This window comes from Corvus moneduloides, chromosome 13 (assembly GCF_009650955.1).
Source record: "Corvus moneduloides isolate bCorMon1 chromosome 13, bCorMon1.pri, whole genome shotgun sequence".
In the NCBI taxonomy this organism is placed as follows: Eukaryota; Metazoa; Chordata; class Aves; order Passeriformes; family Corvidae; genus Corvus; species Corvus moneduloides.
The window spans coordinates 13,761,672-13,821,605 of NC_045488.1; the positions used below are offsets into that span (position 1 = coordinate 13,761,672).

At 37.3% G+C, this 59,934-nt stretch overlaps 1 protein-coding gene across 7 annotated transcripts; it reads left to right on the plus strand.

The window, feature by feature from the left end:
• The first annotated feature begins 726 nt into the window (after positions 1-726).
• CGNL1 (cingulin like 1) lies at positions 727-56,056 on the plus strand. 7 transcript variants are annotated; one of them, XM_032123358.1, is made up of 20 exons: positions 727-806; positions 14,186-14,322; positions 15,157-16,756; positions 17,281-17,375; positions 18,304-18,397; positions 19,301-19,402; positions 19,780-19,928; positions 20,419-20,554; positions 22,355-22,567; positions 37,163-37,369; positions 37,689-37,793; positions 40,992-41,144; positions 41,776-41,946; positions 43,727-43,888; positions 44,699-44,788; positions 50,407-50,490; positions 51,641-51,765; positions 52,312-52,420; positions 53,306-53,469; positions 53,813-56,056. In XM_032123358.1, exons 3-20 carry the CDS (start codon positions 15,176-15,178, stop codon positions 53,955-53,957), a joined length of 3,885 nt encoding a protein of 1,294 aa, XP_031979249.1. In that variant the 5' UTR covers positions 727-806; positions 14,186-14,322; positions 15,157-15,175; the 3' UTR covers positions 53,958-56,056. The 7 variants fall into 7 exon arrangements, 6 of the variants coding, with proteins under 6 accessions (XP_031979249.1, XP_031979252.1, XP_031979253.1 ...); XM_032123361.1 differs by lacking the exon at positions 14,186-14,322 and having other exon boundaries at positions 729-806; positions 15,157-15,837; positions 16,009-16,756; XM_032123360.1 differs by lacking the exon at positions 14,186-14,322 and adding an exon at positions 1,697-1,734 and having other exon boundaries at positions 733-806.
• Positions 56,057-59,934: the final 3,878 nt, after the last annotated feature.

Below are 59,934 nucleotides of genomic sequence, written 5' to 3' on the forward strand. Positions count from 1 at the left end.
TACCACCTACCTTTCCTTCACTGATGGATCAGGGAGAGAGACACGCCACAGTATGGCAGCAGTTCAGTTCCCACTCTACGTGTAGAATATTCTGGAATCACCGTGTTGTGATATTTCTAGTCTAGCTGAAGACAGTGTGGAAATCACCCAAAGTGCCCGAGGCACCAAGGTGTGCCCAGAGGTGCTTGTGACGCTGCTCTGGGAGCAGCACGGACACGCTGCCTCGTTTGAGCGTTGCAGCCCCGCTCTCCGCGCTTCCCTCACCTCCTCCTCACGCCCAAGGGCGCGCCCGCCCTGCCCCATCCTTGTGCCGCCTCAGCCCTTCCCGCCGGCCGGGCGGCTCGCCAGCCGCCTCCACACGGCGAGGGAAAACAAACCCGACTGTCAGGCGGTCTCGAGCCGACAGCACCCGGGCCCAGGGCTGGGTTTCTTCTTCAGAGGGTTGTTGTGGCCACCCCGTTCCGTCCCGGCGCGGTTGGCCGCAGCCCGAGCTGAGGAGGAGCAGGGCGCCTTCCCCTCTGTTTGCAGCTGTAGGTGTCTGTCGGGGGGCTCCGGGCGCGCCGCGCGCTCCCTCAGGGAGAGCAAAGGTCGCGGGCGCGCGGGCGGGAAAGCGGCGGAAAGCCTCGGGCTCACCTGCGGGAGCGCCCCCCGCCTGGCTCCTCCCCGGCCCGGCCGCGGCGCCCCCTCCCCCGCTGGAGGGGGCGGGCAGTGCGCGCTCGGCTCCGGCGGCGAGCTCGGCTGGAAGGGCGGCGGAGAGAGTGGCGTGGAGTTGGCGGGGATCCCCTGCGAGAAACGGCTCGGGACGGGTGAGGAGAGCGAAAACGGGCGGTCTGGGAGCTGAGGGGGGCACCGCGTTACCCATTTTTCCCTGCCGCGTTGGCTGGGGCCCGGTGGGCACAGGACTGTGGCGCGACCGGACGGAGCGCGCGGGCTCGGGGGACGTCGCCGTGCGCTGGAGCTCGCGGCTGTGGCGGTGGCTCCCGGCGCCGAGGCGCCCTGGGTCGCTGCTTTCCTCAGCTCCGTTAAACACGCGCCTTTCCAAAGGCCGAGGGCGCCGGGGCCTCCCGGGCGTGAGGAGAGACCACGGCGGCTCTCCCCGCACGACCGGCGGGTGACGCGCGGGGAACTGGCGGAGCGCCGACCGTGCCGGGGCAGCCCTTCCCCCGGGCGCTTCTCGGGGCTGCGCTGGCCAGCGGAGCGGGGCCGCCCCGGGGCGGGCGAACTCAGCGGCCGAGGGGAGAGGGAGCTGCCGGGAGAACAGACTGCGGTAAGATCGGATTCCGTCTTCGGAGTCCTTCTTCGTAGTCTCTGGGGCTGTCAGGAGCGGGGGTCTTCCCCCCGAGCGGGGCCGGCCGTGGCTGCCCCGGAGCTGCGGCTGCGGTGCCGCAGCTGGAGGTGCTGCTGCCGGCCTTGGGTTCCAGGTGGGCGGGCGGGGCCTGGAGCCCCCGCGGGGCGCCGAGACCGCCTGCTCGCACGCATTCCTCCGGGGATTCCTGGCATTCCTGGGCAGAGGGCACTCTTGACTTCTTCATCTCCCTTTTATTCCGGGAATCAGCGTATTTTTTGCGAAAGGGTGTGTCCGCATTGTGTGTGTTCTTTTTCATGGGAAAAGTTTAGAATGGCAGTTCTGCCATTTGTTCTTCTTCCAATTAACTTTGCATCTGATATAATTTATATCCTTCCAATTTGATGACAGCTTTATGGAGAGATCAGTGCTGCGATAAAACTTCTGTGGTGAGTTTGCATTAGATTTGCAGTTAACCGTTGTTGCAGCTTTTATCTTTCCCTTTTTTTTAGCATGCATACATTTTTAAAAAACTATTGCAGTGCAAGTCAAATGATTATCAAAATAGAAATAGTGGAGAACTCTTGTTCTATTTTTCTGAACATCTGCACTGTGTTTATCTTGTGTGGACTCCTAGAAGTGAGTTCTGTAGGTGAATTAGAAATCCCCATAGTGTATCCTGACTTGTATCCTTGACCATGGGAACACCCATGGGAACTTGATAGATTCAGTGTCTGACGCCTCTGCTGACAACTGTCATATGTCTCGTAGTTATGAATCTCTTTATAGAGCTGGTTTGAACACAACTTTAAGATTTCTATAAAAATATAATTAAAATGGCAAAACCAATCTACTGTTTACTTTTTAAGGGTGGTTTGTAAGAACTTGTTTGACTAGCAATTATAATTTCTGCAAGTGTCATAGTCATTGAATTGTCTTGGGGTTTTTTTCTCATGTTAGACCCAGGAGAAATTTGCTTATGCTCACAGTGTGTTCTAAGCCAGATGTGGTTACTGATGATTAATGTAAAAGTGTAACAAGTTGCTATGATTTTTTTTTTTTTTTTAAATAATTGGGAGTGTTAGTTTGAACTTCAGTCTTTGGAAAAAGATAATAAATTGAAATGAAAACTTTCATACATTATTGAAGCCTACGATTAACTGTGTAGTAAGCATTATGTTTTAGAAGTTTGTTATGTTGTGGAAGGCAATTATACTGAGACAGCTGCACTTTTAAAATGGAAAACTGTAAAATAGGAAAACAATGCTTCTAATTTTTGTTAAAATTCTCTTAGGGTATTAAGATAATCTTTCACATGAGAGAAGATGATGGTTTTTAGCAGACAGTTTGTTGTTTAATATTAGTGAGGTTTTTTTAAATTAATCTGAGATAAACAAAAATGCAGTGCTTCAAATGAAGTATCTTATAAAGGGACTGATATTTTTACATGTGTGTGTTTACAAGTTAGAGGTGTTTCTGAAATATGTCAATCATAGGAAAAGTGTTCGTAGTTGGTTTACATACACCTTGAATTGCCACTAACATTAACTGTTTCTAAATGCCACCTAAATGCAAATACACACTACAAAGGTAACTAATGTTGTGACAGTACTAAAAAGGCCTTATATTGCTAACCCCTTGATTTCTGAATTTGTGGTGATATTTGGAAGAGCCTGTCTACTCCAAGAGTGTATCATACAACTGTTTGGTGTTTTTTTGTTTTATTCTCATTATCTGACTTAGTTGCATTCTACTTTTAAATCTAATGAATCTAGACTGCTTAGGCTGCCTGAATTGCCTCCAAGCAAACCACCTTATTTTAATTTTTGTTAATTGCATTATTAGATCTCACTGTCATTACTAAAATGTCTGAGAACACACTTAGGTTCCCCTGGCAGGGTTTATATGGGAGATGTGGAATTTAATTCACTGTAGAAATAGTCTGTGGCATGTCGTGTATAAGGAATTTTACCTCAATAAAAGGATGACAAAGTTGAAGAAAAGAATTGGTGACAGTTCCTTCTTCTGGTCTACATTGTGTAATAGGAAGTTGATCTTTCTGAGGGTATTGGTGAAACTGGTTTGTCTGGGTTCTGCAGTGTCATCTGAAATGTGCCGGTGAAATGACATGACCCCAAACGTGGGTTTTTAAATCTTTTGTCATGGAGCAATGCAAGATGAACATATGTGCTATGAATTTATTCAGCCTGGATCATAGTGGGCAGGTTGTTATTTAAAAATAGCTACTGAAGTATTTTGAGGCCAAATAATTCTGCAGATGTAAAAATTTAAAACAAAAGTAGACCATCACAGATTCATTCTGTAGTCTGCTGTTTTACTCTTTCTGCTTTTTGAAGTCATAGTGATGATGATGATGTCATTATTATTATAGCCTTTTGACTATGGAGGTAACCTGAAATCTGTATATTAATATCGAGCACATAAACACGGAACAATGTTCAGCCTATGGCAGTATCTACATATGTTGATGGAAAGGAATTGGCAAGAATCTGGTCGACATCACTGGTACTAATAGATTTCTGAGAAATGGCAACAAAAGCTAAAATAATGGGGCATTTCTTTCACTTCTGCACCCTCTCTATGCAACTCTGAATGGCAGCAGAAATGTTGTAGCTACCTACTGGCCATGTGTTCAGATAAAACAGGCTTAAGAAATTTGTATTTCTTTTATCTGTCCCACTTCTCCATCTTTTCTTAGGGGTAGGAGGAGGTTATCTTCTACCTGATCAGTTCAGTGATACCATTCAGAGGCAGGCTCTGCAAAGGATTAGATCCTTGCAATGTTGAGATTAACAAATGTTTTGAATGGCCAGGATGAGAAGAAGGTGTTAGAATTTCTCTGGTTTTGTTGCTAGGTCTCAACAAACTGTGTACAGAGGAAGGTGGTACAGACTTGATGCATCCTGAACTTAGGTTTGGTAATTCTGTTTTTAATGCATCTTGACTGTTGTGTTGGAAGGATATGCAAAAACACAACAAATAGGTTGGTTTTGCTATTTCTGTTCTTAATTGGCAGAAGAATGGAGAATCCACTCACCGAGAATGCTACGTTACCAGGTTATTGTATGAGGGAAGGTGTTTCACGTGCTTATGGAGTGTTTATGCCAGGCATGTTTATCTGGAAACATGAACGCATTTCAGAAACTGCTTTGACCTTGACTCTGAATGGTGTTAAATCAAAATGGTAGTATTTTTCAGTATAGCCAAGTATGAAAATTTAATCTTAAACTCACAAAAATTAACATGTTAAGAATGCATGTGCTAAAGATTTAGTGGCGTGGTAGTCATGGAGTTGCTGTTGTTTGGGATTAGAGCTCACTGTATTTGTTCTGATCTTGTACCATCTCTGCCAACAGACCTGGCAGCCTCATTGGAGGATTTTATTCAAAGGTAGGTTTATAACCTTTCATTTTATGTGAAATAAAGTGGATGACAAAATCCATAACCAGACATTTTAAGTATATAGTTTCATTTTTCCAAGAATGCCTCTAAATTTTTAGCCAAATGAAATGTTTTGATTTCTGTTGGTCCATCTTTTGTATTTATGAGTTTCATTAATCAGGCTAACAGTATGAGATTTAAAATTAAGATTCTGTATTAGCTTTTCACATTCTTCTTGATTTTGGTAAAAATAGAGAGCGATGAGGAATAAATGTAATTGGAGAAATGTCTCAGAAAGCACTTAGACTGCAAAAAACCACCAGGGAGATTGGTAAGACTGGAAGATGCTTCAGTGATTACCACAGTGTCCTCTTTCTATGAGGGTCCCCAGGCAAGCCAGGAGTCATTACCACTCAGTAATGACTCTCAGTAGTCTGAGCATGACCATATTTTGACTCCAGGCATTTGCAGCAGTTTGTAATACTTCAGTTGCATGTGCATTGCACCCACCTTTTAAAAGTAGCTAAAATGTGGATCTGGACACTAAATACAGTGTGAAAAGGAGATACATTGTCCAGGCTGCCCCTGCTTATTTATTCATACCAACATGTGTTTATGTGTTTGTGTGTGTGTATACATAAACTCTCATACACACTTGCAGAAGCCTGAGAAGTAATTACCAGCCATTAGCAATGTTTTAACCCTATTTTAAATTCTATTGAAAGATACCTCTAAGACCTGTTGGAGTTTATTAGAATGGAAGATGTATTTAATGTACATAAAGATACACAAAAGGGGGTAGTTATTTGCATTCTATTTCAACATAAGCATAATGCAGAAGTAGGGTAAAATTTAAACTTTTATATAGAGATGGGGGAGTGTTTTCAGTGATGTAAATAAAGCTCAGAATATTTTGTAGGCCTTGTTGAAATTAGTTGGGGTATGCCTTCAGACGTTTATTTGCACGTTATTAGCTGTTATATGCAGGGAGCAATGTTCAGCAGTAGCAGCCTTTATTTACAAGAACAATTGGCATCTAATGTTGCATTATAATTCCACAAACACTTCGAGCTTCATAAGGAAGCAGCCCTGCCTCTCTCATTTCCCCCAGTAATTATGCTATCCCAGTGTGAAGGTGAGAAGTGTGGCAGCGTATGGGAGCTGGTTAAACCTATGCTCGCAGGGCCCACACCAGGTCACTTTGGCTGCATAGGCCTTATAAGCCCTTTTAAGTGATTCAGTCCAGTGCACTATGAAGCTTCTTTCCTCTGTGGGGTTTTCTAACCTCTCTCTTCTGTACTCAGCTTATGTCTCTCAGACAGAGTGTGATGATATCATCTTGTTCTCTGGTGGGGCCTGGGCTCAGGGCCTGCAGTTCTGACTGCATATTTAAATTTGAAAACGCATGGCTGAGTTAGTTGAAAGAAGCTAGATGGGTATGAAGCCAAGTATTTAAAGAATACAATGTAATTAAGACAAAGTTTAACAGTTGAAAAATGGGAGGCATAACTAGCTTGAATACACATGAAGCTGTGGCCTTACATTGGCTGTATAAATATGACTCCTACAGCCTATTTTACATGTAGCTTTTGTACTTAAATACTTGCATCTCCGTAGAGATTAACTCTGCTCTGTGTCTATATAGGTGAGACATTGGTCTTCGCAAGCAGCTGTACTCATAGCTCATCATTAATTTTGTTCAGGAATAAGTTGTGCACATATAATCAAGGTTATGCAAGTTGCATCTGTCTGGTTGCTGTAAATGTAACTCATGTAGACAAGATTATAGTTTTTTGGTGGGAATAAAGAGAAGAAGGCCCAGTGAAATGTCACATTTAAAGTGAAGGAAAAATGTTTGGAGTATAGGAACCTTTTATTATTTAATTATGCTAGATAATTTTATAAATAAATGTGTTCCTGAAGCACTTGTAAAACTTTTTAACAAAGGTTGCCCTAGCTGTGTCCCTTCCTTTGAGAAGGGCTTTCTAACAGACTTTTAACAAACCTGACATTTTTTGCTCAAGCCTCTAAAAATATGAACAGGATGCTCTCTTCTATTTAAACAATAATGATATCATTGGGATGTACTAAGATAATTTCCTTTGGAACAAAATACAGTTTCTAACACTGACAATTGGAGGAAAATGTAGTGAAACAACACATAATCTCTTGTGGAGTGAGTGTAATCATGTCAGATGTTTGGATGCAAACCAACTATTGTATTTGAAATCACAAACCTCTTTTAGAATCTGTAAGTATCCTTGTGTCCTCAGCCATCATTTCTCTCAACACTTAACACATATGAACATTATTAAGAATTTGATAAAGTAGAAGAGAGTATATATAATAACATTTCCTCTTGATGACTTTATTTTTTTTTTCCTTGTTTTTAACCTTCTTTGCAAGTTTGTAAGAAAAATGAGGGAAAATTGAGTGTGGTTGTATCGTGTATATAGTCAACTCTGAAGTAAGTATTTATAAGGTTCTGTTGTTTGCTTGCATTTTGTATTTAAAGTTTATAAATATTAATTGTAGTGCTGTAATGTCAGGATACTCACAAGATAACCCCAGTAATTGGATCCTGTTAGTGGCAAGACCCAACTTGTACAGGAGCTTGTATCTGAACCCGTATGATGAGATGAGACAGTAGCATGGCACAAATACACTTGGGCAGGTGTTTATGTCCATATAGAGCTTGTACCACAGTAACCATGAATAAACAAGTGCAACTCTCCATCTCCCTCCAGTGATTTAACTATCCCATTCTGCAGGACCTGCGACTACTCACTACAGATCACATGAATTAGTTTCTTGGAACTGTGTTTCAGATACAGGTAGATTTCTGCTTTAGTATACTTTTATTATGTTTGGTTTTGTTTCTGATTCCCTTTTATTTATGATTTGGGAAAATCGAAAACATTCCTTCAGTAAAGAAAAAGAGAAGTTTTAAATAATGATGCAAAGTATATAATGCAGTGGTAATAGTTTAGAACATTACATGAGAAATTTGGGGGTTTCTTAGCATTTTCATCATAAACAAAATTAAGCCTTTACTTTGCACTCAGTAAGCGAAGTTATTAGGTCATGTGTTACTTCCTCTGGGGATAAATCCTGTAAAATTATGACCACATGAATTCATACATAGCAGATAAAGAAAATTGGATATATATATATTATGTCCTTGTTTTTAATAAAACTCTGAAAATTTATGAGACCTGAGGATCTGCCAAAATGTGGTGTTGTTGTCTTACAGCCATTGAAGCAGATTTTCATTTGGAAAAAAAATAAAAAACAGCCAACAAATAAGCCAACAAAACCTGCTAGTTGTCACACAGCTCAAGCATTTGGCTGATCTGTCACATACTTTCATAGGACTAACAAGATGTTCTACATTTCAAACATGGAGACTTCCTCACACACAACATTTTTCAGCCAGAGGGAGTATGAACCAAGTTGTAAGCAAGTGAACAGTATCTTTTACTCTAATTGCTTTTAGTTGTTTCTTCTACTGACAGTCTTTATTAAATACAGCCTCTTCCTGTCCTTGGAAAGGTGACTACTAATATTCTGTTTTATTGGCTGGCTATCTGAGTAGGGTTGTGTAATACTTGGGGGGAACTGAAACTGAAATTCTCCTTTCTAAGGCAGCAAAACCAAAGATCATCCACTTTGCTCCGCTGCATTTTGGGAGAAATTGATAAAGTAGTATCTGTAGTGCATACTAACCAAAGCATGGCTGTTGGCTTTCACTAACAGCTATGGAAGAAAAGAATTACTTGGAATTTTCATCCTGCAGGAGGAAGTTCTAACTTGTCATCTATAGGCTGCCATCTGAAATCAGAATAGAGAGTGGTATTTTTCACAGAATAAAAATGAAAGCAATTAATTCAGAAATGTTGACATACTTCCTATAAAAAAGTATTTCTCTGGGTCAGTGTTCCTGGCTGGACTTCATTTTTCATTATGCACCCAAAGCTATATGACTACCGTATTTAATCACAGCTTGTCAAAGGAAAAAAAAACAACTCACGTTGCATTTATGAAAGGCACAGACCTGCATGGCTTCTGGTGTGGAGGCTGGAATTACTGCTTTTGGAGGGAGGCTTGCATGGCCCACTTGCATTGTGGGTGTGTGGTCCTCCAGTATTTACTTTTCTTTGTGGGCACTGTGCATAGTTTGGACTGGCAGTGGGTGTGAATCTCACTGCAGGGAGCAGTGCAGTGTTGGATGTACAGCTCTGGAACCACAGGGGATGAAGCAGGTCACACCTGGTCCTTTCCTCTTTACACTGCACCAGTTGCTAATACAGGTGCGTGGGGGGACTGGAGCTAAGGTGGTGCATGGCATCTAGTACTAAGTGCATTTAGATGGAGTGTTTTTTGAAGAATATAATTTGCTAGCTTTTTATGAAATATGTAAGGCTGACTCTGCCTATAGCGATAGGTCAGCCCTGTCTTGAATGCTGAAGATGCCTTGATTTGGTCTTGTGTCTGTATGATACCAAGCATAAGTCCTTGCAGTCTAACACTGGTATATGGAATTTTGAAAAATACGTGCCATGTGGCCTAGGTTCACTGGAACTCCTGATTGTTTTCAAATATAGAACTTGTCACAGTATCTTTCCTTCCAACAAGTAGGAAGAAGAGGTGGGACATTAAGCTTTTTGGGCTGGTTTAAATGGGAATGAATATTTGAAAACTCAGTGGTTTGTTTTCCAGTTCTTCATTTATCGAAATTTTAGGTAGGTCTTTGATGCTAACATCAGAAAAGCTGACCAATAATAAAATAAATCTCTGAGTAGTTTTTTTTTCCTCGCTGATGCCTGCAGATATAGTATGACATGATATATTGTAAAAAGTCGTTTGTTATAGGCCTTTTGAAAGTTTTGAATTTTGACCACTAGACAGAGAGTGGCAGTTTACAGACAGTGCTGGGGAAAAACAAATGGTGACAGTTTCATTGTATACTGTAGCTATCATCATTTTCTTTCTAATAATTGGGGGGAATAACTGCCAGATGTGCTATAAATACAATTTTATATAGACAAAAAAACCTCAAGTAGGAAAAAATCTTAAATGGGGATAAGGAATCTGTTGGAAAGATAGCAAACTTGTTTCAGATGTCTTTCTGTTGCTGGATATTGTCAGTTTGCTCTTAAATGAGTTTTATTGTCTTTTTTTTACAGTCCCATATATAGAATTTTAAAATTGCACTTTTCTCCCTTCTGCTCTCTGTAAGCAGTAGATGAAATACACTTATCCTACCCCAGAGCTATCTTCCACATGGACTAAAAGGCGCAGCAGCCCAGGCCCATTTTTCTTTTGCAGAAGCAAATTGTAGATAGGGTTGACAATGATGAAGTTTCCCCTCATACTTGCAATGTATGTTTGTGACATTGTTTTCCATCAAGTGTAAAAACATTACAGTTTTGCTCTTACCATGAATTATCCTGTCTGCTTCCTTTTCTTTACCCTCACAGAATGTAAGTTTTCCTTCCTCTTCTCTCCTAAAGTTACTTCCTGTCCTTTTTCCATAACGCTGTCATTTGTTATTGACCTAACACCCACTTTGTGTGATATTGCTGATACTTTCTGAATAGTCAGCTGCACAGAGAATCCATTATTTAGCTTGGAGAGCAAGCTCAATGTTATGTAAGGCTGGAGAACAAATTTTATAGTTCCTTCCTGGAATTTTGCTGTGCATGTGAAATATCTGGAGTAAACAGCCATAAACTGTTACATCCTGCTTTTTCAAAAAAGACACTGATTAAATAATATGGGCCATGAGGAGTTTTTTTTTCTTATGGTAATAAAATCTGGAAATAAATTACATGGAACCAAATGTCATTTGGTAATTTAGCCTCAAATAGCTAAACATTTTCAGAATTCCAAAATATTCAGAAGATAATGAGGTATGCCCTCATCTTCCTTTAATGAAAAATCTTCAGGTGATCCAGTCTGAGGAGACTCAGGATTGGGATATTGGATGTGGGGGAGTTTCTGGTTTTTTGACATTAAGGGAGCTAGGGAGGAGTCCTAGTGCCATAAGAACAATGAGATCTCTTTCATTCTTCCATATTCCCTCACTAGATGTATGCAAAAGGAGCATATGTGTAATGTGAAGCAGTACCTTTGAAGCATGTGTGGCTCTTTCAGGAGGCCAGGGAACATATCCATTGGTGGGGTAGTGTGTCCCGCCACGCTGGTCACCATCTCTGCCTGGACTGTGTGTCCCGGCAGCCCTGTCTGTCTGTCTGTCCGTCCAAGGCAGGTGGTTGGCTCAAAGGCTGGAGCACAAAGCCGGAGGTGCTTTGTAATGAGGGTGTGTGGGCAGGATACAGGAGAGCAAGGTTCTCATGCAGAGTTTGGCATTTAACAGGATTGGGAAAGCAATTTTTGTGAATAAATCTGTCATGTAGATTTGGCTAAAGAAGAACTGAAATGGGTAGTGGAGACAATTCCATGCCTTTGTAATGCTGTAATGTTAAGAAGGGAAGAGACCTGTCTGGCACAGGGGTATATTTCTCAAAGGCACTCTTTTCTGCTAATGTTGTCAGGGACAGCAGCCAGGGTTCCAGATGACAGAGGTTTTCTTTTTTGTCAGGCAGGTCTCACATAGCTCCTGTTAGCTAGCTAGAAAATAGCTGTGAAAGGAAATGTTTTTAAAGAATTTAAACAAAAAGTTTTTGACCTGTTAAACCTTCGGTGTTCATCTCCTGTGGCTCTTTGCAGAGTATCATATCACCACCGAACAACAAACTGCTACAGAAGAGCATGCAGAGTATTGGATTTTCAGAGATGAAAGCCTCTGCTGACAAGTTCTCTTTATAAACAAAAATGTCATAGTTTCTATTTTTGGCAAAAAGAAGTTGTTCCAAAAAATGAAACCATTTTTGAGTAATGATAAAATAATGGGACTTCCATACCCACTGAAGTCAGTAGTTAAAATGAGTGTTTAAACACCTTTATGAAGTCTAATTTTAGAAAGAAGTCTCAAAAGTGAAAGGCTTGAGCAGCTTTGAGTGCCAGTTTTGTTTGTTTGTTCATAGAAGTTTTTAAAGGTTGCTATCCCTGACAATGAATTTAAAACACAAATTCAGTTTGAAAGTTTCTGCTCACCTCAGGCAGTCCAAGGCCATGTTGCTGACAAAACAGGTGATCCCATCATTCCATGGTGCTTTACTGCTGACCTGATTGCAAGATGCTGATGGTTGTGTGTCATTGACTGTATTATCTGTTTTAGCAAGTAGAATATTTTCAAAAGAAACGAATTTCTTGAAGCAGTCTTTTCTTATGTTCTGATTAATTTGTATATGATGTTGTAATGATACTTGTTTCACAGATATGAGATAGGAATTGATTTTATAATAGAATGATAGTCTTTCACCTAATTAAAACTTTAACAGTCATTGCTTCTGTTTTCTGAAAATTGTATTTTTAAACTCTGAGACAGCAATTAAAATTACTAGCAAGACCATATTGTTTAAAATTTAAAGTAGTAGCTTGGTAGAAGACCTTGGATTTGGATTTATATCCCTCTCTATTTAAAAAAAAAGCTTCTTTTTTAAGTAACTACAAGTATGTAACAAGGAGCTACACAAACAGGGAAATTGCCTTCCCAGCTGTCATTTAAATATCTAACCTCTTTTCATAAGCTGAAGAGTAAACAGACTGTTTTGTCATAGCATTTGAGGGCTTCAGCAGACTTACAGAAGATTAAAACTGGGCAGTTGTAGCTGTCAGGGCCCCCAGCTGTCAGCTCCTGCACTGTATCAGATGTCAGGATTTCAGTCGGTCACAGCATGGAGCACAAGGCTGATTTCATTTACCTGAGTATGCCAATCTGCAGTTTTTCATGACTGAGGTATGTACTCAGCCATCAGAGTTTTCAGATGTTTTCATTTTTGACATGGTGACATCTGTCAGAGGAATAGGACAAACAGATGGGAGAGGAACAGCTTCAGTCCTTTTATCCTCCTCTGTTGCTGTAACCCTGCCAGAGCCTGAGATGTGACTGTATGATGTGTGTGCAGGAGAATGACTGCAACTGTAATTAATCAATTAACATAGTTTCAGGATTTCCTCAGAAAGGCTGTGTGTGATGAAAGCCAGTAATGCTTTTTCTTTAATTTAAAAATGCTTACAAAATTGCAAAACCACTTTTTTTGTGTATTGTAAAACAGCTGTTTGATATAATGTAGTTCATGTGAGTATTACCCAATGCAGCTTGACATCCTACAAAATAGAAATTCTAAGTAAAACCTTCAAATATTTGAATAGTAGAGTCATCTGTCTTTTTTCTTGTTGATGTCATGGGAATTTATATGTGTAATTTTTTTTCCACAGTTCCAGAAAAATAAAATGTGTTATTTAAAAACCAGTTGGTTTAGCTCTTTTATTTCTACAAAGTTTTATCCTTTTGTACAATAAAATGTAAATATAATAAAAAATAAATGTAGAGTTTTATTAGTACAATGCATGTGAAGGAGACAAATACACATACTTCTTTATGGTTTTAAAGACAAATTAAACATATTAATTTAAGGTAGATTATTCACCTAAATATTGCTTCCTCATATAGAGGAGAGTAGGTGTTTTGTGGTTATTTTTGAGGGGGTGGGGGTTGTTTGGTTGTATTTTTCTGGTTATTTAATATTTTTAGCAAGTTTGCAACAAGTTTGAAAGCACTGCTTTTGCCGTCACCCCTAATAGACATATTGTAATGTATTGCTTATCTGTTCCTTATACTGATTGATGTAATTTATGGTTTTTTTAGCTTTTAGGTTTATTTTTATTGACTCCTTTTTATATTTTTTAGTTGATACCATTATTGATAAATTCAGATAAACTTTACTCTCTTTATAGGTCTGCTAATACAGCTTGAAGGTGTAGTGTAAAGTTTCATATGCTGAGCAGTTTGTCTTAGTGACATCCATAATCTGGCTGGAATTGCCAGGTGTGGAGAGCCTTTTGTAACGATGTTCACATATTCATCCACTACAGATGAGTGCTACCAACTATGTGTAAATCATGGGTTTCTCTCACTTGCACGGTCACATGCAAATGTGCCATGTGTGACTTTAACTTACAAGCCTGCTGTTGAGGAGGAGCTGGAGTTAGTTGGTTTTTAGAGAGAGAAAGTGGTTTTTGAGGGGAGCTATCCTGGTAGAACAAAGAATTGGATGGAAATTAGTATACTGTGAATATTGAGCCAAACTTTTTCATTCACTGTCAGGAAAAATGAGAACTCTGCTCTTGACTAGAATATCTGAGGGAGGTGGTTCCTGCTGAGATAGACAGGAGAGTGAAACTGGCTGCAGAGGTTTGTTTTTCCATGAGATACCCTGTTGTTTTGGTTTCCTCCTGCTGATTACCATCATTTAGTGATCTTGGGTTTGTCAGGCCTCAGTGATGACTCAACTCCCCAGCTCAGTTCAAAAGTTTATTCCCTCCAGGTTTTGTATCAGTCTCACAGTCTTGTGTTCCATTCTTTTGTAGACACAGCTCCTACTGTCACTGCACTGCCTCTGCCTTTAGACAGTTGGCTCATAATCTGCCACAAACAGTAAAGTAAAACTGCCTGCAAACCCAGCTGTTAGAGAAAGAAAGAATGGCATTTAACATTAAAAACACAGGTAGGGTTGAATTTATTGTTTTCTAGATGGAAACAGTTTTGGCCCGTATAGGCTGGAGTTAGCATTCCCATTGCTTCTGAAAAAGGCACTGTCAACCTTGGAAATACTAGCAGTGTTTTTCTATTTTTGTTGCTCAGCAAAGTATCTTGTTTTAAAATAGCAACTAGAGTTTTTTGGAACAAGTTTACATTTGGGAGATTGTTAAATTAATCTGTAGGAAAGTTTATTCTTAGGGGTGACAAGGAGATAATAAATGAAAAAGTTTATTTTCAGATGTCATTAGAAACAAATGTTGAAACCCAAGTACCTAAAAACCACAAGTCAGAGGAATGAGGATATTGACCTTCCTTGCAGTGCTTTAGTTACCTGAAACTCATAAAACCTAAAACTACCTGGTTGTGTTTTGTTCTCCTGGGCTTATATTTAAATGTTAATATGGCTGGTCCTAAATGCTGGCTTAAAAATGATCATTGGTTTGTGAAGGGTACAGTCTTTCAGTAAATATAGTGGAAATACCCAAAAGTCATGCTTCAATTCAAAAAATTATACCAGAGTTGCTTATATTTGAAGTCATTTGATTACAAAGCAATGAGCACCAACTGTGTGAAGGTAACATTCATAGAATAACATTACATTGATCCAGAATGTGTCAGTCTGGCATTTGTCTTTGTATCACAGCGTATTTGCTTGGGGCTTGGGTAGAGCTTGGATATTGATTTCCCTGCATATTGCCATTAGTCTTCATAGTTACATTGAATGGTGGAATAAAGTAATTAATGAAATAATCTAACTTATTTAAAACAATGACAATTTTGTAATTTTTCTCCTTTTCAGGAATAATCCTCTGATAGACATGGAGCCGTATTTTGCTGGTTTTAAGCACATGCACCAAGACTATGAAGTCACTCTTGAGCTCGCAAGTGAAGAGACTCAAAAAACTAAAAATGCGCAAAATTCTAGGGCAGGGTCTTATGGTGTCAGCATTAGAGTCCAAGGAATCGATGGACATCCTTACATAGTACTGAACAATACAGAAGGATGTTTGTCAGAAAATCCTCCTCCTCCTGGAAAAGAACAGCAGGTCATTCCTCAGACTGTAAACAAGCCAGCCACAGACTCCAATACTGCTTTTAAGTTGGAGGACAAAATCAGTGAACGTACAAAATTTGCTGGAACACAGCACATGCAACCGTCTATGCATAAAAAACTGAAGATAACCAATGTGGCTGAAAAGGAAAGTGGAATGCCAGATTTTAGAGATGAAACTATGAAATCTTCATATTTGTTGAATTTTCAAAGACATCCTGAACTTCTGCAGCCTTATGATCCTGAAAAAAATAACTTGAACTTGGATAATTACCAGTCTTCTGTGTGCAGTAAATCTAAGTCTTTTGCAGATGAAAAAACTGAAGCAAAGCCTTGGATTTCCTCATCTAAAGTAGCATCCCTACAGAAAACAAATAAGTACCTTGCAGAGCCAACCAAAGCAAATTCAAAAAAAGTACGTCTGAACAGGTCAGTAGAAGATTCAAATCAGCAGCTGCTGGATTGTCCCAGTAGCGCTATCAGCCCCAGTGACACGTGTGTTTCAGAGTCATTTTCACCTGCAGGAGGATCCCCGTGTGTTAGCCCCACTGCTTATCCTGAGACAAAAAAACCTAGACCAGATGTTCTTCCCTTCCGCAGGCAAGACTCAGCTGGGCCGGTATTCAATGACTCACGGAGATCATCGTCCTCATCCGCTACTCCCACTTCTGCAAATTCCTTATACAGATTTTTACTGGATGACCAAGAGTATGCCATCTACGCAGACAATGTTAACCGGCATGAAAACAGGAGATACATTCCATTCTTGCCAGGAACTGGTCGTGATATTGACACTGGTTCACTTCCAGGAGTAGATCAGCTAATTGAAAAGTTTGATAAGAAAGTTGATGCTCACAGAAGAGGCAGGTCAGGAAAAAGGAATAGAATTCATCCAGATGATCGTAAAAGATCAAGAAGTGTTGACAGTGCCTTGTCATTAGGACTTGATGTAAATTCTGATTCTGTAGGTGAATTCAGTAAAAGCTTGGGTAAGTCAACTGAGCACTTGCTGAGACCATCTAAAGTTTGCCTTCACAAGCAGTTATCCAGAGATCAAAAGTCACCTTCCAAAGAGATGAAGATTTCTGCTCGAAGTATTGGAAAATTGCAAATGCCCAATAAAGACACTCAGAGTGGCAGTTTCAGCTCTTTGCAGCACCATAAACGTACTGGAGCTGATACCGAGAGCTTGACGGGTAGGTCAGCTACACTCCCAGGACAGAGTAAGAGAGAGGAAGTTAAAACAGTAACTTCCACTTTGTTGTTGCCAAACCCAATCACAAGTACACCTGAATCAGGAGCCAAGAAGATCTCTGTAAAAACATTTCCGTCCGTCCCTAATATACAGGTAATTTTGAATTTGTTCTTTAAGCGGTCCTTTGCACTCTAGCATACGAAAGCTGCCATATTGTTAATTGTGTATTTTTCTGGTCTTCATTAGCACAAACTCCCATCATACAATACTTTCAAATGGGACTGTTCTGGAGAAATGTAAATATAAATTTTTTGTTGTTGTTGTAAGTATGGAAAACCTGATTTGTAACAAAACTGATTTTTGTATGGGTAAAGGAAGGTGGTGAGGCCAGACAGATTCTCGTAAATGATGTTATGATGATTCTTAAACATAGATGCACAAAAGTAGAATGTGAAAAGATATGTATGCAAAATCAAGTTGTTTTCTTTTTTCTTCTGGTGTGAAGTGTAGTTTCTTATTGTAGTAAGCCAAAATTCCAGTGGCTCTTTCAGAACTTGAGGTCCATAGTACATAAAAGTTTTCATTAATAGGATAGAATGGAGAAGTCCAGTCATACCATTTGTATTTATAACTCTTACAGGATTGTTGTCTTTTGACATTTTACTTTTATCTTTTAGGCAACTCCTGATCTCTTAAAAGGCCAGCAAGATCTTGCACAGCAAACTAATGAAGAGACTGCTAAGCAGATACTTTACAATTACCTTAAGGAAGGGTCAGTAAACATATTTAACTTTTGGATAGGAGACTGTATTTTCTCAGTATTTGTCTTCTATTACACTTAAAATGTGAAACAGTAAAGTGAAAGCTATAATTAAATTAAACATCTTTTTCACAATTCTGTATCTCAGCTGTGTCCTCTAAGGACTAATTATAGGATCCCCAAGTACCCAGGCTATCAAGACTTACATAAGGTATTGTACAGGATATGATTAAATGCCCTTGAAACTTGTGAATCAGATTATGGTTTGTCTTTTAAATACATCTGGAATTAAAGTTTGTATAATACAGAGGTTATTGGAGAATCCAGATCATACCTCATGGAAGTTTAAGTGTTTGGGTTTTTTAAAAACAGCAACAACAACAAAGTGTTATTTCCTAAGGTTTGACAGAGGCCCTCTTGTTGCTGTGCCTTTAATCCTTTGTGCACCTGTAACTCTTGGTATTTTCTACTGATAACTTACTGAAATATAAAGGAAGGTTTAATTAAAAATACATGATACATTTAAATTTCTTTTCATTCCTGATATAGCAGGTTCTGGGGCCTGTTTAAGTGTTATTTTATGGTACAGTAGTCAGGGCTTGTAAAGCCTAGTACAACTACTTATTTTGGTCTGTTCGAATAATATACGTGCTGAATATGTCTTTCCACAGCCACAGTCTTACAGAAGAGATTTGCACTTCAAGAGTTCAGTGATCTTTTTTGTTTGGTTGCCTTTCTAGAAAACAGTTGGAATACAAATTTTTAACTCCTCCCTTTAAAGATTTTAATAAATCATAGTTAAGATAATTTCTGATTTGTTTGTATTATTTTGGGTGTTTTTGTGGAGATTGTAATTAGTTTGGACACTCCGAATTTGGTTTCATGTTAACAAAATAGTAACTTTGATCATATAATTGCTTATTTGTACTGTCTATTTTAGAAGCCCTGATAATGATGATGCAACAAAGAGGAAAGTGAATTTGGTTTTTGAGAAAATTCAGACTTTAAAGTCAAGAGCTGCTGGAAAGACGCAGGTAAAGAATTCTTAATTTGCTTTGATGTGTTTCAATTGGTGCAGTATTCAGAGAGGGCTTGGAGAATCTGAATCCCCTTACTGACTTTAACTAAGCTATTAATGTAGTTCCTCAGGAGTATAGCTTAATTTTGATGGTATGAGAAGGATTAAATGCTTATTGTTTATTATTTTATCCTCTATGAGATTAAAAATGAAAATTTTTTTCTTCATATTCTTCTTAATCTAGATATACCTGTGCTTTTTCAGAAGATTTTAAATGTAGTTGCTGACAGCGCAGTTAACCTTTTTAAGAAATCTCTTAGTATTTGAGAAGGAGTTGGAGCAGTGAAGAAAAATGTTAGGCACATTCACATAAAATTTCTTGGGTAAAGATAAAATTTCTTGGCAGAGATAAATGTTAGTCTTTTGACTGCAGTGAGACAGACATGGAATGAGAGACTCATGTAGCTTTTGTTATTAATGACAGCATTATTTATTTGCAAAACACACCCTAGGAAATTACCTAAAAAAGGTATTTGAAAAATCTGTCTTAAGATAAGGACATGCTTTCCTTTGATGTCCATTTTGCATAATTAGTGATATCTCAGTACAATTGGCCCCAAATACACATGATTTGATTCATATGTTGCTTAATTTGAATTTTTCTTTATATTTGTATATTTTCTGTTCTACTGTCAACCTGCCTTGAGCAATTACTAAGAAGTTTTATGAAAATGAAATCATGGTTTCTTTGAAAATCTTAGCTTGGCCTGACCCATATGAAAAATCCCTGGTGAGCTCAGGCAGTTGATGGTACACTTTGTTAGTCTTGCTTGTAACTTTGCTTTAGATTAAAAAAAAAGAAACTATTCTCAAGGAACATCTTGGCTTTGTGGGAATAAATGTCTATATTTAATTGTAGGTTTCGGATTCTTCGGCTGAAGTAAAAGCATTGGTGGAACAAAAAGCAGAACTTGAAAGGAAAGTGGAAGAGTTAGAGAAAAAACTGGATCTGGAAATTAGGGTACAGCACTTTGTTGTTATAAAGCTTCTGACTATTTCAAATACACTTTTAAAAATAAGTGACAACTGATCCTCCAGCTGAACCCCTTTTGCTTCATATTCTTCTTAATCCAGTTATACCTGTGCTTTTTCAGAAGGCTTTTTATTTAAAGTGTGGTTGGTCATAGCATTGTTACCCTTTGTAAAAAATCTCTTCTCAGTGTTTGAGAAGGAGTTAGGAACAGTGACTAAAGCACATGCACAAAGAATTTCTTAGGTGTCTGCAGAGGTAAATGTTAATCTGTTGGTTGCAGCCAGACAGACATGGACTGAGAGACAAACTATTACTCATGTAGCTGCTGTCTACTATTTTGCTTAACTTTTGGTTACAAAATTCAGAATCAGCAAAATTCCAAAGAAGAGAGAGAGGCTACACGAGCAAGCCTGAAAGATCTTCAGTTGCAGCTTGATCAAAGTATATGTGAAAAGGAAGCCTTAAAAAAGCAGCTGGAAGAAAACGAGAAGGAACTCAGGCAAAACCTGGAGGAGTGAGTTAATTCTAGAAAAGTTATCATTGAAATTTGTACCTTTTCTTAAACCTTTTAAATTAAAAGTACCTGTGTCTCCAGAATATGTTGATGGAACCAGATGAGTGACATTTGTTACTGTAGGAAGTGTGTCTACATTTAAAAGAGTTACGTCTTTAGAATATCTAGAAGGAAGAGAAAGATTGCTGAATTTATAGTTTTCTTCTTAGTGCAAATTGCTTTAATATTTCACAGTCAAAATATATAGTTCAAGTCTTTGAAATGTGGAAACGTTTGAATGGCTTGAGTACCAGGTCTGAAATAAAATACAACTCCCCACTTAAATACCTTAGAAGATTTGTCATTTTTACCCCTCTGACATTTAATTTTTCTGCCTCATTATATCCCATTCTCTTGTGGGCAACATGGGAATGTGTGTCTTTTTAGTACTTGAATGAACAAATTAGTATTTCTACAAATTAAAAAATCCTGTCTGATTTTTACTGATGAGGCTTTTTCAAGTGAAGATGGAACAGGAGAAACACCAGACTGAGATCAGAGATCTTCAAGACCAGCTCTCTGAGATGCATGATGAACTGGATAATGCAAAACATACCGATGAAGGGGAGAAAGAGATTCTGATTGAGGTTAGTTACAAAGTACCAGAAGGAGGATCAGAAAATCAGAAAAATTGCATGAGAAGAGGGGATTAAGATACTGGTGGAAGAAATACATGCCTTTGCTTTTCCTATTCTGTTAATCCAAACCAATGTACCATTATTAGGTGACCTAAGAAAGCATGTTACGATAACTGCATTAACCCTAAAAGGAATACAAAGTGTAAGTACCATTGTTTTGTGGAGCAGGAGAACAGATATCTTAATGGTTGACACACAGGTGAGTTATCCACTATTATCAGATAATCTCAGTCAATTTTAGCAATTAGGATTTGTGTCAGAACAGGGAAGATCAGTTCAAAGAAGATGTATATATTATCAAGGCCAGATGAGATTCAACTAAGAAAATTAAAAGAACTCAACAGAGCAGTCTCTAGATTGTTGGCTTTCTATTGGGACCAGGGAGAAAAGAGAAGGGGTAAGAGTCTGGAGAGGAACAAAAGAGTTACAGGGTTTCTGTCGCCTTGGGATGAAAGAGGAATTGTCTGTAGCCGTGGTTATACTAATAAACTGATGATGAAATAGAAACACAGCTTATTAAATTTGTTGATAAGGATGTGTAAGAGTACCAGTGCAAGAATGTTAAAAATGTTTGCACGTAAGATCTGCTGAGTAGAATTAACTACCTTGTTTTGTATGGGTGAGATTTGATTACTCTTAAATTACTCTCTTAAATCTCAGGCACTGTAATTGAAAGTTGGACACAAGTAGGGGAATATCACAAATGATGGTGCTAGTACTGAAAAACATTACCTATGAAGAAAGACTTCAATCTGAATGGAGAAGTGAGGGAAGAGTCAAAAACACATCTTACAGAATGAAAGGTGATAGTGATCAATTTTTCTATGTTGTGTGGAGATAGAGTGAGAAATGACAGACTTAGCTGCAGAGATTTAAAGAAAGTGTTAGAAAAAGTTTCTGATACTGATATTTAAACAGATACTGGTAATTAAACAGAGGAAGATACTCTCAGGGATGGTGGTAGGATCGCTTCCATTCTAGGCTTTTAACGGCAGAGTAGGTGATTCTGTCAGGAATGGTTTAGATGTACTGATCCTCCTTCAGTGCAGGGGAAGCCTACATTCTCTTTCGAAAGTACAATTATTCACAGCTTGAGAAATACCGAATTAGAGAATTCTTGAAGGGGTACATTTTTGACTGTTTCTGTTACTCTGTATTTTGTATGCATGCATGTCTTTAGTTTTCAGATTCACTGACTATCCACTCCCTTCCCAGCAATTTGGAGAGGGGAAATGACCTCTAGGCTTTACCCTGGTGGGAGGAGGAAGGGTGTGAAGACATGGACTTGGTTGGGAAGCACTTGTTTTGTCTTCAGCACTTGAAGAAGCAACTTTATTTATTCTTTCCAGCAGAAAAGAAAGCAAAGAATTATTGCTGAGTTTGTTCATCTTGCAGCTGGGGGGAAAATGCTTTGTCTTTGTTCTTATCTACCTTATTGCTACTGAAAGTAGGATGTAGGAGTGACTCCTGTATTATTTGCAGATGGCATAACATACACCATTAAAATCTCTTGATAATTTTGCAGCATCAGACATGTTGACCTATTGTATAAAACATCAGCTATATGTTATACTTCTAGTAATATTAGGATTTAGTAAATTTTTAGCTTTCTATAAAAGCTGTAAAAAATGTCAGTCAGATGAAACGAAGTTGTCCTTGGGGAGCTTATGTGCTTTCTTTCTGTGAAACATAAACAGAACATTCACATGGGCTATTTGACACACAGCTGTGTTTAATTTTGGGCTTTAGGAGCTGATGCAAATGAAGCAGGATCTGCAAGAAGTATTAATAGCGAAAGATCAGCAAGAAGAGATTTTGAGAAAGAGAGAGAGAGAGCTCACAGCTTTGAAAGGAGCACTTAAAGAAGAGGTATCCAGCCATGACACAGAGATGGATAAACTTAAAGAGGAACACAATAAAGAATTGCTGGATCTACGACAGAGCCTGGAGAAAGCAACAGAGGTACGTAAGTGATAACAATTACCTCAACAGGGAAAGGTCGTATGTTTCTCAGATGCTGTATACCAGATGCTTTCAGGTACTACTATTTTCTTAGCAAAGTAGGCAAAGATTTAGGCTAGGAGATTCTTGGCTGCTGAGAATAAGTTTTATTTCATACACACCTAATGTTTTGATTGTTTGTCACACCTGAAGTTGTGGTCATTTCTTCAAGCAGTTATTCACTGCATTTGCTTAATTGCAAACTTTGAGGGAGAATATATGGGAGTATAGTGCAGAGGACCATTTGCGTGTCTTGGGTTAAACAGAATCACCAAAACCTTGAAGATGCCCTTAAAGAGCACCAGTGTGCTGTGCCAGTCATAGTGTTCATATAACTTCTACCAGTTCTCTGCAGTTCTTTGCGGCCCATTGTTCCTACATTCAGCTTCTTGTGTCACATCCTGTTCCCTGGTTGCATTGTCCCACCTTGTCCATTCAACTTCTTTTTGTGTTTTATTTTGTGTCCTTTTCATTTATTGAACATAGCTTGTTTACTGAATGGTCAAAGGAGTCCGAGCACAAGGAAACAGCAGGGTTTTGGGTGTTTTGAATCAGACAGGAAGAAGACAGAACTGAAGGAATTGCCTCTTCCAGCATCAGTAGGAAGTCTTTGTGAGAGGGAGAATAGGAACAAGTTTCAGATGTGCATATTTGTTACTGTTTTCCAAAAGATGTCCTTTGTGAAATTTTCTTTGTAGAGGCAGCAGGTAGGAATATATTGACAGATTTTTTTGAGATGGGGACAGTTCTCTGAAAGTTTTGAACATTGTTTTTACAGTGACAGCTTTTTATGTCTTTTCTGTATTCCCTTGTTTTATTTCTCAAATGTTTGAGAAAATTTCTGCAGGCAAACTGTGCTTGACCAATGTCAGAACTGTAGGCCCAGTTCTATGCTTAAAAATACCCATGCTAATATATGTTTTTTTACCTACACGGGTCTTAGGTGAGTTGTAGTTACCCTGCTGGTTGTGACCTAAAACATAATAAAGAACTGAGGGAAAATTAGGCTTGAAGCTCGAAAGAAGTTTCCAAAGCTTTATATGCTGTGAGCAAAGTAGGAGCTCGTGGAAGATGCTGGATAGATATTGTATGCTTGAATTCTGACAAAAGATTATCCTTTTAAAGGATTGTTTTTAAATGTGCAATTTTCTTCAGAGGTTAGAAAATTTTATAAATGCTGGTTTGTTTATGCAGCCTAGGACTTGTACTTGAGATTGTTGGGCTTTGCTTAAATGTGTTGTTTCTCTTTGTTTTACATCATCATGAAGATATTTGAGTTGTCTGAGCTGCATGAACTGAATAAACTTTTTTCTTTGAGAGAAAAGCAGAACATTTAAATTATCATTTTTTATTACACAGTAATTGTAGTGACAGCTCAACCTCAATGAACCATCTTTCAAAGTTAGTGCATGGTAATTTACTGTATTTCAATTATGGAACTGTAATTATGACTGACAAGAAATGAAAGAGTAGTCTGTTTGGCATAACAATAACACAGTCTGGGAAATGGCTCTATGACTGGGTTGCTGTGGCTTAGAGATAGTTATAAATAGCATTTATTTACTTGCATGACATAGTCTATATAATGGTAAATTTAATAAGATGTTCAAAAGTGAAATTTATTTGGTGTTGGTCTACGTACCAGTTCTCTTCCCATTTGAGTTGAAATTTTTATTTGAAGTAAAACTTGTAACATGTTTAATGGGAAGGTGGTGTTTTGTTTCGCTTTTGTTTTTTTTTTTTTAATCTTGCTAGTATTTGTACTCAGTGATTTCTTGAAGCACAACATTATTTTTATGCCTGCTGGCTGAGATTATTTGTTGAGTTTGATATATCATTTATCAGGAAAGTATAACCATTCTCTGCAGGAAGTTAGCTGACTGATCTGGTGTGATCTTATATATATTGTTAATTCTTTGGATTATAATTAATCTGAAATACGCAGGAGACATATACAATTGAAGCTACTTGGCCTGCTAATTTTTTTTTTTTTTAATATTATTGCAAGGTGGAAAGATTAATACAGGATGGCAGGGCACAAGAAATCTACATCAAAGATTAGTGGAAAGGGTCATTCTGTTGTATTTGTTGAGGAAAACAGGAGTGTAAATGCTGTAATAGTGGTTTGTCATACAGAAAATGTGGATACTGATGTTCGATAGATGAGGTTGTATCAGGATCTCTATGTACAAGAGTATTTGTACTTAAGTTGCTTCTAAATCATCCAGATTTGTACAATGAATAAAGGTGTTCCGTGATATATAGGCTGTTCAGGAAGTTTTTGCTGGGAGAAAGGAAGTAGTTTTTATGCCAGTGTTAAATCAACAGATTTTTCGTCTGCTGGAGGCCTCAGTTAGATTGGCAAGTAACGTACAGTGCATTTAGTCTGTGTGATTAGAATGCCACATAGATCTGTTCGGAAATAATGTTAGAAACATACTCAAGGTTATCTGGTAGAAGAACAGAGCAGGGTTGTTTGTCATTAGGATTCTGTTCTCATGTTCACTAATGTGGTGCTAGTTTGGGGGGTTTTTGTTGGGTTTTTATTGTTGTCATTATTTGGTTTCTGGTTTTTTTAATAGAGATTTTTATGTAAAGCCACAAATATCTTAATAGATGTTATTTTTCTTTGCTACAGTTTACCTTTTTAACTTATTTTTGTGTTTTGTCTTTTGCTTGTGGTGGTCTTGAGATGGCTGTGACTATTCTTGATTTCATAGCTTGTTTATTGAAACTGAGAGCAGACTATTTTCATTTAACAAGAGGAAAAGTTCTACTCTTCCATAACATACCTCTGTGGGATAATAACTGCCTTTAATTTAATAACAAATTTTAAAATTAATGTCTTTCTGATTAAGAATAGATTCCTCCATAATTGCAAGATTAATATGAATTCCATTCCAGTTTTTCATGCCATAGAAGCATTTCTGTTATTTAATCTGACTCTACAACACAACAGTCCAGAATTGTACTTACTTTAACCATGAGTGCTCTATCACTGTACATGAAGTGCCACTGTTTCAGTAAAATTTGGAAATAGCTTTTGGAATGTAATACTGCAGGTAAAAGGTTGTAGCAGATTGCAACTAGTACTGTTCAAATTCCACTGAAATTGTATCAGCTCAGGAGTGCAGTTGCAAACTGTTCAGCGCTTCACATTTATGTCTGTATTTAGAGAAGCAGTCTGAACAAATGGTGTTGTTCAGAAAAAGCTGTAATCATCACGTTAGGAAGAGGCTTATCTAAACCTGACCTTGACCGATTTATTTGGCATGTCGTGTGTCTGACCTTGTTCTCAGAATGTTAAAACAGACACTCAGAGTTTAGAGTTGATTAATTTATCAACACATTTAAGAATGCAATGAAGCTGGTGATCATGTTACCATTAACTGACATGTATGTGTTACATATGATTATGTTATGATTAAAGAGAAGAAGGAATTTTACCAGAACAAATGTAGGAACAGTAAAAGACAGTGGTTGCTTTCTGCACATGTTACCAACTACAAGGGTACCCCGTCAAGATAAGAAAATTATATAAAGCTTTGGATATTATACATGAGAGAAGCTTTGGTTTTAGCTTTTCTCCATCTTGTTAATTTAGGTGAATCTAGCACAAACTGTAAAGACCTTTGAAATGAAAAGTAACTGTTGAATCTTTTTCTACTTAACCTGATGATATGATGTTTCTTCCTCAAAGCTAATAAAAATCTCCCCCATAGAGCAGAAACTTAACAAAAACTAGCTTAAGCATTCCAAATGATACTGAGATATACTCTGTATGCCTTTTTTGTAGAAATGGCTTGGAATTCATAGTTGAAATGTAAAATGAAGCAAAACTAAATTTAGAATATTCTGAGAACCTATTTTGGAAAGTACTGTTCAGTGAACAGTGGTTACCTAAGCTACTTGGGGAAAAGTGAAGGTATAAGTGTGGAACATTGCAGAGCCACTTTGGTACTTTTAAGTGATAGATTTAATGTATGTAACTGTAAAATTATGTTTGTATATATATATATATGAAAAATCCCAGTAGGATCCTGCTACTTTGTTCCACTCTAAGGGAAATCTTAGGGTTGTAATTAATAATGCTAAAACCCATGGTCTTGATAGCAGCAAAAGAAGCAAATGATATAATGAGAATTACTCGGGCATGGAAACATCGTTATGCCCTCTTATGCATATCTGAATCTGCATCCTGAATGCTGTGTGTGAGGCTGGTTTGTTCACCTCAAGCAAGATACGCAACAATTGGAAAAGATTTTAGAGAGGTGATCTAGGATTTGAAATGCCATGGATGGGTATTTTCTTTCCTCTGCCTGCCTGAGGCAGCTTTTGCCACGTTGAAATAACACTTCTTTGTTTCAGTTACAGAAGCTGGTTGGTAACTGATCTAAACTGTGTACAGAGTCAAATAGTGGAGTGACTGGTCCAAGTCACTGTTTCATCTTTCATGACCTAGCCCCTCTCCCCCTTTCATTTTTTGCCCTCTTTCACCAGCCTTCTAAGCCTGGTAACATTCTGATTGATTTTCAGTGTGGTACAAACACAGATGGAGAGAGGGTACACAAACAGAAGTGTAATGGTGGAAGGAAAGCTGCAGGCACTTCTTAAATAGGCATCATTATTGGAAACATGTATTTTAGAACTGCATATGAAACATTTGGGAGACAGATTTGCTTTGTTTTGCCCAATGTGCCTGTTCTGTGTGTGGAAAGGAAGTTGGTAATAGCATCATGCATGTTTTTAGGACCCATTAAATGAAGTACCAAACAAAAAAATTATGGAATATTAGTGTTGTCAATAAGAAAATAAAATGTGCCTCTAAAGCACTCTGAATATGTAGCTTGGTGACTGTGTCTTGAAGTTCCACCTCCTCTAGTCTTTCATTTCTGTGCAATTTACTCCTCCGTTTATTTGGTGGGTACGTATGTGTGTTTGGGTGCAGGCAGTACCATGAAACTACAGCTTGAGTGGGTTTTATACTGTATGTAGAGTCAAGAAAACCTCTGAGCAAAACTGTCCTGCGAAGTTCTGTTTGAGTTGAATTGGACCACATCTATAGGATAATAAAAATTAATTCTGTTTATCTGTAATAGTCACTTAACTATTGTGAACCTTCCTCTGCTAGGACTATTCCAGTAAGTCTGTGTTGGGAAGGGGGGTCGTTAGTGTGAATTTTTGTTTTTTCTATTTCTGAACCTCGGCAAGAGCCAGGTACTTCTTTAATGCCATCAGGAGGATCTCTAATCCTTACTAGCAGAAGCCAGTTTATGTATTCAGGTGATTTGTCTCTGAAAGTATATGTTTGTGTGTGTATGTATGGGAAGTGTTTGACTCCGTCAAACAGGAGGGAACAATGTGAACACAGAGTTAGTTAATATTTTACTCCAGTCTATCCAACAACTTCTGACCTTCAAAGGACTGTTAGTATAAGCCACTCTGAGTATGTCATGATACATAGCCAGGGGGATAATATGACATTGATACAGGTACTGGTTAAGAGGTTAATACTTTCCTGGCCCTGCATTTTATAACTTATATAAATGTTAGGTCATGCCTAAATTGGAAAATTTTGTTTAATATGCTCTGTGTAAAAGAGGGCTGCATTCTCAGTCTTAAACTGTAAGTATTTTAATATTTCCTTACATCTAATAAATGGAAACCTAAATAGTTTTGGAAGTAATATTAAGGACATGGTACCATTTCAGTCAGTGAAAATGACCTTGTAAGAAAACAAATCTTTTCTCTAAACTGTCACCAGTGAATTTTTAATGAGTTAGTAGAATGGCTCTAGCTGAAATGAAATGAGAGACCAGTCTGGCTTGCTTGTAAATTTGTGCACTTGCTTACTGAATAATCTCTTGAAGTACAGCAGAGAATTTAAGCTGGTTGCAGTGTACCTCACTAAGAGAGGGAAAAAACACTCACCCTTTTAATAGGTAACTAATAATAGTTAATTTCCAAAGGCATAGCCATGTGTTAAAGTTGGCTAGGCCTCATTTTGAGATGATGGGAAGAATTAATATAACCAGTGTCAGGTACAAAAATACCAAGTGCAGCCATTTAGGCTTTTTTCCAGAAGCTTTGTTGCTTTTGTTGTAACCTTTTCTTGGGGCGTAGGGAGGATGGGGTGGGTGGGTTGGTAGCCTAACATTCCATTTTTAAGGAGTTTTCGTACTCCTTTTGTAGACATATGAGATTTTATTATCCATGCCATTCGATGTTACTCTGTTATTCATCCTAAGGCTTCCAACTGCTTTAAGAAATAGTGTCTGGGGTTAGAAGAATTGCCTAAAGGTACACAGTGGGTAAAAACGCCAGAATTACAAGCAGAGGTACAAACAGAAATAAAGACCTGTTATTTGCATACCTGAACTTTGAAAATTAGATGACTGTAGCTGAATAATACTGATTTCAAAGCTCTCTTTACAAAAGAGCTAATAGTAATGGCATTTAAAGCGTTGTCGCTGTGTGGAGAATCACTACGTTTGTCTTTTTTTCCCTCAGATTCAGTCTTTGGGTCTAGAATGGTTTGGGATTTTTTTTCTTTTGTTGGAAATCACCTTCATGTTACCTAAGGAAATCAGTGTCTAGTTGTTTTATTTAAACTATTTTGTTTATATAAAAAAGAAGAGGAAAAGACAGTAGAAAGATATTTGATATCTCCATCACTGCTACCCCCTCTGGATCATCTGAGGGAGGTGAGTAGATATGAATCCCTGAAGCCACATGAAACTTCTTACATGTAGTTCAAGAAGTTAAACTAGTCGAGCATCAACCTAAAAAGGTGGCCCATGAGTCTTCAGAGCTGATGTCAGCAGCCAGTATCTTAATACCTGAAGTGTTCTACACCAGTGTTAGAATGAAGTGAGCAGCACCACCATTTCCTTTTTTCAGAAGATTTTGGAAGATTATTGTGTCATTTACTTAGATTCCACAATTATGAATATAAAAAAAACCCCTGAAAATCTGTTACTTCCATTAAAAAGCTCCACTTTTTGCCCCAGCTCATTTTGAATGGAGATTTGCTCTCAAAGTATGGCTGTTAAAGAACAAACAGTTAATCGGTTGAAATAGTTTTCACAGAATAACAGAATCAATTAGGTTGGAAGAGGCCTCTGAGATTAGAGTCCAGTCTATGACTGAACACCACAATGTCAGCTAGACCCTGGCACCAAGTGCCACCTCCAGTCTTTCCTTAAAAACCTTCACGGACGGTGACTTCACCACCTCCCCGGGCAGTCTGTTCCAGTGTCTAATCACGGTTTCTGTGAAAAAATTCTTCTTAATGTCAAACCTAAACCTCCCCTACTGCAGCTTGAGGCCACGTCCTCTCGTCCTGGCACTGTTCCCTGGGAGAAGAGACCGACCCCCACCTGGCTACACCCTCCTGTCAGAGAGTTGTGGAGAGTGATAAGGTCACCCCTGAGCCTCTTCTCCAGGCTGACCCCTCCCAGCTCCTTCAGCTGCTTCTCATCAGGCTTGTGCTCCAGACCTTTCGCCAGCTCCGCTGCTCTTCTCTGGACCTGCTCCAGCACCTCAATGTCCTTCCTGGATTGGGAAGCCCAGAACTGGACATGCAATTCCTGATACTCAGTTGAACTGGATTCTGAAAAGAAATGTTAAGGTTTTTAGAAAAATTTGCTGACTTTTGCCTGATAATCATTGGATTTAGCCAAAATTTAATGATTCTAATAGCGGTGAATGAGATACTAAACTTCCACACACTTCAGATCTTCCTTTATTTTGTAAAAGTACTCTAAGGATCCTGTAGTGTGTAGTCACTGCCAAAGGGGAGTTTCACCAGCCAAAACACTGAAGTCAGCCAAAACTATTTTTTAATGATCAGTTACACAACGTCTCTCATCTCTTTGCCAGTGTGCAGGGTGTGGTAAAAAAAAAGGTGTGGAGCCACAGAATATTTTCTGCATTCCTGTCCAAAAGTATTTTTTTCTGTATTCAGGTTGAAACTGAACATTTCATTTGCATCTCAAGGACCTTGTTTTTGTGTTCTGTCCAGTTTCTTTGGGTTTACTCAATAATGAATGGTGGGAAAGATTTCGATGCCTTTTATACTACCTGTTCACTGCTTGCAACAAAGTTCAGAGTAGAATACTACATAAATGTATTTGCTTTACTGAGATTTCTGCAACAAAGGTGGTGTAACAGTATTTATTATTTTGACTGGGTCTTGACCAAATTTAATGTTTTAAAATACTTTGAACACATATATAACTATATACAAGGACACAAAGCTGAGCTTTATTAGGTTAGTTTATTGTTAGGCAGAACACCTGAGAAAGGAGCAGGATGGAAGATCAGGGAAATGTATTTTACTGCTGATTTTCCCTTATGTTCCATAGGCCTAAAGCTGAAAACCGAATGCCACATCCATATAAAGTCCAGCAGCTGTGACTATGTGGGCTCAGATAAGTAGATCTATGCTAGTTAAAACTTTATAGATCAGGTGTACATATCAAAACAAACAATACACATGTACATATATATGTGTGTGAGTGTATGTGCGTATGTGTGCATGCATTCATTCGCTTCCTTCTCCTCTGTTACAAGTTAAATGGAGCTTGTACACTATTAAAAACCTGTTCTAGAGAAAGAATTATAGAGATTTTTTCACAAACTTTTAATTCCTTTTCTCAACATAGCTGTCATCTTCTAAGTAATGTTATGCCCTGTAGTAAGTATAGGAAAGGAAGAGGTAGAGAGATCAGTGTTGAGAGAGCCTTTATTTGTGCATGTCCAAATTCAAGTGCCTCGGTTAACATTGTTAGCCATTACATAGTCCTTGATATAATCAGGGTACAATTTTTCCTGACTTTAGTCACAACTGCGCACTCAAGTCTATGGAAACCAAACCCAGTGTCTCAAACACCAAGGAAGTTAAGGAGCATGTAGTTATTGATCCTCTGGAAATATTTGGCTGAGTGACTTGCCTCAGGAGGTCTTTGCCATAGACAGGAATAGACTCTGGATTCTCTAGGGCTGGTTTTGGGTAACTTAGCTGTGAAACTGTCATCTTTTTATTGCCTCACTCGTTTCTGCAGTAAACTCTTAACTTCTCAAGCTAATTGACTTTAAGCTTTAGTATTAAAATGTATGAGAACTATTAAAAAAAATCAGTAGTTAGAACATGGATTATTTTCTGCCACATATGATCTATTTTTGTGGTCAGAAAGGTATTTTTTTCAATATATCTTTTTTTTTAGGATTTGATAACTTGTTTTATTTGGTTTGAGTCCACTGCTGGGCTAATAAGTAAAGTTACTGTGTGTGTACTGTGGCACAATGACAACATCAGAATGCAGAAAGCTTATCTTCAGTCAGTCACAGAGGACTTTGTATTGTGGGATCTTCTCCATAGAGCTGCATTTTCTTTCTTCTAGACAAGCTTCTTTTTCTTTATTCTCAGCTTTTTTCAGAAATTCACAACCCATTTCCAGCTCCTTTTACCTAATCTCTGTAGCTTAATTTTGCTGATAAGGCTTAAATCAGGAGTTTAAACATGATAAAATTTGAGAAAGTATAATAAAATATTTTGTGGATTCAAAGGTATTAAATAAGAAGGTGATATGAGTGTGGTTAAGAAGTCTTCAAATGATGTGGTTATTAAGAGAAAGGTATTGTTCCTTCAGAGATGGAGGAGATGAATATCTGAATGTAAAACAGGCTAAATGTAGGGACTAAGAAGGCACTGAGTGCCCTGGAAGACAGAGCAAGAACAGGCAAACTGAAAGGAAAGACAAAACAAATGCAAGCAAATAAGCACAATAAGCAAAATGCTATAGGGTATTTACTTACGTAAAAATAATTCTGTAATACAATGCAGTAAATAGTAACAGTAAGAAGTTGGTTTACTAAAACATGCTGCCACAACTAGTAAATGGGACTAAAAAGAAAAAAGTGTGTTTTCTATATCATAGGGAAGAAACGGCAAAATTGGAATTCAGGTATGTTACTTTTAAGATCCAAAGATCCCACTTCAATGTTTGATAAAACTGCCCCCCTCTTCTGTTTTTCAAGGGGCTTGGATTTTTGCAGAGGTGTTTTGGTTTTTGTTTTTTCTTTTTCCTTTTGTATGGCAAATACGTCTGAATATACAGGATTTCATTCCAGGTTATGTTGTCAAGAATCTTGTTTAACCAGTTTTGTCTGTTTTGTGCTCTGTATGTTTATGTACATAAACTCCTTTAAACTTTCTGAAGAGACTGATCTACAATTCTGTGAACTAAAGTTCTTATATTAACAATGTTTGTTAATGTTTCATATTCAACTTAAATCATTACTTTGTGACCTTCACCCAGTTCTGTTACTGTGGGTTAAATTATAGAAACTTAGTTAAAATAATTGCCAAAACTTTTCCAACATCCCCAAATAAATAAATGTAAAGAATTTATGAATGGGCACCAACAGGAGTCATTAATTGGTGTCATGTCATTAAGCCTTAAGGACCGTTAGTTAACTCACACTGTAGTTAACTCACAGTGTTTATGTGCAGCACCATTACAAACAAGTCATGTCTGGACTGAGGGAAATGGATCCACAGCACAATCTCTTCCTGTCTTTTTCCTCATTTGTACTTACTAGCTCTTCAATGTTCAGTTTTCCTCCTTCTTTCATCCTCATCACTGTAACCCACTAACTGAATGCTTTTGCAAACAGCCTTCAACTCCTGTTTTTGAGTGTGTGAGCCAGTCCCTGAATTTTCAGTGAAAACATGGGACCCTGCTCATGCAGGCAGGACCGCAGAGATTGTCCCTGGCTGTTAGCAAATACTATTGGACAGTTTAAGGTGTCCTTGTTGTTGCCACTTTCAGTTTTAGCCTATGAAGCGCAGCAATTGCCATTCAGACTTTATCAACATACATGGTAATTTCACTGTCATTTCAATGCAGTGGTTTTCATATCTTCTACTGCCATGTTTTGTTAGGGAAATTCTATGCAGAATATAGTGAACCATCTCTAACGACAGTATTAATTGTACATGTGGTCTGTACATGAGTAATACTGCCTGCTGGCTGTGTGGGACTGCTGGAGCACCCTGCCTGTGCGCGAGGGTTCCATAGGCAAAGGGCACAACAATCCTTTTGTGCGTCAGCAGTGGCCGTGTATGGTTTGATAGCTGCTGGCCTGAACCTTATGTAAGTGTTCAATATATGGACAGGGATCTTTCTCCCCTAATGGTGTTGCTACAAGGTCTATCAGAACTGCTTGTATGCTTTGTGTATGCTCTCCAGTGATACCTAGGTTTTTTGCTGTCATATTCACCTGTCTGTCCAAGAGCAGGCCTGGAGGGGAGGTAGAAGGTAATGTGGGGTGCCAGATAAGACTAACAGTGGAGAACACAAGAAGGCAAGAGCTATGGAGACTTTTGATACCCTAACTTTCTGTGGTAATGTGTTATAGGATATGGCATATGTTGCCAAAAGCTCTTATAATCCAGAAACTTCATTTGTGCCAGTAAAGAGCTCTGCATGAAATTCTCAGTGCTCTGGGGAAAAATGAATATAAGCTATTTTCTGTCTAAACCCAGCTGTGTAATTTGACTCTTTTGGAGAGGTGATGCTGTGTGTGCTTTCTCTTACACAAAGAACATCTAAACTGTATTTGTATGGTTTGACTGTATTTAAACTTCACTATCAAATTGAAGATACTTTTGGATTGTTTTGTCTAGTATCCTCCTGAATATCCTCAGGGTGATCTTCCATGCCTTATATGTGTAGTACAGTTGTATAAGGTAAACTGGTAAGATAGATACTCCTGTGTTTCTTTCTGGTCTTGTCTGAAACAAGAAAAGATGAAAAAGATGTTGAAACAATAGTGTGCAGTGAAACCACATTGTGAAGAAAATTCCTGGTACTCTCCTCAGAATATAAGTAAGAAAAATGTTCAATCTCCAACTACAATACAGTGCAGCTCCCTATATATACAAAGAGAGTTTTCTACCATCTTGGAAAAGTATATGGATGTGAAAGAATTTTGTACTTAACATGTTGGAGAATTTCGTTGGGCAGGTGTAACCCTTGTAATGATGCCAAGGTCATTAGACCTGTGAAGATCTGCTGGCTAAGTGCTGGTCACTCAATCAGCTGGAACTCTAGGAAGGTTTTGTTTATATACCTAATTTATTTCCAAGATTTTAAATTAGGTTAATAAAGATAATACTCACAACCTACCCTTTATGCTTCTCTACATTTTACATATACTCACCTATCTTCTTTTAGTTTAATTTTGAGTCTGTATCCTACAGTATGTACAACAAAAAGCAGGCTGGAGCAGATCTCTAGATAATGACTGCATCTATATAATCTGAACTTAATTTTGACCCTCTTAGGTTAAATCATATATATAGATAGATGTTACTTTTGTGTTTATTTATGTATGTAGATCTCTGGGGTGGGGTTGTTGCGTTGTTTGCTTTTGTGTATGTGTGCATCCACTTTTAAGTAAATACTGCTTCCTGTGTTGGGAAAGTAGAGCAAACCATGGTAGATGTGGTGGAATCTCCAGGTCTCATGTGGGTCTACTGCAGTCCTGTCTTACTGTGCAGCCCCGGGTAGGCAGTTGGATGAAAAAGAACAGACAAATCAACATTCCTTTCCCTGAACTCCCCAGCATGCCTCAGCTGCTTTCACTCAGCTCCAGAAAGGAGAAATGAGACTAAAAGGAGCCACTGGTGGAGTGCTTGCTAATTAGTAAAACTTCGCTGCATGCAGAAAGCAAAAATTAAAGGAATATATACATGCTATTGAAATTTCAGTATGCAAAAGCCTAAAGAGTCAACAGAGATTTATTTCAGAGTGTTTAACTAGTCATGTACTTAGAAGAACAAGTTTTTTCAGTATTTTCAAAAGACCAGAACTTGTCAGCCTGCTTATGCTGCCAGTTTTTGTATAATAAGTTCATTGACCCTGTAGACAGTCTGAGTGTTTTCTGAGTTACCGCTTTATCTAATTTGCATGATTTTAAAGCTGTTGCTTGCTAGAAAACAGTCTAGTGAGGGCACTCTTTATAAACACCCTTTTATATAACTTTGCTTGTTCCTTTTGGGTAAGAGGAGGGGAAGATCAAGAGCAACAATCAAAAATAGCATAAATGAAAAGTTATTTTCATGCTTTCATAAAATACTTCACAAAATAGTTTCTGAGTAGTTTGATAGGATTTCTTTTGTTTTCACCTAGATAAATACAATTTCACATGCAAAAATGTTGTGTTTGGTAATTAATGTGTAATTACTTATTGTTGTCAGATAATGTAGAGGCCAAAAGGTATAAATGGATTTGAGAAGGATTAGAGAAATTAATGGCTGATACATTCATGGAAGAAAACCAGTGAGAGCTGAGAGTGTTATAATAAGGAAAGGCTTGCCCCATGATTGTTCTTCCTCTTTTTGCCTGTAAGCATCAGCCTTGGCCATGAGAGAGAATCCTGGTCTAGATTGATTCCTATGTCTGTTCTGGTGTTCTTGCTATTGTTTAGGGTCTTGGTGTAGAAGGCAGTGGGGCTGCACTTGAGAACCAGATCTTTGTACAGAGTACTATTTTGTATCAGCCCCTGAATGCCCAGGAGCAAGAACCACCCATTATGTCTTGGGTTCTTTTATGTTCTTTAGAGGGGATTCTGAATGAGAAGTCAGTGAAGAGCAAAGATTAAATCCTTCCAGCTCTTTACAGAATTAAATGTTTATGAGTAGATACCTGGTCTGTGTTACAACAGTACAGATAGTATAACAATATAGACAGATACTTCCACTCATGGTTTTCACAGTAAATGGTAGGGTGTTTTAGAGGGTAAGTGGTAAAGTGATGATTAGCTCTGAAACATTATGTGCTGCAGCCAGTTGCCCTGCAAAAAAAATTCAGAAATCCATTGCCACAAGTTGTTATGCATGGTTCATTATAATTTGTGTGAGTGCTATGTATTGATTTGAGTTTCTGAAAAAAAACCAAAACGGTATCTTTTTGAATACAAGATGAGCTCAGTATTTAATACAAGTTGAACCCCCACTGTTTTTTTACTGTCAAGGTCTCTTTATATAATCTGTCATTTACTCTGCAGCCCCACAAATAGTTGCGTGGATGTAGTGTGTTGTATGTTAGTGCTTGGAATCATCAGTGGGGTGAGGCTGCCTAAATTTTGTGTTGCTGTGGAAGACACTCTTCATAAATACGTTCTTCCTTAAAGGTCCATATGGCTTTTCCTATGTGTTATAGGCTTTAGTTTACTTGGAATTGCCAATGGAACGGAATTACCAATTACCATTAACAATGGGATTTGGTAACAAAATATTTTAGGGCAATAAGGAGGATGATGTTAAGGTGAAAATATGAGATGACAAGCATGAGACTGTTCAGCTGTCATGTATTACTTTATCTGTAGATATGCCCAAGGAGAAAAAATGCTAAATATTAGTATTTCTGTTGATATTTTAATGTTATATCCTAGCTGTATTTGCTGTGACGCCTTATGAAACTCCTGTTGGAAAACAGCATCAATTCTTTTTTTTTTTTTAAACATGACATAATTTGTTTCCACTAGAGTGCTGCTGCCCTTGCAAGTGAAAAAAATGCTGCACAGGAGGAGCGAAACAGTATAGAAAATCAAGTCAAAGAGCTGATTGAGGAAAATGAACAATTGAAGAGAAAAGTTACTGAGCTAGAGAGGAAAATTGAGGAGTTGCACAAACAAATTGATAATATGAAAGGAGAAGAAAATTCAGTGAAGGAAAAATTAAAGACATATGAGGTAAGTTAAGAAAACAAGCCCCTTAAGTAGTCTTCCTGTTTTCAATAGATTCATTGTAGAATAAAAACTGACTAAGAGGAGGATGGACAATGCCATAGGAAAGGGTAAGGAAAACCAGCAAGTTGCCAAGAAGCAGTATGCAGTTTACTGACATGTATAGGAAGGATTTTCCCATTGAAAACCAGAGTAAAACCAAGTCACACCTTGGGATTGAGGAAATCAGTGATAGGCCAGAGTGAACAGACTTTATAGCTCAGTTTACTTGTCAGATTAAAGGCCTGGCCACTGTTTCTGAATGTATCAAATTGCATCATTGCAGGAAGAGAAGCAACAATTTGAAGAAGCTTTGAAACATGCTGAAAAGGAGGGAAAAGAATTGTTAGTGTTGAAAGCAGCTTTGGAAAGCCAGCTAGAAGATATGCAGGTAAGAACAAGAATTTGGATAATTTAAATTTTAAATTTTCTGTTTATACTTGAGTCACTATTGCTTTCTGTAGAGTTAGGTCTCATTCTTTTTGAAGTACACTTTGTTTTAAAGTTTAGACCTCACTTCTATGTTCAAATGTGTACTGAAACCATAGCATCATCAAATTAAAGTAGTTTTCTTTCTGAAGTTGTTTTTTTTCTATTTCCATGGATCTAGAAAAATTTCGGGGAAATTAATTGCCAAACAAGCTGCCTAAGGTTTCATATATCTGTTTTATTATTTTCAATGTTCATGCAATTCATGTAGGTATTTACATGTAAAGGAATGAAAAGCTGTACTAGGATATAAACAAAAATATTGTTAATGGATAAATATCAGGATGTTTGCTTCTCTATTTTTATGAACCTGTCTTATTTGCAAATGTTGCATGGAACTGGAATATTTAATCACAAAACCAGAGATGTTTAACACATATCACTAGGATTTGCAGCCTCTTAAATTCTGAATGAAGTCCTCTTTCCACCTTGCTCCTTAGTCCACCCAGTGTTCAGGAAAGGATACGCTTTCTTTCAGATTAGCCCAGAAATTAAACCTGTTGAGAATGCATCTACTTCAGAGCAGAGGAGAGGGATGTTGGCAATGTTGTGTATGAGTCAAGATTGGGTGATTCAGATGGCATGAAAGTTCAGATCTATTTAGTAACAAGGGGAATGTCTGTAAATCTTGAAACTGTTCTCACTGACCTCATATTTTGTGTCTGCAAAAGCTACAAACCTAATTTTTCTTCTCTGATTCACCTTTTACATAAACCAAGGAAGCACTGATTTCAACAGTATCAGTTTAGAATTATCTTAGTTTTGCTTTTAGAAGCTGAGGTTTCAAGTGATTCTATCAAACAAGTCAGACTCAAAAGTGAGGACATGTAAATTGCTAGTGCCACTTCTTTGATTGAATAGATGTTTTCCCCTGTTGTCTTTAACATAAATTTTACTTTACTGTTCTGAAAATCTGAAAATGAAACTTGTCTCTAAGTGGATTAAAAACCAAGGAAAGACTGTGTTAACTAGCATGTTTTGATGGTTCAGTTAATTATGGTAAAAAGAAAAAATAACAACAGCAAGAAAATAGTTCTATGTCTTTAAAATTGAATGTGCTTCAAGAATACAAGGTTTTAACAATATGGGTAAGTGAGTTTTGTTTCCACAAAATGATGTTTTTAAGCTGATGTTCCTTGTAACTACATGAATAAGTGTTCTGAAGCTTTTGGTCAGGCTTGGTTTTTGGTTGTCTTCTTTTATTTTTTTTTTTCCCATTTTAAATCTGTTTATCTGCTCTACCTCACTGATTCTCCTCGTTTGCTTGTCTATATCACTGATAGTCTACACAATCACTGCATTGCTCATCACTGCCTTGCATTTAGCACACTCCCCTAAGAACTCCCTTCTGTCACAGTCTGACTTGACCTTCCTGTGTAACATGGATCAATGCACCATACACATCTCCTGCATCTTGATTAGCTTTGGGTCAAGATGCTTGAAAAGTGTGGGGTTTTTTTTCTGTTTATGCATCCTTCAGGTCATCGTGCCAAATAAGGCTGCCTCCAACCAGGGTCTCCAAATGAAAGCATTCTAGGGAAGGTGACAGGAGAGTCTGTCTTGACATTTTATTCACATCTTATGTCTAAATTCTGGCATGCTAAAATTAATCCTTTTTCTGATTCTACAATCTCATCCACTGGATATGAGCACTAACAGACCTCAGGATGTAATCAGTGGCCCTTTTGCTTAGAACAATTCAGCCTTTCTGTCTTTAGAGTTGTTCTAATGAATAATGTTGTGCAGTAGGTTGATTTGGCCTTGTGTTACCATTGACAATTTAGATGACAAACTCTGGCACTGTAATAATGTGTATCCCAGTGGAAATGTAATTCCTGACTGTCCCATCTTGCTTTTTTACGTAACACAAATTACTTCTAATGGTGGACTAGCATAAGAAAGACAATGACAATACAAAGAGAACTGTAACAGTTACTGTAAACAGCCAAGTCTATTCCTCCTCCATTGGATTTCTAGTCAGAAAAGTTAAAGCTGGTATGCACTTAATTGTAAGAGACAGTTTGCATTAGTGCTTTCATCTAAAATCACCCTCAATATATATTGAAATTTTGTTTATGGATGGTCAAGTGAGGAGTACTTTTGTAGCATTTTGTGTTGTGTTCTAACCTCTGTTTTAGGGTAGCCACCTCAGGGAATGAAATACATCTCAACACTTTTGCACCATTGAGAAGGGAAATGACTTAATTATTATGCCCCTTAACTATAGCATATATGGTACTGTAATATCTTACAAAACAACAACTACACCAGCATTATGGATGGCAGCATCAAGTAATCCGTGCTTTTTAAATTAAACAATTAGAGCATGGAATCCTTTCATTGGGTGGAAAAATAGGAAGTTTATCTTTTCATTGTGGTAGATAATGGTAGGCACCTAGAATTAGCATTGCAGAGCATTGTAAGTTGAAATACATTCTTAATTTTCAGTTATCAGTTGAGATAAATGACTAATTTTGTATAGAGAACATTAAATACTATTATTTGAAAAAATAGAGAAATATCAGAGTAATCTTCTAGGTTAGTGTGAAAACAAATGACTCCTTTTCATTTCCCACACTTTAGCTTTACAAAGTAATTAATTGCCACTAACAATTGCCTTTAAATTGGCAACTGACAGGCTGTTTGCCTGACTTCCAGTTACACTGTGACAGCCCAGCCATTTCCACTGAGAAGTGCTCAAGGATTTTTGTACCTGAAGGGCACTCAAATTAGAGATTATATGTAAGTTGACCATTGAAGCTGTCAAATTTGGGCATCCAAATTTCAAATACTGAAATTCACTATAGTGTACTGAAAGAGTAGACGCTGAGGAAACTGCAGTATGTGGGTAGTTGGTAACAACACTCCCATTGCATCATGGTTTTAATACCTGAGTTAAGAAAAGAGGTATAAATGGACATTCAGTTGTTTCTAGCATGACGTACCAGTGTTTGTCCTATACTAGCTAGAGAATTGTAAGACCTGAAATTTTTCTTAATTTTACAGCAGCTTCTGATATTATTGTGTTAAGTAACGTTCCTTTAAGGCATTAGAAAAGATGGTCTACATTTCATTATATGTGTTTTTTAATCTACTGCAGGAGAACACGCGTTGCATTTCACAGGAACGGCAGCAGTTAAGTCAGCAGTTAAAAGATGAAACTCAGCAGAAGGAGCAGTTAAAGCAGATAAAGAATGAAATGGAGAATGAACGATTGCAACTGAGCAAGACTGTTGAGAAGTTACAGGAGGAGGTATGAATTCACCCCCAAGAGGCTGCAGGGATCTGAATATCTACCAGACAGAATTAAATGAACTGGCACATTGTAAAGAATTATATATTTTTAAATGTGTAAAAGAAAGTAAAATGCAAAGTTTAGTATTAATTTCTTTAACCTAGAGGCTCTTATTAAAAGCTTTCAGGGCTGGAACAGTGGTTGGAACACCACTATCTCAAAATGGCATTGTAAACCAGTTCTGTATAAACCAGATCCCAGATCTGAGTTCAGCTCTCATGTACAGTACAGTGATATTTCAGAGTTTTACAGCTGATTCTCAAAATGCTTCTGCATCAGATTTATTGTGCCATCTGTGTTTAAACTGTACAGATAATACTGACATACTGAAGTGTGACTGTGCTGTTCATTGCGTCACTCAGCTGGAAGAACTGCTGACAGACCAAAAGAGAAAAGTCTTGCCACACATACTATTAGAAATTACCCTTACTGTTTTGTGTTTTCCTACTTCTGCATAGAAATGAATTTATTTGGGAACATTGGATAAATTTTCTGTCTGAAAATACTGAGCTGAATACTGAACCTGGAGAAAAAACCCCTTTGTTTCATAAGCACAATAGAACCTTTTGTATATGTACTTTTTGCCCAGATGTCTGAAATGGTAGAGATCTCAAGAACATCAACTCTGGAGCTTCAGAGCCAGTTTGATGAATACAAGGAGAAAAATCGCAGGGAATTTTCAGATCTGCAGAGGCAATTAAAGGAGAAAAGCATTGAAGTAGAAAAATCACGCCTGATGAACATAAGAATGCAAGATGAGGTAATGACTCATAAGTTCAGTGACAAATTCTCACCTTTGACCTAGAATTCAGTGCAGATAGTTTTCAAGATAGTGAATGTTTGCTATTATGCTTTTGTGTACTCTCATGTGCATCATGAGAGGCTGATCTCAGCATGCTTTTGAATTTTGTTATTCATGGTAGTGATCAGCCTGTTATTTCTGCTGGGGAAATAGGGTTTCCTATTTAGGACAGATAAATGCAGTGTTTGACAAATGAATGCACCTTAAGTGATATGACAAGGATTCCATTGATGATCTGCTGCTCTTTAATGCCTGCTACTGAAGGAATTGAAAATTTAGAAATATTTTTGATCAGGAAAAATCCTCCACCAGTTATTTAGGAAAAACAAGCAAACAAACATATAGACATACATTCTCCTCTCCTTTTGTATGAGCCAAGTTGCAGATTTAAATGACAAACATGTCTGTGCAAGCAAGAATCAACCAGTCTTGAAGTGTCTGCCTCGCAGTATGTAAATTTTGCCATAAAGACAATCCAGTTTTTTAAAAATCTGCATATACTTGCTCTGCAGTTGGAAAAACTATGAGAATACATTGGTCACAGATATTTTCTCTATATGGAATATTTTAATAGTAGGATTTTTCCAGTTTAGAACTTCTCTCATATCACCCTCTTTCCTTAGAAAGTGTGTTTTAAATTCAATGTAAAACAGCAATAGAAGAAAGAGTACTTTCTGTATATTGTTATGTCTTTTTTCTGTATTTATTCCATTCAGGAGTGGAGAGCCTTTGTAAACAGTCTTGTGAGGCAATATGGGAGCTCTTCACTGCTGCATCTCTTCCAGGTTCTCTGCGGATACACAGGAGACACCCATCTTGAAAGCTGACAATTCAATGTCATTCTGAAACATTAAATGGATATGAAAGGCTATTAATGTACAGATCCCTGCACTTAACTAGCTGTTCACCAAGTCATGCAGCTGTCAGGACTTAGCAGTAGATAGCAAACTCTCTGAACATTTACTAATACATTATTTTAGCTTCATTACTAAAATGAGCACTTGAAACAGAGGAAGAATGTGGGAAAACTATTAAAGAAAAAACCCTCTTATCCTGTATTATATATGTGTTACAAGTTAAGTTACAAGTGCAAGGAATGGTCATGATTTCACCTAAAACCCATCTCACTTATATATATTTTTAAAGTACCATGAAGGTTTTGGATAATATTATTGAGGACATGCAGTTGTTGAATAGTCCTGAGTTTGTCCTCAGCAGACAGCCCCACTGTACCTACTAATTATACACACACACACACACACACACACACACATATGCAATTATGTAATGGGTAAAATGCTGTCATCAAAGTGCATCAGACATATAAACTATATAGTTATTTAAAAGCTAAAGTATTGGGAGTCTGACAAGGAAAGGAGTAATATTGTAAAAGTTCCAAACATTTTGAGACATTTAACCATTTTGAAAATCATCAAAATTTTGGCTTACTGTAACTTGGTAAAAAGAAGTAAATTTTAAGAACCACACCGTGGATAATTGTCAGTGTAAAACATGTAGTATATATGAAGCATCTCATTATAGGTCACAATCAAAGTTTATTTTCTTGGTGCCATCTTGTGGATAAAACAAAAATTACTGTGAAAAGCCAGTAAGTAATTCAATGGAATTCTTGTCATGCTTCCAGATCTGTTGTGTTTGCAGTGAGTCCCCTTTACTGCTATCCCTTGTTTATAGGAAGTACAGCATGAAGTGTATTACCATGATCTTATTGCTTCAGATGCGTCTGATGGAAGAAAACCTGAGGGACCACCAGAGAGCTCAGGATGAGGCAATAACAAAAACTCAGTTACTGGAACAGACTGTGAAAAGCTTGGAGTATGAACTGGAAGCCAAAAACCACTTAAAAGATGATCGGGCAAGACAAATCAAACTAATGGAGGTAAAAGACATTCTTAAGGGTTTGTTTCTTCTTTGAAGAGATGAAAATAATTTTGGTATTTCACATGGATTCTGCTTGGAAGGAATCAAAAAAGCTTCATGTTGTTGAAAATCCATGTAGTACTACTACAGGAATTATTCTGATATATTCTAAAGGTGATTTGTTAGCATATCTATTTGTAACATGATGTGTTCTAAATTACAGTTTTCTCTCATCATTTTAGTTAACTGCTTTTTAATGAATTTTATCTAGAGCTTATAATGCAAATTTGCATTATTTTCATTTCTAGGCCCATCATTCAGAACTTCAAAAGTATTTAGAAATGTAAGTTCTGTTTAGCCTTTGATACCAGTTCATTTCAGGAGTCTGAATAACATTGTGACTCTAACTAACTTGTTGCAGGGCTTCATAACTGTTCAGTTCAACTAGGCTGTCATTTGCCTTTCATAAATAAACATCTCTATGTCGTACTCAGATGAAAAGAAATTTGTCTTCCAAACATATAATGTAATGCAGACATTCAAAAACAGTCTCTAGAAACATTATAGAATGTCTGTTATTTTCTTGAAATAGTTGGCAGTGATTAAAAAAAGGAAACAAAATGTTTATTTTACTTCCATCAAATAAATTCACTCTAAAGGCTTATCTACCTGCCTTCTCTTTTGCTGGGTGTTTTAAGAGGCATTACAATTTTCAAGCTTAGTCTTTCAGACACCTTGAGTCCTTGAAGTTTAAGGAAGAATGCCCTGGTAGCAATCTGAAGAGGATTGAAAGTAGTATGTTGAGGTTGCTTTTCTTTGTTCCACTTAGGACAAGTTATCTCACCTGGAACTTGAGCTTGATGAAGAAAAGAATAACTCGGATTTGTTGTCTGAGAGGATCAGCAGGTGCAGAGAGCAGGTACTTGAACAAGTTTTCCAGCTTTTGCTTAATGATTCCATGAAAAAGTTTTATTAGGATCACAATCCATATTGATCAATTAAATAGTTATTAGCAATAGGATTTATATGCTATACTTAGGCAGAGCATGTAAATCCAAAAAACCCAAGGTTCACCAACATGCTTAAATATGCTCCCTCCACATCACCACAGACCAATTTTTTCCTGTTCTAACTGGAAAACAGACACAGGATATAAAGACTGAAGACCAGTAAGCCTGTTGTGAAGAGTCTCTTATATTGAAAGATCACAATTTTAATCTTACTGAAAAGTAATAGACTCATAATAGACAGCATAATAGACTCTTAATTTCAAAGAATGAGGAGGAGGAGCTTTAGGAAATCGTGGCTTTAATTAAGGAAGTCAGCTGAACCAAGGGTGCTAGCCAGTTTCAACAAAGAGGAAGCTTTATTTTCATTATAAGTGTAAAAACTGATTAAGATACATCAAAGACAAGACAATTGGAAAGCATTTTCCACATAAACACATCAGTCTTTTGCTCCAGAAGTGTAATATAAGTTGATAGCCCAGAAAGAGGGGAAGAAGGATTTATTAATGAGGTTGTGTCTCATGCGGCAGAAAATGTAAAGATAAAATGATACTTGCCGAGCTAAGTGAGACCTATCACAGTAACTCAAACAAGTAACAAAAAGGTTTTTGACTATATAAGTAGAGGAAAGAAGTTGTGGAGACTGTATAATGAGGCCTCAGTCAAGATAAAAAGTAATCCAGGTATGCCCTCTCAAATAAAGGAATACTTTACCTCTGTCTTCAATAAGGCTAGTGAAGGTGCAGGTGGGGGGAAGTGGAGTGAATGTATTGGAAATGAGACCATTGAGTTGGAAATGACCAAGTCTTAAGAGAATTAGGAGTTCATTGGTTTGAAGGCAGAGGCCTTTATAATATTATTCAAGTTTTCTGAAAGAACTGACGTAAGAAATTATAGGTCCTGTAACAAAGATTTATAATAAATCAGTAAAGTACAGTATAGGGCCTGATTACTGCAAAAGCAGCCAGACATCCATGGCTGAGTAGTCAGGTCATGCAAATGTTGTATTAGTTCATGGAAAGAAATACAGTGATGTGGCTGTCTTGGAATATCATGGCTTAGATAATGTTCTTTGCCTTCTTTTTGCTTTCTGAAAGATGTGAAACTGATGCATAATTCATTACAGCACATCTGCTACCGTAACGCCGCATGAAGTACTACAGCTCATAGTAATTTCCTAGAAGTTCAGGGGACAATTAGCATTGAGGTACCCACAATAATCTGTTCTGTTCTCATTTCTCTTTCTTCAGAAAAAAAAACCCCACCTGCTGACATTCTTTTGAATAGCTGTAGCTTCAGAGGGAGAACAGAAAGTAAAATCTTAGTTTCTGTGTCTTTTCAATGAAATTGTGTATTCCACTGAGACAGCTGGAGAGTTTAGAGTGAGGTAGAGCTCAGCTTTCTCTCACGCATCCTTGAAGCACCAAGGCACCATTACTACTTTGTTTGAACTCAGGTTACGGAGATTCTATTTGATTGTAATAAAGACTTTCTGCTGTTGTTCACTGATATTGTACAGACTCCGACTCAGTGGGTGAAATAGAATGTAAGGGACTCATAATAATGTGGGGTCATGCTATTGTTAAATCAGGAAGCCTTTAATACTGGAGTCTGTGCCTGTATTGTAAACCCGGGATAAAAGTACTATAGTCATAGCTGCACTAGCGGGTACTATAGTAAGTTAATTTGCTAACTGAGTGGAAACCTGAAATACCATTTGGTGACTAAAATGTTATATAATGGGTAAAAGACGTGTTTATTTTGAGGTCTGGAATTTCTCATTTCACACATGAGTTATAAAGGTTGCTTTGTTTTGATTTTATGCCAGAATGACTAAGTAGTCAAATTACTAAAGAGTATTTCAGGGTCTGCTAAGCATTTATAATGACAAGTGAAATAATGGATTTGTTTTGGTAATATCTGTATTCTTCTACATTTTTAAAACTATTACTATAAATATGTTATTTTAACATACTGATAATGAATTATAATACTGAAATTTCCAGTAAAAACAAATTTAAACAACTGGTTCTATTTTACATAAAGCTGAATGTTTGAATAAACATTGGCAAGACTAATAGTTCACATTTCACTTGCCATGAAATGTTATTCTTTTTTAATTTAAACACGCTTTTGAATCTGAATGGCTGCATGACACACTGTTCTCTTCTCCTCTTGCCTTGTTCTCAAGAAGTACCACAGCAGAGTGGGAGCAGAAAAAAATTTTGGGGAAAAGTGGGTCATATCCTATTAGTTTTTAAATTATAAGGTTTTACTAACTCTAGAAAGACCAAAATGCTCAAACCACACCCACACCCACACACGGAAAGCTAGAGCATTCAGCTGCTCTTGGAGTCTAAAGTGAGCAGGGACAGGACATCTTTTAATACGTGATATGTTTTTTTCCTATGAACAAGTGAAATGAAGTATCTCTTGCCATATTGACTTTGTAAACATAATTGAAAAATCCTTAAGATACCCTCATCAATTCTTGTGTTCTGTGAAAATGTGAGCAGGAGTCTGTTGACTTCAGAGTCGTTTCCAATAAGTGTGAAAAATGGACTTAGTAGTTTTCATTATAATTTTAGAATAAATAGAGAAGGATAAAATTGCACTGTCTGCATCATTTGCTTCCTTTTGGTAAATGTTCCCAGTGGAGCTCTGTATACCTGCTCTCTAGCTGTCACTGGCTGTGGAAAGCAAAGAAATAAAAATCTGGATATGAAAGTTGCTTTTCAATTTTGAAGTACCAGAGGGATTTGTTTAGCTTTAGTTTTCTTCTTTATTAATCAATGGGTTTTTTGGTCACTTGGAAATTGTCTAAGGCACGCACGCACACACCCCCCTTAGGAATTAACAAGAAACATAGGCTGCAAACCTGTAAGATGGTAAACAATACTGATGGCATCTAAGTTATTAGAAATCAAATTGCTTTCACTAGTATTGAACACAACAGCTGCTTTTAATCGTAAAGCTGGCACAAAATGATAAAGCTTTGTAAAATCTGATACAGTTGCTTTTCTCAATTCTTTGTTGTTAGCATTCTTCAAATCCAGCTGTGGTAAGTGTTGCCTTAAGCTGCAGAAATAGTTTATTCTTTTAACACAATTATAATATATTAGATGTAGGAACGGTAGAACATGGAACATGAAGTTCCATGTGGTACACACAGAGAGTGTGGAGCATGAAACTGCTACATCTTACTGCTGTGAAATAAGTGGAACTTTGAGCACATTTTGGCAACTGCTTTTCTCCTTTGTGCATGTTAATTATGTGTTTACTGTTGAAAATCACAAGATGATAAAACAGTTTATATCTCCTCCAGCAAGAAGTGTATCTGCTGCCCTTTTCTTTTTACAAGCTCTTGTATATATTTGCACATAGCTTTCTGATCCTAATCAGATACAGCACTTTTGCTCTCTCCTACTACTTTTCTGTGAGGTTGCTTTTATCAAGAGGTGTCCAACAACAGTAGCAGTCATCTTGGAAATATAATTAATCCTAATTAATTATATTAGTCCTCTAAATAATTCCTTAATTTGAGTCTTGGGAAGGCTGCAAAAATTTGTTACAGCCTCTGAGCACAGTAAGAGCACAATGGAACCTCAGAGTGGTCCATTAAGCAAGTTTTTACATAAAACAAAACCCCATTCTTCAGTTAACAGCTACATTTTTAATTAGTCATTCATTTTACCACAAATTTAGCTTTATTTTTTCCTGTGTCTGTCTTGGTAAAGCAATTACAGCAGAGTAAATTCTATGTAATCCCTCACATTATAACTTTTTTCATATATTTCATTACTAAATACAGCTATTGTACACGTGATTCTAATTTGTGTCTATAAAATAATACTTTACTATATAATATTTTACTATATAACATATAAAACATTGTTATTATTGGGCTTCCATGTGACAGTGAGAGCTTTTAAGAAGTTACCCAGCTGTTGAGAACACAGTCACGTGCTACCATTGGTATTCTAGTAGCTGTTATGACCTTAGTTTTCAGGAATGCCTTCTACTCTCCTGAAACCATACTGTGACATAACATATGCAACTGCATGCATTGCTGCCATTATTTGTATTCATATATCAATTTCCAAGCTCCAGAAACAGTGCAAATTACTTCCTTTAAACGTGATTAACTAAAAATGTATCTTTTAATATTATGATGTGGTTAAAAAATAAGGCCAGGGGTAAATTTTCATCTGCTGTACTTGTTTAACCTTCACATTCTTAGCATTGCTTTTGGATTTTTTTATGCAAGAATTCCCAATGATTTTTGAAAGACCTTTACTGGGATAAATCTGTAACTGAGAGTTGCTTAACTGGGATGGTGTGTTTATGCAAGTTCATTTGTAACTGATGTAAAGCTGGGAGGAATGCTGTGGCCACTGAAATCTTTATCCGTCTTTTTTTTGCAGGTATAGTAATTGATATAGATATTCACTGTGTTCCCCAGATGATACCTATCATAGTAAGCCCTGTGCAGTGTAAACCACAAACGCTGTGGTAACATTTGCTGTGCCTGTAAAGGCATTGTTAAAGATTTGCAGGGAGTCTCAGCAAGATTGGAAGCAAGAAAAGTATTTCAGTAGACTTAAAAACTTTGTCCTTTAGCACCAAAGTTTCAGTAGCAGTTGTTAGGCAGTTCAGAGTTTCTCTTTGAGCTGAGTTTTTTTTCCAATCAAGTCCGATAGTGAGGTAAAACAAACTAATTCTGCATTCTTGTCTTGAGTTTGTATTGATCAGGTAGCCTTTTAACATCTTTATACATGGAGAATATAATCTTCCTTGTGGTTGTTGAATATGGAGTGGAAATATTAAGAGATACTGTAGAAAAAGACAAGCAAACACCACCCCCCCTCCAAATCTAGAAGTTGGTGCCCCTCCAGTACAACCAACAAATTGACTGGAGGAGGAGAGCAGTGTTTGTATCCATCATGAAGCAGTGTCTGTTGAAAAACAGCTTTTACCACTCCTATACGTAGAGAAAACCGCAATTGTCTGTGAAATGTTTCACTGAGTTCTAGGCACTTCTTGGTACCAGTCTGTGTTTAATAAAGTGAAACTTTACTTAGACTAGTCAGCAGGTTAAAGGTAAGGTGCTGTTTCAGAGGTTCAGACTTAAGTATGAAGGAGACAACTGGAAAAGATATTTGAAGATGGATGTGATGTTCCAGAACTCATGTCTTGCCACATGATATGTCTCTCATACAACAGCTTAGAGTTCAGTTCCTTGCTACAGAATGTATATGGTGAACATCAACAATATCCAGTGTGGGTGTGAAATGCCTAGAATGAGTACTGGGAATAACATGGACTTCCTGAAGCAGAAAATTTTGTCCAGGATTGTAGCTGTAAAGCTCATCTGAAATCATGTGTATGTCTTGAGTTCTAAGAAAGAACATATTGCTTATTGCATAGATATATGTAGTTTATATATATATATATACACACACATACAGTATCATATAGATAAATGTAAATTAAGACTCTTATTAAAATCTCTGTTATCTTTCTCTACTAGATTGAACAAATGAGGACAGAGCTGCTTCAGGAAAGAGCTATCAAGCAAGACTTGGAGTGTGACAAAATTTCATTGGAAAGACAGGTAATTATGCCTGGTTGTAAATGCTTTGACTGCTTTGGAGGAGCTGTTCTGCCAAGGCTTAACAGTACTTCAGGAATGCTGTTGAAGATACAATTTCAAGTAATTGTGATTTTAGCTGAGAGTTTTCTTCTGTAGTAGTAAACGATTCTTCTGCAGTTCAGTGGTCTTTGAAAACAAGATTACTTATCATAGCCCTTAGCTGAGATCCAGAGGAAAGCTATCTTAACAAGTCATAGTATTATTTACAAACTCAAGAACATAAACCAGATTGTAATGGGAATTTAGAGAACATGTTTGTACAACACACCTAATTTGGTGCCTTAAGTTAGGTGACATTGATCTCATCTTAATTGTTTGAGAAAAAAGAATGCCACCTATTGGTATATACTGTGTACATTCTTATACTTTAGTTCTGATTTTCCTGTCATAGTCCTTTTTTCTGTGTTTGAGACCTGAGATCATGCTTTGAATTTCTGTAATATAGACCTTTATTTTTCTGTTCCTCATGTAACTTGATTTGTTGGGTTTTTTTTTTCTGTCAACTCTTTCACTAGGTCCCCATTGAAAACCTAAATTACATAGCCTCAGAAAAATGAAACTGCAAATCTGAGCAAAAGTCTGCTTTTACAAATCTTTTTCAAATTATTTTTATAGCAGGAGTAGCATCGGATAGTTAAGAAAGGATGGGGGGGAAACCCCAGTAATACCTTTAATAAAGTGGCATTGGATGTAAATAATTTCTTTGTCTACTTGTTCTAGCCATACACCAGTGATTTCCAGGGGAAGAACAGAGAAGTTTACAAAAGAATTTTGTGGAGCGTAAGACAGATCTGACAGAGTATTTGAACAAAAAAATTGGCATATTAAAAAGTACTGCGAGAAGGTGCTTGCACTATCTGAAGTTTAAGAGTCTATTTAATCCTAAAACTTTTAACTGAAGCTGAACAGTAAATTCTTTTCAATAAGGCACAGTAATAGAAAATTTGTTTGTAGTAAACTGTAAAATCTCAATGACTTTCCATGTTTACTAAATAATATACTGATCACTGTACACACTGGTATATGTTTTCCTGGAGACACGAATTTGGTATTAAGGTGATATTTGTCAATCTGAATAAATGTGTATTAACCAAGTGTATTCCAACTATAGAACAAGGACTTGAAGAGCCGAATCCTTCACCTGGAGAGTTCTTACCGATCCAATAAAGAGGGACTTGTTGCTCAGATGGAGGCACGGATCACAGAGCTGGAAGAACGACTTGAAAATGAGGAGAGGTAAAACCAATTATTTTAAGATCAAAACATGCATGTTTATGTTTGTTATTATGGCCTCTTGCTAATATTAGGACTCTATTGCAATTAACTTTTTATCAAATTAAAATGGTTACTGTTTCATAAAAGTATTGCAGATTTTCTTTTTGACTGCGAGCACAATAGAAGTTTGTCTTAAAATTTAAAACTGGGCACAGTGCTAACATGGTTCCATAGCTTCTTATTTTATAAATACCTAATATCAGTAACAGGATTAGAAATATTAACTGTACTGTGAGACATCCAGTTTCATGTTCATTTTTTGTTTAATCTTGGAGGAGTATATTTTTGTTCCTAAATCTTGCTGTGGTGACAGAAGAAATTCTCCTCAGTCATTGCTGGTTTTGAACAAATTTCTCAATATGTTGCATGGAATCAGTAGTTCCAAGCATCGACCTTTAGTATTATTTAATTCTTAGAACATTGCTAAGGAACTGTATTATCAGGATTGGGAGTATTTCAGTTCCTCTTTTACAAACCTGTCTTTTGTTCGTTTTGTTTTTTTCCTAGGGATAGAGCTAATTTCCAACTAAGTAACCGCAGACTTGAGAGAAAAGTGAAGGAGTTAATGTTGCAAGTAGATGATGAACATCTGTCATTGACTGATCAGAAGGACCAGGTAGAGGGAAAGACTAATATGCAAATATCTGATATTAATCCTACTCGCATAAACCATCATGTATAAAAGATACGAGAAGAATGTAGGTAGATTCTGATTACTCTGTAGTTTATGAACTCCCATTTAGTGGTATTTGCAGCTGCCATTGCATCATGTGCTTTTGTCTAGTACTAAATTGTTACTAATTTTGGAAATTATGAGAAGAAAGCAGTTCCAGAAGCAATGCTAATTCAAGAAATAAAGCAAATAACAGACAGTAATTCATCACACCAACAAGTAATATATTCTGTTTTGCCACCATAAAATTCTGTTTAAAGAAAGAAGCTGTTTACTGTTAAATATAGGCTGTAAGTATTAAGCATACACTGATGTTCTAATAGCAATGTGCTCTACCATTTACTGTGGTTTCTGTTGCTTCCTTGCTTAAAACATGGTTTCTTTCAGCACGTGAGCCAACAGCTAATATTCTGCCTGGAGAATGAACAGCATGTTTCAAATTGCAGACATCCATTACGGGAATGATTTTAAAAGATCCTCTGGGTTTTTGAAATGTATTTTATAGTATCTGTCTGTTAAAGTTGCTTAACTTAGACACATGTACAACTCTAGTCTGTCCTAATTGATAACCAGCTCTTGCTATCACGTAATACTGTCTTACTGTACCAAAGCTCTCTTTGCTTGTTGCTGGTTTTTCTTTGTAAAAAAATCATACCACATTATTTTTCTTAAAGTCTAATGCTGACTTTCAAATATTTCTGAAGCAGAGGATTACAGTGTCACTACACTGGCAAAGTTTTGTTTTTATTCTCCCTCTCATAGATGCTGGAAGAATAAAATTCCTTTATTAAAATAGTCCTCTAATCAGATGACATGTAAATATTGCAGTTGAGTTTGCGTTTGAAAGCAATGAAACGTCAAGTTGAAGAAGCTGAAGAAGAAATAGACAGACTGGAAAATGCTAAAAAGAAACTTCAGAGAGAACTTGAAGAGCAACTAGACATAAATGAACAATTGCAAGGACAGCTTAACACTGCAAAAAAAGAGTTAAGGTAGGATGAGTTGTCAGACCTTTCGGTTCTGTATCACACCACTACTCACACGTTTGACCGCTTGCTCCTGTTTAGCCATCTGTGAACATTCCAGTGTGCAAACTTTACAGTTTCCCCTCTCTGCCACTTCAGTTAGATGTGTTAGAAAATGTCATTGCTTGATCTTGTGCATGTTTCTTTCATGTAAGATGTAGTCTGTGATAAACTACCCCTGCTGGAGCACTTTGATGTCCTTCAAAAGTGTAAATCCTGCCTGTCAATGTTTTAAGCTTTGTATAAGTGTTCTGTGTATATGAACACAGATGTGCTGTTTTAATAGCAAATATGTGCACTTTTGTTTTAGTAGACTGAAGAAGTCACCAAGTAAAGTGTTGGCTGATTCTGATGATGAGGACGACGACGATGATGATTTCAGCACGGATGGTGATAGTCTCTGTGAAGTACCTTTAGGAAATAACTTTTCAAAAGATGATGACACAAAAATCTAAATAAGTATGGATGCAATTCCTTGAAAGTACTGGAAGAATAACATAAATTATCAAGAAACTGGATATTCTAGAAGCCAAATGACATAAAGGGATTTAAGAGTTGGGAATATATTGTTTCCATCTGTACTGTGCCATTTGCTTATTTAGATCTCCACTGTTTATTATAGAAAACAGGATTTCATTTTAAAACAGCTATAAAACAAGATACATATATATATATATAACTGCTATTGAAAACATGAGGATAATGTTTCACATTGGAGATGCCATTTTGCTAAAATTCTGTTCAAGTAAAAAGCCATCTAATAGTAATTCAAAATTAGTTTTTAGTTATTAAAAGCTTTTCCCTAAAATTAAAGAAACTATGGAAGATTATTTAATAATTGTAAGTAAGGGGAAATTATGTATAAAATGTAAATATTTTAAATTTGATCTTTTTATTGACTAGTACTATTTTGTAAAGTTTTGAATATTACATAAATCAGTTTGATATGTAAAATCTTTAAAGTTATATCGAATGCTATGTTTGGGTTTTCACTAAGAGGAAAACAAATGAAAATTAATACATTTCATGCATTACAGAGCAGATTCATAGTTCCTGGGCCAGGAAGTACATTTTAAAACCAGTGTAAGTTTTATTGTATGTGTTCTGTATATTAGAGGTCAAATGTTAATCCTGCCTGTTGACTTTAAAAGGACTAGCACATCTGAATGATGAGAGGCTTGCCTTCAACTTCCTTGTAAACTTCATTTGGGAAGCTTTCTGTTCTTAGTGGGGAAGGGTGAGAGTGATGTCAGTTATTACCTGGTATCTTTCATTTCCTGAAAGGAATTCAGTTCTGCCAGAGGCAGAATGTTATAGGCCTGCTGATTTGAGGACATTGGGACAGTCTTATCTTGCAAGTTTCTAAAGAGTCCCACTCGTTCCAGTAAAATTACCTATGGTCTTTGAATTAAGTACGTGCTTAAATCTGTTAATTGATACGAAAATTTTATGCTGCTGGCAAGAAATTGCACCAAGGAATCAGAAAGCATGTATCTGATTTTTCTTTCTAAGTTCTTCTTGACCGTCTTATGGTGATATATTGTAGTGTATGGTCATATGTGCATATATATATATATATCTCTCAGTATTTCAGTTGACAGAAGTATCTGTATTTTGGGTTATCCATCTATTCAACAAACTTTGTGGGAAATTTAAAACAAAGAGCATTGAAGATTTTATTAAAAAAAATTTTTCTATTTTGTTGCTAAAAATATTTTTTGCCATTTATATTACACCAGACTGATTTTACTCCTTTGCAAATCTAGAATCCTAAAGAAAGGGCATTACTACAAAATTTTGTTAATAAACCATACTTAGGTCCTGTCTGTTTATCAGTATTTGTCCTCAGTTACAGGTTAGCGAGCACTCCATCATTCATTTGATCAAGTAATCATGAAATTGTAAAAAATATTTTGAACTGAAGTTGCTGGGAGCTTCCATTATTCCCACAAAGGAATCTGCTGAGGAGAACAAATTTAACAGCTCTGAAAGTGAGGCTGACAGATGTGGTTAAGGCAAAAGTCCTGACAACGGCAGTATCCATTTTCATACAGTTACATGAAATGAAACTCCTGCCTCTGCAAGGTCAGAAATATATTCATGCATAGCAGATCACAGACTCTTTGCCATGTAATTCCCTTCAACTTGCTTTTGATCATTTGAGTTATATGGGAAATAATAGGAATGGCATAGTTGTAATACTTTGTATCTGAATCTTGTATCTTTTCCAGTAGCATACACATGGAATTTTTTGCAGTATCAGCATTACTATTTTGACATCACAGAAACAGCCTTTCATCCAAGAAGACCTGTGCTACACTGTACTGACAATCATCATAGAAACTGCTGTGATTTATTTGTTGTTTCATTTGCATGTTTATGTAGACAACTTCAAGCAACTGATTCCAGTCCCCAGTACTCTATCCTGTAATGTTCCTAGATGATTTATTTCAAACCACTGGAAAAAAATCACTCAATACTGCATCTACCTCCAGTTACACTAAACTGTAAAAGAAAAATTCACTTAAAATAAAAGTCAGCGCTCTCAGTTCTACTTTGTGCATATAGCTTGATATGAAAATTGCATGTTTAGAACATAAGAAGAAAATAATTATCTGGGAAATGCTGATGTTGAAAACAAATTTCTGCATTTTCTTCTCTTTGGATAGCTACTCTGTAACTTGTAAAGCAGGTGGCAGGTGTAGCATCTAGAAGATTCCTCATTTGATCTTCGAAGGAGGAAGACGGTATTGTTGCAGACTCCTCCTGGCAGTGGTCCTTCTTAGTAAACCTCCCCCTCCCCATCTGTGTTTTCAGAAAAAGCACTTGTCTTTAGTGTGTTCATTTAGACTTGCCAATGGCATTTCCTCTTTAGAGTTCTCAAATAGTCTGACTAAAAGTCTTAAGACACTAAAAAGGATATTTCAATTAATTCACCAAGCAGTTGGTAGCTCTGTTTCTCGATACATGCTAGCTATGGTGATGGTAAAATAATTTTGATTGCCACAAACAAACTTTATAATAGTTTACAGTCATCTTATTTGTTCACTTCATCTCCTGTTTGCTTTGATCAAAGCTCATCTTAAGTCAAAGTTCAGTTTAGAAAAATTTTCCTGTTTTTTTTCATGTAATCTATTTTAAAATGAATTTCAGAACAAGCTCTTGACCCATAAAAGGAAGCAAGAGGGGGTTATATCTGAAGAAATGTGGTTACAAGACATTCAGTCCCTAGAAATTTGTATAAACATCAGAGTTTCTGGTGTATTACAGAGACATGGCTTGAATTCTGGGCTGTAGAGACCTTCAGTTTTCTTCCATGGTACTATAATATCTCTTAAACAAACAAACCCAAGCTAAATCATGTTTTCTATAAGCTTAATCTGACTTTTGTAGTGGATGCTTGTCTCTCAGTATAAGTAATCTATGGTGAACAGTGAACTTTTTGTCCTTTCTGAGATTATAATGGCCTTGGTTTTCTGAGTCTGTTTTTGTAGATAGAAGACAAACTAACTTCTACAAGAGTTTTTTTATGTTTTAAATCACCAACATTTGGCAAGTGCTCCAAGATCTTTGCATGGCAGCTTCTATACAGTGCAAAATATGTAAATGTTAAACAAGTGAAGAAAATCCTCCTGTCCTCCATAGACTCCTCACTCACTAAGTAATGAAATTAAAGATACTCATCACAGTAATGCATTTTAATGCCCTTGAGTTTGGAAGGCATCCCTTTTCATAACAGCATTAAGATCTTTCAGGCATCGTATCTCTTGTTAGTGCCTGAAGAAATAAAAAGGAAAAGTTGTCATCTTCTTGCTGTCCCCTGTACCTGTTTCTCTGCACTGCACTTTATTTAAGGAATCCTGTACTATGCAAATGCTTTGATTCATCACTGTGCTTTTTACTGTTCAATCACCAGGCACGTTTTCCCCCCCACAACTCTTGGTGATGAGACTATAACTTGTTGATTAATCTGTGTATTCCTCTGATTTATCCTCTTTCTTCTCAACTTAATTATTCCCTTTTCCTGATTAAATAATCTGTTCTGATTTATAAATGATTTTCTAAACTATTCCAGAAGCCATGTGTTTTCCTCATTTTTTACAGACCAGCTGTGTGCTTTGCTGAGTGAGCTACACAGTGCAATAGCTTCGGCTTTTAAGCCTTTTCTGGATCACACAGCATATTTTAGTAATTAAATGTTGAGTCTTTTAGCTTACTGGAGCTTCCTATCCTGTGAGTAGAGCTACACATTTCAGCTGCTTAATTTCTACCAACTGCAGTTATCAAGTAACATTGCAAAATGTTCAAAGACTTTGCTGAAAGAGCAACATTCGTTAGAAATTGCCAGGGTTTCTAACACATTTAATTTCTTCTTTTATTGCATAAGGTTCTGACTAGGTCACATGTTTAACCCCCTGACCCTACTATGTTATACTGAGGAAAATTTTGTTGTCATCTCAGGATTTACTCATGAGTACTGGGCTATTGAGAAAAAGGTACAGAAATTAATAGAAAGGGTTTTTTCTATTTCAGGTTTTTCTTTTAACATGTAAGAAAAGAAAAGACTTAAGAAGAATGGGGATGAAGTTCAACAGACAAGGTCAAGTGCGGTAGTCAGTTTGCCTCAGTAGCAGCATGACAGCCCTCTAATGGTTGGTACCAGTGAACCTTATATGAGGTCAGCAGAGACTGTTTTATGTAAGCTGGAACATTTGACTTTTCTCCACTTCTAATAACAATTTACTGCTTTATTTAGATCCTGAAGCTTCATGCCATTAGCAGAAGTACAGGCAATAAAAAAAATTTACTTAAATTCAGAGCACAGGTGGATGATGAAAGTTTAAGCTCTTGAAGTTGTCAGTAGGAATACTGTAGGAACACTTCTATGTGAGTGCAGAGGAGGAGCTCATTACAGGTAACCTGAGTTTTGCTTTGCCTTCTGCTTCCTCAGCAGAATGGGCTTTCTGACCAATGCTTCATGTGTAAGGTTACAAAGCTGTTTTCACTAGTTTGGAGTACTCCTTTCATCTTGGTTGCATGCAGGCTGGCTAGGATGGACCCTACCAAAAGGCATAATGGGCAGTAAGGAAGAAATACAGACAGCAGAAAAGATTCAACTCAGGATCCATTTCTGATTAATTTGATTTTGATCTTCCCTTCAGTCTTGAGGATCCTGGCACACATCTGACGTTGAGGGTCTTGTGCTGGCTCTGCAGTAGCCAGCAGGCTCTGTGGAGTGTCTTTTCTGCAGAACAACTGCCTTAAGCATAGATTTCCTTGCTTTATGGGGGAGTTTCAAATCTGGTTTTCTTCAAAGAAATGGTTTATTGTGTAACAGGTAGAATGGCTATGAAAAGTGGAAAGAAAGAAGAATGAAGTCCAATAAAACTATGTAAAAGCTGTAAATCAGCCAACCAAAGAAAGGAAGCTTCCTGAATTAGGCTATGTGTACTTTAAATACAGCCCACTGTGCTTTGCTGTTTCAGTACATACTGTGTATGGTGTCCAGCTATTTTAGAGATAAGATCAAATTTGTAATTTAGCTCAGAATGTCCCTCCCAGCTGTGAACTTCTTAAGCATTACTGAGTCACAATGGAAAACTATGGTCTGTGTGGATATAACAAACCAACTCAAAAATGCTCACAAACTTGGAAATCTGGTTTTTTAAATTAAACAGGTTCTATTTAGAGACCCTGCTGGGCCAGCTGCTTACAACAGAGCAGCCCTATAAAGGTGCAGGTAAGTGTCTCGGGACTACCAGTCTGTGCTGTGGCATGGTGTGCTTTCTAACACAGTACCTGTCTGATGGTCTCTCTTGCCCTTCCCAGTAGTGGTTCTTCCTTCATAAGTGACAAGTGCAGACTCTGTTGGAAGACCCAATGTGTGGCTCAGATGCATCAGGCCAGAGAGGAAGTGGAGAGACCTGACCACCAGATGTCTGGGAAGCAGAGTTAACATTAGCTTATTCACAGCAAGTACAGGTTCCCAGGTGCTGACAGAAAGGTGTGGCTGTTTGAAAGGTGGCTGTTGGGATATTCTGCTTTTTTTGGCAAGTTTGGAGTTTTGGGGTATTTTGGTCAGAGGATAGGAAAGAAAAGAACCAACTAAAAAAACCAACCCTCTCCTGGTTGTACTCTCCAGGTGTCTGCTGGGTCTTCTCTTTCTTGTGGGTGAAATCTGTACTATATGCCTGGAATTTTATTTTACTTCACTTTTTGCTGACCATGTGTCCACAAGTACAGCGAGAGGCAGGCAGTGTCTGCAGTGTGCTGTGGTGACATTGCCCGCGTGGTAGCGCAGGGAATGTCATGATGCACTGTGGCCATTGAACATTGAACACCTGTCTTTCAGCTTAATTTGAGCAAAATAAGGAGCTTTTTGTACTTGTGCAATATCTGCTTACCTCATCTCTTGGTGAATGTTTGTATTCA

Excerpts from the sequence above, each read along its gene's own strand:
- CGNL1 (XM_032123358.1), top strand. The coding sequence starts at position 15,176 with ATGGAGCCGTATTTTGCTGGTTTTAAGCACATGCACCAAGACTATGAA. Across the intron at positions 22,568-37,162 it reads GCCTGGAGAAAGCAACAGAG|AGTGCTGCTGCCCTTGCAAG; the intron begins GTACGTAAGTGA and ends TGTTTCCACTAG. Across the intron at positions 50,491-51,640 it reads AAATTTCATTGGAAAGACAG|AACAAGGACTTGAAGAGCCG; the intron begins GTAATTATGCCT and ends TTCCAACTATAG.